This window comes from Plectropomus leopardus, chromosome 7, assembly GCF_008729295.1.
Source record: "Plectropomus leopardus isolate mb chromosome 7, YSFRI_Pleo_2.0, whole genome shotgun sequence".
Lineage (NCBI taxonomy): Eukaryota > Metazoa > Chordata > Actinopteri > Perciformes > Serranidae > Plectropomus > Plectropomus leopardus.
This window is the reverse complement of record NC_056469.1, coordinates 29746791-29818879: the sequence shown is the minus strand read 5'-3', so window position 1 is coordinate 29818879 and position 72089 is coordinate 29746791. Positions and strand designations below refer to the sequence as shown.

General features: G+C 39.8%; 1 protein-coding gene across 2 annotated transcripts; it reads left to right on the top strand.

Annotated features, from left to right (window-relative positions):
• Positions 1–34398: 34398 nt before the first annotated feature.
• Positions 34399–64065, top strand: nr2f5 (nuclear receptor subfamily 2, group F, member 5). 2 transcript variants are annotated; one of them, XM_042490657.1, is made up of 4 exons: positions 34399–35641; positions 51986–52266; positions 54706–54952; positions 62216–64065. In XM_042490657.1, exons 1-4 carry the CDS (start codon positions 35275–35277, stop codon positions 62533–62535), a joined length of 1215 nt encoding a protein of 404 aa, XP_042346591.1. In that variant the 5' UTR covers positions 34399–35274; the 3' UTR covers positions 62536–64065. The 2 variants fall into 2 exon arrangements, with proteins under 2 accessions (XP_042346591.1, XP_042346590.1); XM_042490656.1 differs by having other exon boundaries at positions 34399–35653.
• Positions 64066–72089: the final 8024 nt, after the last annotated feature.

Genomic DNA, 72089 nt, shown 5'->3' with positions numbered 1-72089 from the left:
CTGCAGCAAACTCTATCTAGGGGACTGAAAAAAGCAATTGAATTTATTAATTTAGTAGTCTGCCAAAACTTAAATTTTAGTTTGTAATATCAATAATTTATATAATTCAAAAATTGACACTTGGAGCCTGTGCATCAATACAACATTACCATGAAGAAATATTGCATTACTATGCTATAGCAATTTTCCCCACCCCTGTAATGCAAGAGGCCTTTTCTTTTAGTCTGGCATCCATTGACTCTGATCATTAGCCAGGCCCCCTCGAAAACAAGGACGTTTCCATTTTGACGGTGTGAAATACAGTGTTTTCAGCATAAGTTCCTGTTGACAAAAGCCACCTTTATTTAGAGTGTTTTCACCACTTTACCTAGCCATCACACATTCCTTTTTTTGGCATTACAGTTTCTCAACTGTATCACCTCCATTTTCCTATACAGAAGCTCAGCTGTCCCGTGCACTGTATTATGCCACTGTTTTTTTAGGCAACAATGCCAGCCCGGTGACTTAGGCCTTTTTTAAAGAGGCTAAAATATGTTTACCCTAACCAAAGGGTGGACATAATGCTTCCACAGCAACGCTGTTGGGTCAGGATGGCGTTCCTAGCAGTAAAAGCCGAATAAGTGACCACTAACTAGCTGCCATTCAGGTGGTGCACAGTGCAATAAGCTGAAGGGTAACAAAATTAAGTTTTAGACCAATACGTGTAACCGCTTAAAATATCTATAATCTATCTATAATATAAGTATCTAAAAAGTCTATTCATTGGTAAAATTTATACATGTTTGATCAAACTCACAACTGTATACTTGTACTATATACACTCAGAATACTCGCAGCACAGACTAATTAACTGAGCTCTGCAGTAACATTTAAACACAGATGATTTGTATGTTTTTGTTATAATACTCTAAAATATAATGTGTTGACTCTCTGGAGGTTGTAAACTAGCATTTGTCTGAGCACGCCAGCCTTCATAAGCAGCCTCACCTCAGGCTCAGTGACAAATTTGTCAAATACTATTGAGAACGGTTCAGTGAACTCGCCGACACCCCGAGGAAAGCTTCCAGTGTCCAAAGCCGAGGTCATTTGGGTGCTCGCCATTTAAAGTGCTCTCAATGTTGGCGTCTTGACGGCAGGTGGTTTTTAAACTCAGACTTCAGATGTTTCTGAGGGAAAAACTATCAAAGTGACCACATGTCGAGGCAGAAATGCATTTATGTGCAGCAGGTACATCTAATGGAGCACAGATGCTGCAGGTTGGCATCGCTGGTAGGAGCTCTCAGGACAAAGGCAGGAATTCAGCTTTATACCTGTGTGTGTGTGTGTGTGTGTGTGTGTGAGTGTGTGAGTGTGTGAGTGAGTGAGTGAGAGAGAGAGAGAGAGAGAGAGAGAGAGATGGAGAGACTGTTTGTATTTGAACCTGTCTGTGTGTGTATATTCATGTCTACTCAAGTATTCACACTGCGTTACAAGAGAATGTGAACAAAGTGTTTGCAGTGTCAGATATCTCTGCACAACTTTATATGGCAGATTTATCTTTCACTTAACAATATAACTCTTCTCACTTTAATTTTGTCCACCTGCTTCCCTCTGTACTATATCGTTTGGTAGTCAGTTTGAACTATTGGCTTTATTGGTGTTAATTTAGCATTTTTAAAGTCTTTAAAGGTCAATGAAAAACCATTAATAAGGATGACTATTTTTGGTTGCCAGGTTTAAAAAAAAAAAAAAAAAGAATCCTTTTAGCTTGTGTATACCCTCTTCCATCCAGCCCAGCCCCCCAGGAAGTGTGGGACGCACGATCAAATCATTTTATCCCCCATTTCAAGATAGTGGAAGGCTAAACGGCAAGTTAGCCAATTGACTTACGGGCGTTAGCTGCTCAGCCAGTGGAAGTCTGAAGTGTGCTTGCTCTATAGAGTGCCCCATGGATGATGTTTTTCTGTAGGCCGACACGGAAATTTGCATCGCCCTGGTTCACGCATCAGAAAGCCTATGGGATATTTTCATTGTATTTGGATTATTGCAAAAAATAACCTTTGTGGTAAACAAACGTTTATGATACTAACATTTATCACGTTTAAGCTTTTGGGATTTTGGGGTCTAAATGCAATCAGCAGTAAAAAGCTAATGTTAGTCTATAAACGAACTACACCATGATCGCATGACGTATTTTATATTGTAGAACAAAACGTGAAAGTCTCTTTAGCTTGTGTTAACCACAGACCTTATTTAAGGCATTTGATCAAAAATCCATTAAAAAAACCCATTGACTTCAAGATGAGTGAACCAGAGGTTCCAAAATGCTGAGTCATTTCCGGTTTTAGGACTCATTCTTGTCAAAGATTTGCATCATTTTTACTGAGAAGTCAAACTATCTTGGCTTCATGCACCACAAAAAGAACTTGGCGCCTCCCTCCGTCACCGTAAACAATTCTCTTAATACATCCAAGGTCCAGTCTGATTTGCCCTTTCTATTTACCGTGCACTTTTATCTACCTTCTACTTAATAACTACTTAAAAATATTAATAAAGCAATTAATTACAAATAATTTCCAAATAAATTTTGTATTTTCTTTCTACATGTCTTTGGGCACCACTCTCTAACAAAGCATCCTTTGTTAAAGTTTTATGCATACTGTTTTTAATGGTTAATATATAATTTACTAATGCTTTCCAGTTATAATAAGATCTTCTGGGTTGCCAGGATGTAAAAAACGCCTCTTACAATCTAGTAACACCATGGCTGCTAACTGATCTATTTGCTATTGATAAATCTATAATATACAATTTATAAATTCTTTGTAAAAGATGCCTGACGAGAAAGTGGTACCAACATTTGACCTGTCTCAGTGGTATATGCGTGTGTGTGTGTGTGTGTGTGTGTGTGTGTGTCTTTGTGTGAGGAAGTGAAAGATTCCTACTTGTGCGCCCCGCAGTCTGAAGGCTCATCCTGTCACACCCCGTCGCCTTCATGTCAGTGCTGCACAGCGGCTGCTTTTCTCGCCCTCTCTCCACCTCAGCGCCCGGCAGCAGCAACACTCCCACCGCCACTCACCCTCCGCTTCTGTTTAATGGTGGCAACTGTTTCTCTTTCTCCAAATATTTAAAGTGTCGGGTTCATGTAAGCTTTGTTGTCAATAATGCACATTCTTGATAGGTTTCAAGACTTTTTTAAAGGTATTTTTAATAGAAGAGTTTGAGCTACACACGATACCTTGTGTCGAGATGCGTTACATTCTTACACAAGGTCTAAGAATGCGTCTGTTGTTGTTTTATGATGTATTTTTCTGGCCTGGCCCAGGCTGTTTGTATTTTGGTCTGTTTTTACTGGCTGTTTGCAGCATTTCCCAGCTGCATTTAAGCCCCCAATCCTGGGTGTTTTTCACCAACCCTTCTTTGCATTTCCAGCCACTTTTGTTTCACCAAACTTTTTTTTTTTTCCTTTTTACACCAAAACAATATCTTTCTCAAACTATAACCAAGAGTTTTTCTTTTTTTTGCCTAAACGTACCCACCCATCAACTACAGCGTTGTTGGCAAATGTCATATATATCTGTGGTTTACAGAATTGTCTAATACAAACATTTAATCTGGAGGTTGGGTAGTCCAACTGCAAGGATTTTGTATATTCAGAGAAACTTGGGTACAATAGGCGTTTGCTTTTTGGATAACTGAGAAATGGGCTTTTGGTCCAATGGGACAATTGTATCATTTGTAGTAATTTCTCTATATGATTAATGGCGCTTCGGACATTGGGACAACAGGAAAACTGACAGTCCCCTTTTCCACCTATCCTGATGTTTCTTTTCAACATATTTACACTAAAACTGTCACAGTTCAGCAACTGTGTAACGGTTATGTGACTATATCTTTATTGGACAGTTTATTATTTTATGGTTGTTCAGTATAACTTCTACATCACTTTGAAATCTTAAGGCTTTGCCTTTTGTATCTAGACCTTCCTGTGTTCTTCAGGGTCGGGTTTCTGTAATGCCAAACAATGGAAATAATAAGTCAGGATTAAAATGGGATGACTTAAAGTCAGAATCAGGACGTATGAATCAGGACTGAATAGAACAGAGAGTTTCTTTCACTTGGGAGGCAACTGGATGTAAAAGTGCAACTTTAATTAATCATTGTCAGTGATTAACTGCAGAAAATGTAAGTCCCCTTTGCTGTTGGAGGTAATTGAGCTTCCACACTCTTAATTGCTAAAGCAGCCAACACATGCTGTGGTCTCTGACAGTGATACATCATCATCACAGAGACAGATGTTACATAAGAGCAGAGAGATTGATTTCCCCGGTGAGGGAAGGTGTTGCAGTGCTTCAGGCTCCGATAATGAACCACTAGTATCCCATTTTAGCCTGTGAGTGACAACTTTGTAAGTGATGACTTAGAGGTTTCCTTTAACGCGCTGTCCAAAGAGAATAATGCAGCTGTCATAGAAGAATGTCTGAATTTTTGTGTTTTTCCTCACTTGAATTTAGGCCTTTAATGAGCTGGGTACGTTTTGTGACCCTGTGGCTGTTTGGAGGGCATTGAATCATTTCCAAAACAGGTGAAATAAAGGAGGTAGTTTTCGTCTGTCAACAGTCATAAGCTGTGTGTGACAAAGGTCAAATGAGGTGAAAAGGCAGGTTTCTGTGTGAATGTTTAAAGGTATCTAAAGATTGAATGGCAGGTTTTCAGCTTAGAGATAAGTCCTCGTTTTCTTCAGTTACGGTCATGCGATTACTTGACAAGATGCTGCTTTGACATAATTTGTCAAACAAACTGTCAAGCAGTGTTGGATGAATCCTGTTACTGCAGTTTTTAACTGACACCTGCCAACCAAGTATTCGCTAATAGGTTAATTAATGAAATTGTCTTCTTTGTGCATGCATACAATGTGGACAAAGAAAGGCAGATAACAAAAGTCCACAGAAAAGTTCAAACAGGGGGATATCAGTGAAGTCTCAACACCAGTTGGTACGATAAGTTGTCTGAAGTTGTCTTGAGCTTACTGTTGAACTGAAATATGTTGTTTCTTGCCAGTTGGCTGCCATCGTTTCACACGTATGAAATTGCATGACTTTGCCCACGAGCGGGAGCGTTTATTGGTCTGATGTGGCGCAGTGCATTCTGGGAGTTGTAGATTTTCTACCTTCTGAGCAAAAGTGTTGTTTTTCTTTGTTTTCTCTGGTCATGAAGCACCAGTCTAAAAGTATTTGCACCTTTCTTCTACATAGACATCCTAGTTTTATCAGTAGACCATCTCTCCAGGAGTGAAATACCTCTTTAAGTAAGTAACTTGAGTAAATGTATTCAGCTATTTTCCATCCCTCCGTGCATACGGCCCATGTAAGAGAGTGAAAGTGTGTGTATGTCTATTAGTGAGATGGAGGCGGGCCTGTTGGCGGAGCAGGTCAGTGGGCAGAAAGGCTGTGGGCCGAACCAGGAGCCGCAGCCCCTCCCAGGGGTCAGGGCAGAGAGGATGAAACCTGTCATTAGGGAGGTGAGGGGAAGAAAGCTCTCAGCGGGGGTGGGCATTGTCCTGGAGGCGGGAGGGTGGGATGGCTCTTTAGTGCCTCAAATAACACGGCCCCTGGCAGCCATTGTGGCGGAGTGAAAGGGCCCAATAGGGGGGTCACAGGGGTGAGGGGGCAATTCTGAGCAGTGGTCAGTGGGAGAAAGGGTTGGTGAGTGGGTGAGGAGGGGGCTTTTATACAGTTGTTTTCCTCTTCTTTGTTGACAGCTCATCCAGAACCTGGTTCCTATGGTCTCATGAATCCTTAGTGAATTCATCAGGTGTGTGTGTGTGTGTGTGTGTGTGTGTGTGTGTGTGTGTGTGTGTGTCAATGTGTTTGTGCTACAGAATCAAACCTCAGATATAGATCTTATCGTGGATTTATGTCTCTCTTGGTTTTGTGTTCATGCACATTTCCAGTTCTCTGTGTTTGTGCCTCCTCGTCCTGCAGTGGGGGGTGCACGAGTGTGCAGGTTGAATGGCAAAGGTTGACATCTATGCCAGAGCTCAGTGCAGAGTCAGGACCTTTCACTCGTACAAAGTGTTTTAAGGGGACGGGTCATGCAGATAATGGGGAACCCGAGAGAAAAGACCAAAGCTTTCTTCTTCTTTACTGGAGGTCGCGGACGGAGCCTTTGACGCCTGTCGCTCCTCTGAGCACCTGACAACAGACAGGATACAATTTATCTGGATGACAGCTTAAGTTGGTGATTTCATATGCAACCGATTCTCTTGCAGAAATAGTGGCAATATCTGGGTTCATGTGGTTGTCAGACAATGAATAGATTTATAGATAAAGATAGACTCTTGCTATGAAATGAACCCTTTGAAATCTGAAGCGTTATCACTTTCCTTGTGCTGCTTTCAGACACCATTCAAAAGTCTTTAATCCTTTGAAGCCAAAGCAAATTGGTTTGATTTCTTTAAAAAAAAATGTCCGAAAAGCAATGATAACTGTGGCAATAAGTGATTCACAAACTGCAAGAAATAAGTAGATTTAGAAAATTGTGGGAAAAAAAGCTAGAGAAAAACGTCTAAGGGAAAAAAGAAAAAAAAGCTAGGAAATAATAATAATTTTATCTCCAAAATAATGTAATAAAATTATTAGATTTTTTTCCAGATGTTTTTGTGTGTTGTTTTTCTTTAACTTTTCCTTCCTTTTTATTTTATTTTATTTTATTTTATTTCACTAATTTCCATGTACTTATTACAAATTTCTTGCTAAGTTTGGGGCCATTTTTAACTTTTGTTGCTCACTGCCTTCTTCCCATATGTTTTGAAAGAAACCAAATTAATTTGCTTAGGTACTACAGGGTTAAATAGTCGATCCTTACACACTGAAAACAAGATGCAGTATTATTGCATTAAAGAAAGAGGAAACAATTGATCAAAATCAATTCAGTCAAAATTGAGGTTAGTTTTTAAAGATACAATGCCATATGAATATCTCAAAGCTCTTTTTTTTAATCCTGCTTCAGAGTTTTTGTGTTTTTTTTCCACTCTTCATTAAAACAAACCTCAAAACATTCTTCCAAAACACTTTTACCCTAATGACACGTCCTCCTGCCAACTCTGTTTTGACTAAAGGAGCCGGTTCTTTGCTAATGATGTATATTTTGCTTTATACGTCAAAGCTGTTCCCACAGCCAGAGCACCTAATAAACTGATAAACTGGACCAATTACTGACTCCATTAGAGGGCTTTCATCCAATCCCAATGCACTGATGACTTTAGGGGGCCAATAAAACTGCTAGGTTGTGACCTTAACGTTAAGGGACCTTAACAGAACGAGAGGGGACAGACAGGGGTCAACAACATCTCACACTTGTCGCACCCCGGTGTGAATGTGTGTTTACATCTTATTTCTGTATGCATCTTCTGTGTTGGAGACGAGGCAAACTAAATTGTTTGAATGTTAAAAAGGGAAATAAAATGTAGAAAAGTAATCTTTTAGGTGGTTTAAATTCATTTGATTTTGGATTAATTTGGTTTTAAAGTATTTACATTTGACATGAACACAGGGTGGTATTTTGAATTTTTGTGTGGGGATTTTTATTTATTTGGTCACTCAAAAGTAGAAGAGCCTTTACTTTCCATGTAATATTTATTTTAATGTCACACATTTTAAACAAAACTGTAACATTCCTCCCACTTTAACAGGCTTGGATAATGCGCTCCCTTAGACAGTCCTGGCAAAAGCCAAAACCAGAGCAAATTTGACCTATTTCATCTAATTAAATTCACATCATTCACTGTCATCTTACCGCCTGTCATATGGGCACATATGTTCATTTCATGCTGATGCTGACTTCATTTCATGTTAATAATGTTATCTGCCAATACGGATGACACGCCTGGAGCGACATCACTTTTTTTGTGCTGCTTTCAGATGCCTTTCACAAGTATTTAAACCATTGAACCCTGAGCAGATTGTTTCTTTCAAAAACATGGAAAAAAAGGCAAAGAGTAACTTGGTAATACATGTTTCAATAATTGCAAGAAATACGTCGCTTTAGAAAAATATTTTTTTAAAAGCAAAGGAAAAACATCTTAAAATGAAAAAATAAAGTTATGGAAAAATAATATTTATAATGACAGTAATTAAATATTAGAATTATGTTACAAAATTATTTTTTATTTTTTTAAGCACTTCTTTCAGGTCACATCCTTGGTTGCTTTTTGTTATTCATTTTCTCTGTGTCTGTCTGTCTGTGTCTCTCTATTATTATTATTATTATTATTATTCTTTTTCCATTGCTCATTGCCTTCTTCCCATGTTTCTGAAAGAAATTAAGCCACTTTGCTAAAGTATCGAAGGTTTAAAGTATGTTCTACCACTTGAATTTCGTTTAAAAAAAAAGAAACAAACGAAAAACTAAATTAATATTTCAAACCAAGCACAACATTTCATGAAATAGTGTCAGTGTAGTTACAAAGTCAAATCAAAATCCTTCATGCATCTTTTATTAAAAACTCTTCTGGTATAAGCAACGAACTTGGATGAGAAAAATATTTAAAAATCATTTAAATATTTTATTTTGGTTGACAGGCGAAGCAGAGGAAAGGGAGAGGGGAAGTAGTTGTTAAATTGTGTATTGCATGTGTATTAGTTGTGTTTTGTGCATTAGTGGTACATTAGTGAGGTGAAAAAATTAGCAGCAGGCTTCATTTAGAGGCCCAAACTGTTACAACCTGCGTTAGAGGGAAAAATGGAGGGAAGGAGGAGGAGGAGGAGGAGGAGGAGGAGGAGGAAGAGGAGGAGGAGGAGAGGCAGGCCTAATCACTTTCCCTGCTGACTTCACAGGAGGGAGGGAGGTAAAGATCACAGCTCCACCAGCACATTGCAGCCGTCCTCCTCTCCTCCCGGCCTTTTGAAGGAGGGCCCGGGGTGCCTGCCGCTCTCCCTCTGCCCACTGGGCTATTGAAGGAGTGATGGATGGCTTCATAAGGAGAAAAGATCCATCTCTCATTCACAAAATCTCTGCCTCTTTAAATGACTCTTTCATTTTCTGCCCGTCTCTCACCGTCTCCTCTCAGCTCCCCTCTGATGTCAGCGATAACGGCCCTCACACTTTTTTTTTCTCTAACTTTATCTGACTACTTTCTCTTTCACCTGCCTCATTCTGTCTTTCTTTCCCTCCCCTATTCCTCCTTCCCTATTTCTTGTGATTGAAGGAATGTTTCCCTCTCCGTCTCTTTCTGCCCGAGGCTTGGGACAGATGTGGAGGCCTTCCTTTCCCAGCATTCCCTTGGGAGAGCAGGGACAGGTCTTAACACCCTTTCGGAGGAGGGGGGAGGGTGGTTTGTTGTCCGAAGGGTCACGGATTGGGAGTCAAGTGATGCATAAGTAATGCTTTGTTTGGACTGATCTCGGGGAAGGAATTTACTGGATTTGTCTGTAATTGGGTTATTTTCCTTTAGAACGGCTCATGAAACAAAGATCCGGGAGGTGAAAAAAGGTCAGTGCATCATGGGAACTGATGGTGAAACTGTCAGAAACATCAGACTTCACCATGATGCTTCAATCAGAGCAAGACTATAAAATTATGCAAGAAAATGTCTAAATCCTCCAATCCTTTGTTATGGTGCAAAAAACATTATTTTGGTCCTTTTCACACTGGTCTTCAAAATCTGTCTCTAATCATCTGATCACAACCGCACAAGTAAATAAAAAAACTGCAGGTGTGAGCCATGAAGATAACTTGAATATTTCAGGTGCAGTCACACAAAACGTCAGACATGCGCTGTACGTTCAGCAGGGTTGGGTAACTTTTAAAAGTAACTTGATACATTACAGCATTATCTACCAATAAAAGTAACTTGTTAGAGTGCTTTTGTGCTGCCAAAAATGAAAACTCCTTTGCAATTTGTGCCAGTTTTTGGGACATTAAAAAAAAAAAATCAAACATATTAGAAATGGTGGAGTGGAGCGCATGTGGAGAGCATTAGAGTAAGAGAACATCCAGGGTGTAAAACAAGATGAAGACACATTTTGCAAATTTGCACATATTGTATTCTGTTACTGTTTGTTTTTTATTATAATGGAGTACTAGCTTCTTGTTCTTGTCAGTAATAACTACAATAAATATAAAACAACAACAAGTATTGGACAAATAAAAGCAGTACAGTTACACACAGCTTGCAGAGATGTGTAATTATTAAGAATGAATGAGTGCAAGTTGCGTTTAGCTCAGTTTAAAGTCGCAACAAAGTATGCTTTATCTGTTTGTGTATTTGTAAGGATTTTGAGTTCATGTCTTAAATGTTATCCTACATTGTGTAGCTTTTTGCCAGTTAAGTTAATAAACTGTTGTTACGTTCCAACAGAGTTATAATTTAATGTTTTGCCTTGTCTTTCTCTTCAGCTCTTCTGGTGGTCTGATGACGTCAGCTTGAAGTCCAGATGAAACGGTAGTTTGTAAGTACAGTATTTAGCTTCAGTATTGTGACGCATTTCTGAGTGAAACAGGCACATTAGATATAATGTTGGGACGACTCTGATTTGATAGTTGAAATAATTGAAAAGTGGGCATCATGACAGTAAGGCACTGATAGTGTATTGGGGGATATCCATCAGGGAGAGAAGGACGAAACCCATCATACTCTTGCTTGAAGCATTTAACTAAAATAACTAAAATGCTCCGTGCACAATCTGGAGCTGTTACAGATACTACTTTCCTCAAAGTGCATGCATTCTAGTCAGCAGATCTGTCACCACTGTATTTTGGGGAGACGAGGACACGCTGATGTAGTGTGCTGTTGTTTGCTTGCTGTCTTCATCTCAGCTCTTTGTGGCTTAAAGTTACAGGTTTATTGATGGTGGATGTTGTAATAATATTGGTTGGTAGTTTAAATAAACACACATTATATTTTGTTTTAAAGGAAGAAAACATGACTGGATTTTGAAATGAGAATATGAAGAAATTGAGTATTGGTATATATTGTTAAATAGGTTCACTATATGGCGGGGGATGTCAAACATTTTCTGATAATTTCAACTTCCTTCATTGAAACTACTACAGCTGAGCTTCCAGCTTCTCTGGTAGTGTGTTCCAACTCTTAGCTTCTTTGCCGTTCAGGTTCAATTTCTGCCAGATTTTCAGAGATTTTCAGCAATTTGTGTTATATTTCTGAATTTTTAGCCATGGTTTAGAATTCATTTCAGCATCTGGCATTCACAGGCATTTTCTGAAGATCATTTTTTGGGCATTTTGCCTTTATTTGATAGGAGGATACTTGTGTGTAATATATAGACACGAAAGTCCATTGCAAAGCAGCGATATGCGACAACTTGTGATGAGAACATGTTGCCACCTCTAGAGTGGCAAAAGAAAAAAGTTAGGGCCGCCCACAAACTTACTTGGTAGAGCAGGCCCCTGATGTATATGTCCTCACTGCAGCAGCTGTGGGTTCGATTCCACCTTTGGCCCTTTGCCTGCCTTGCTGCATATCCTCCCCTTCCTCTACCCCTTTCACACAAGCTATCACACAAGAAAAAATCCCCAAAAATAATCTTAAAATAAAGTCTGATGTCTTAAGATTGTGTCTGTGAAGAAAAACTAATCTTTGTGTTTGTTTGAGTGCTGAGCGAAAAATGAAAATCTAGCGATCACATGCACAGTTTGCATCAGTCTGTATAACTGGACAGCAGTATGGAGGTCTAACCAGGATTTTAAAACATGTACCCTCTCTCTGAGCAGCCGGCTGGTTATCCTCTCCTTCCTCCTCGGCTGTTGGAGTGACAGCACACTGTGGTCGTGCTGTGAGGAGCCATTCAGGCCTCACGGTCTCCACAGCACAGGCGTGAAAATCGGCTACATTTAATCAGCCACGGTGGAGGATTTAAAGAAAGGGATCAAGAGAGCTTTGTCTTAATGGATTGGCTACAGTTTAGGGGTCCTGCACACTGAGTTATACCTAGTTAAAAGCACATCACTCGCTAACAATATAACTCAAACCACATGGCACTTCCCTGAAACGTTCTCACTTGGATCTTTATTCCACGTCTCCAAATAAGTTGACGCTGATATATTTGTTCTATTTTGGCGTTTGAGAGCATTTGAGAATTGTGCATTTCACCCCAAAGATGATCTTGATTCATTCTACGAGTCAATCATTTCATCCGTGTTCAAAAAACAGTAAATTAAGGAATAAGTGAGCTTTTGTGTATTGGAAGTACATCAAATGACTCACACACACAGTGGGACAATTCTCTGAGTCTGTCTGTACATTAGAATTTCAAGCTTACGGCCATGGCAATTTTTACCAATACAGTAAGGCCATACAAGACGGAGGCGACTTTCAGAAAAGGGCCAGTGCAGTCAAACAAAGCACTAAATCAAGTGGCTTGACACATGTTCACCAGACAGTTTGCCGTTTGTCACAGCGTCTGAATGGAACTAAAAGCAAAGTTGTGGACGCATCGGGGTGATCGGCATTGCTCAGATACTGCACAAGAGGCCTTTTGAGACAGCTGCAACACTGATCACATTGTGTGAAGGCCAATCAAAGGGGAAAATGACGAGAGCAGTCATGCTGGACACACACAATGCACAAATGGCAGCGGTCAGATGGTTGGAGGAGAGAGATTTTTAAGATGCATTTTGGGATGTAGGGTCAGACGTATGGGAAACTCTCACACCAAGCATACAGTATCACACGAAGAGGCACATGTATAACTTTAGTGATATCTGAGTATGTTTGATTCCATAAGTGGGATAAAATATCACAGCTTTTTTTTCTTAAATGGTGATTGGTTTGGCTTTTGAAATAAAATGAGGTGCTTGTTTTTATGTAAAATATATAGAACTGAGAAATGATGTTTATGTGTTAGATTTTAAGAATGGTTTTTAAAGTTCAGGTTAATTGCAAAATCTCTGTAGTTGGTCGTGATTGTTTGCATTTTTTTAATTGTATGTTTTAAGTTCCATTATTTTACATTACAAAACAGTTTTGAAGTCCACATTGACAAGCTGAAGTGTTTCTTACCAGATTGTTTTTATTAGGATTTAAATGGTAGTAAAAAACTGACTAGCAGGCTGACTAGGACTAACATAAAGCAGGCATGTTTGTAAAGGGGAGACTCATGCAGAACCCATTTTTTTTTCAGATATCTGGAGGTCAGAGGTCAAGTGACCCCTGTGAAATGACCATGCTGTTTTTCAGAGCATCTTCATAATACATCCTTTTATAAGAGCCACCTAAAAACTGATTCCTGCTGACTTAAGCTTTTAGGATAATTTTACCTCTGTTGGCCATGTCTTTATCCCTGTTATCCCAGCTTCAATAATTTCACCTAAATGTAAGACTTTTAAAGAGTCAGTTCAACCTGAACACACAAAAACCTAACAAAAACAAAACAAAAATCCATCTTTTCTTGGTTTGGTCTAGCCGCATCTAGCCATAGAGATAGTTTTGGTTTTATTGGTTCAGGTTTGAAGTGCTTGTCGGATAACCAAACAGTGTCTGGAGCTCTGTGTGAGAAAGCAAATGTCCATATTATCTGGATCAGACTTTTTCTGGATTTTCCCCCCGCCAGCTCCCGGTACGGGGTAAAGTCAGGTAGGTTAATAGCTGATTGAGTGTGAATAGAGCAGGTAATTATCTGGAGAACTTGCAGTGAGTGACTGGATGGCAAAAAAAAGTTTAACTGGAGAATTAGACATTGTGACGCTCTACCCAGGTGATACGTCTCGGCTAAACCATACTGAGTATTTCCAGTCAGTGAGAACACGTCTGACAGACAATCTTTGTTGTGTGCTACACGTGTAACCTCGGATAATGTCAGGACCTGATTCATCGGACATTGAACAGAACTCCTGTGACAAAATGTCTTCTTCAAGCTCTTATCTTTCTCTCAGACTAAATGAAATGGTACGCTGTTATTCTAGATTTCTTTTGCATCTTGCCCGTCTATATTTTGGGCCTTTGAGTTTGGGCATTCAGAACAGGATGAAGCACTTCTGCGTTTAAATGTGAATGTGCAACAGTTTATACTAAGTAGTTTGTTTCAAGCATAGCGTTTCTGGGATTTCTACCACACCCCAATAAAACTGAGATGAATAAAATGTGGAAGTCTGCGATGCGCACAGCATTAATTAATAACATTTAAAACAATTAACTGGATTGTGTCTTTCAAGTGACAAATGCCTTGATTCACCTGGGACCTCAGTCGTAGCAGTTATTATTGGAGCTATTTTCTGCTAAAGAAAGCTGTTGATGTTGTGTTCTGTGGACTAACTGGTATTAAGTTATAGGGACGCTGTTTCTGGAAAGAGATGCTGTTGTTCAATTTGGACTTTGGTTGGAATAGAAATCTCTAATACACAAGCAAAAAACACAAGATGGAAGTGAGAAAAAATAAATTCTTTAACTAAATTAAAGACCATTTTTTTAATCTGATATCTGGAGGCATTTATAAAATTTGTAGAGCCCTGATTCTGAATGAAATCTGGGCCATCACAAAGCTATAGAAAAGTGCATGTGCAACGCTCATAAAACAAATGCACAAACTCAAGAGCCTTCATTGGCACTTCTGAGGCCGTTAACATCAGATCATCAGGATATATTTTCTTACTGCCAGGTCTCGGCCATTTGTGGAGGTCGTTTAGATGGAGGTTTTGAAGCAGGTGAGACTCCAAACACACAGAAATGTTATTTACAGACATGCAAAACACACACTGACACCACATAAACACAGAGTCAGGGGGCAAATGACAGAAACACATGGCTGTGACACTCTCTGTGACTCTGTCCTCAGTCTCTGCCGATGAGGACAATGATGATGATTGTGGCGATGATGATGGTAATGATAACAAGTACTGGCTGTTCTGTTGTCCATTCGCTAAAACTTTCTAAGCTTTAACAGCTCTGTTGTGTCTTTGCTATGAGAACGATGCGATGAAGGGATTTTAAAAGTCAAAGTTCCTCTATGCACACACACACACACACACACACACACACACACACACACACACACACACACACACATATCTGCTACCTACCTACATATCGAGAATCATTGTGATCATGTGCCTCGCAGGAACTAGAGAGTGTTTGGCCTCAAATTCGTCCCAAATGGGAATCAGCGAGTGTGTGCGTCTATCGTGTTTGTGTGTGTGCGTGCCCGCTCATGTGTGGGAGGGCTGCTAGAACAGGGGATTTTTTGTGTTGGGGAAGAGAGAGGCTTGGGCACTTCATCTTCTCTTGTGTGCACTGCCAAAAAGGGCAGAGGTCAAAAGTCAGGGCGATTGGAGAATTCCGCGCTGCATGCCGACAGATCGGGTTTCAAGGGTGGGGGAGGGTCGTGGATCACCCTAGAGGGATAGGTGCTTGCGTATATGTGTGCACATGAGTACATGTATACATGTAGGTGCTGTGAGCGTGCACATGTGCACATACTCGGCCTGCGCGTGCACAGGTCCGTGTTTATGTGTGAGCTTGTTCGGGCAGCCCTCTTTTTTTTAAAACATCTTTTTGCAGCTTTAGTGCTCAGAGCTGTTGGAACTTTCTCTTGATGTTTACTGCTTTGGGGGAGTCGTTTGGAGGAGACTCACCCATCATACGGCAACACCTAAACTCCCCTGACCTCCATGTCACATCGTCCGCAGTTGAAAGACATCTATTCCAAAAATGCCTTAGATCCATTTTGGGCTGTTTGGCGGTCAGGAGCTCTGAAACCTGTCATGATCTGTTAAAAACAAAATAATTTTTCTTAAACAAATGATTATTCAGAGTTGCTTTTATGGTTTATTTAATAATGGGCAATTGCTGTGTAGATGAAGCACCTTGGTTGCTCAGATAATACTGTTTTCTATCAAGCTCTTGAACTGAGCAGGAGAGGAGAAGACAGATAGATTGTAGTCATTTTTGCTGCAGATTTTTGTGGCAGAAAAAAACAAGATTTTTTAAAGAAAAAAAAAGCCAACATTTTTTCTTTAAAAATCACACCAAATTTTAAAGAAAAAAAAGCCAACATTTTATCTTTAAAAATCAGCCGTGAAATAAACACAAAATACAGCCATTTAGAGTTGTATGTCCCTCCCCTAATCCAAAAACTAAAAACAAAAGTGCCTCCCCTGTGCTTTAAAAATTATTTGACATGCCTCCCCCCTTTTTTGCACCACCCCGTTACCTCTCATAAATAACATACAGTCCCTAGGTTATATTTAAATATTCAATTGAAAATCCTGTACTGAATTTTGCGATTTTTTTAAATATATATATTTGAAAAAAAAATAGTAATGAAATAAACCAAACAGGAGTAATTATGGTAATTTCAGAAGATTTATCATCTTTAGAATTTGTGTCAAAGTCATGGGAAAATTTTTTGGTAAAAATATGTAAGAGCAGTGAGAAGTTAAAAAAAACAAATGAAAGCAGATTAAAATATTTTCTAAATATAAATTATATTAAAATATTAATTTTTTAATACAATTTTTGTAAATAATGTTTCACCCTAGAAATGTAATTAGTGTGTTGATCTAATTTCTAGGTTGTTTTTTTTTTTTGCTTTTTTAAAAAAAAAATTGTCCCAATTCTCAAGAATGGATGTTATTCAAAAGCTGCACCCTCAAAAGAGCTTTTAGCCTTATCCCTGAGTGACGAGGTAGCTCTATAATAAACAAGAACCTTTAACACCTCACTCAGTTAGAGTTTAAACTGTTGACTCGACCGCAATCAATCCACAGAGACACATCCTGGGTTTAAACATTTAGCAGAAGGTGCAGTCATTCAAATGGTTTCAGATGCAAAGGAGTACAGACCTCAGCGACTCGCAGCTCCCATTGTGGCCTTTGTAACCGATCATTAACGAACATGTGCTCCGGGGCCTCCAGTGGCTCCCGGGGAGCCCGGACTGATCACCACAGCTGTGTTTCTATTGTGCTTACCCGCGGTGCCGAAAAATAACACAACACCCCAGCTCCGGCTATGTGCTGGAATTTATTGTATTTACTTTCCAAAGCGTAAAGAAGCAAAGGTTGGAAAAGAAAAAGCTGCAGTGGTCCAGCATGTAGGAAACATTTAGGAGGATAACGAGAGCGCGTTTATGAATCTAAGAAACATGCAGTGATTTATGTTGGTGTGGTGGAAAAGTTTCTTTAGGGATGATAATGTTACATGAAAACTGAAAAGAGGGTGTTAAGGGGCGGTGTGAAACTCTGTGGGGAATGGCTTTGCAAATTGTTTTTACTGTTGAGAAACTTAAATACAAAAGACAGATATTCAATGAAAGCCTTGTTCGTACACATTATATCCCAACCTTTAGATTTAAGATAAAGTTGTAGAATGTAACTAAGTACATTTACTCAAGTACTGTAAAGTAACTTTACTGAAATTTGGGGTACCTGTATTTTACTTGAGTATTTTCTTTCCATGTCACTTTATTGTTTTACTGCACTCTATTTCAGAGGGAAATATTGTACTTTTTACCTCAATACTTTTATCTGACTGCTGAAGTCACTACAGATTATTGCATAAAGACAGTTTTATGCAACTACAGCTGCAATGATTAATTGATTAATCAATTATTTGATTGCCAGAGAATTAATTGCTAACTTCTTTGATAAACATTCTTCAGTCTTAAGTCACTCTTCTTTTTTTTAAATTTTTACTTTTATTTATTTTTTGGAATAATTTTGAGTGTAGTGGGAGTTTTTTGCTGTTATTTTAATTAATAATTTTGATTTTTAGTGGGTTTTTTTCAATTTTTAAAATAATTAGGAGGTTTTTGTGTTTTGTGTGTTTTTTTGTTTGTTTGTTTCGTTTTTACATTTTTCTGCATTAGATACTTTTGCTTTTAGCATCAGTAGTTTTTTTCTGAATATACTTACTTAAGTAAAATTTTCAGTGCTGGACTATTTTTACAGTAAGGCATTTATACTTGTACTTAAGGAAAGGATTTGAATGCTCCTTCCACCACTGCATAAATTATAAAAGACACTTTTACACTTTGGATTTTTGATACTTTGGCTTCTTCGCAGCAGATCGATAAAGTACAAAACATGCTGAGAAAAACTTCAGATGCTAAAACATTACAATAAAAGGTCTTTGTCAGCGGTTTCAGTGTGACAAAGAAAACTGCCAAGCTCCCTTGTGACACTTTCTTTGACTTATGTTCTGCTTCACAATATGTGAATGTGGATTTATGCCTTTGGCACTCTGCGGTTTTTGTGGTTTTCGTGGTGGGCAGAGGAAGTGCCATACTTTGATTGTGCAATGACAGCAGCCTCCAGAACAAGAAGTTCTCTTTCTGTCTCTTTTGCTGTTTTTCAGGAGAAAACTTGGGGTTGAAGAATCGGTTCAGTCTCACAGAACGATTATTGTACGCAAGAAGTGTATGCAGATTCTCTTAAACAACCAGCCAGTGGGCACTGGTCATCACAAACTCATTCTGTGCAGCCAAACATTGTTCAAACCCACAGAATTTTATATTATATTCTTCTGGCAATATCAAAGTTTCCAAAGATACTGAATATGTCCATCTGAATTTTGGTACATGTGTGAAATATTATGCATGTTTCCAGTTGTTGGAATGGTGAAGCCATAAAATATACCACTCAAGTCTTTGGTTGAATATTTGACTCAAAGTAAACATCATAAAACCTCAATGAAGAGTTGGAAACTAATACGGATTATAGAGGACACAGTCTGACAGTATGGAGTCAGATGAGTTCAACAATCTTAACTCTATTTAAAGGCTAACTTCAGTATTTTGCAACCTGAACCCTATTTTTCTCTGTTTTTTTTTTTATCTCAGTGACAGGGAAAAATAATTATTGAAAATGATTCAGTGTAGACAGAGGCTGCTACAGGCTGCAATGTAACTGCTCTGGACATTTGTACATCGTCAATTTATATCCACTAAAAATGCTTGTTTTTGCTACTGACAGGCTCAAATTGTTATTTTCAGTGTCTGACATTACTGAAAGGATCCCTACAGAGACAGACAACTTTGTTTAAGAGTGTCATTTTTGTTCAAGCAGAAACAGCCCTGAAATCACCCTTGTCAAACCCACCAGAATGCGTTTAAATAAAGAGTAATTTTAACATTGTCAAACAAACTTCATCCACATTCGACGTAAGCAAAATTAAATTAAAAAAGTTCTCTTTGTTTGTCTTTCCATTGTTCCACCAATCACCAACTTAAGTCTAGTTTTAATTAACCATTAATTCACCCAGTTAAAGTGAAAATATGCTGGCGCATACACATATGAAACTGATCATTTAAATGTGAGTTGTTAGAGTTAACGTGTATGGCGATGGCTGATCTGGGTATACCAAAACGATCTAAATCTTCAGCAAAAAGATATTTTTCTGTTGGGATCCTTTCAGTTATGTTGTCAGACATAAATATGTGATGACCTGGGATAAGAATGTCAGAAGCAAAAACAAGCACTTTTAGTGGATGTAAACCGACGATGCTTAATTGTCAGCCCGAACTTGTTAAAAACCATCACTTTGACAGTGCTTTGGGTGAACGATCCAGACACCAAAAGATAACTTTTGCATCTGCATGATACACCCCCAGACGGCATCAGCTGAGAACGACAGAACAGGTTATATTGTTATTAAACGGTGTCAGGTTGAAATGCTGCTGGTAATGATGTAATATAAGGAGCGCAAGGGCGCTTATAGGGCGGGCAGGAAGGGTGGTGGATGGATCCAACAAACCCCTGACTTTTATGTGGGAGTCTGGTATTCGCTTCCTGTTTAAATGTAATATTTTTTTACACTTTATCATGTGCCTCTTTTGCTTCATGCTAACCATCCTATCAGCATTTGTTGACGTTGGTTGCCATGTGCTTTTGTTGCCTAAAGATAACCACCTGCTGCATCTTTCCACCATGTGCTTGTGTTGACTTCACAGTAGAGGCATCCTAGAACATAGAGCAGACGCAGAAGGATACCTGGGTCATAATATGTAGACGCAGAGGTCCACTGCAAAGCGGCAAACTGACAACTTGGGATGAGAACGTGTTGCAATTTCCATGACTCTTCAAGAAGCCATAATTACATTTTTTTCTTTCCCCACTTGCCCCATAGTGTTTGAAACATATTAGATTTAAACATAATTTCACCTTGCTGGCATACATAGAGGGACAGCCAGAGTCTCTGTTGTTTGGTCAGTGTATTCGGTGTATTAAACCAAGTACACACAAAGCTGGAGTGTTAATCAGTTGTACCTTCAAGATCCTACTTAGAAAAGGAACGACATACCTTTAATTTTGTCAGAATCGTACGGCATACACTTATAAAACCAGCTGTGCTTTCGTTTCACAGTTACTACTGTTGCACACGAGTTTTCACACCAGCACCTGTGCTCACGTTAAAAAGCATGAATCCACTCACACTCACACACACACTTCGGTTGTCCCTTTCAAAACGCCTGTACACTCGAGTCTTTCCACAGTATCAGATCCTTTACTGACCCTCTCATGCTTCACTGTCATTTTTTTTCTTTTTTTTTTTTACATGGCCAGGGATCATGAAAGAGTGCAAACGAGTCATTGATGGATCGGATGGAGCAGTCTAAACACAGGGCTTGACCTCCCCGCCCCTCCCCTCCTTCCACTCTCCAGGCTGTTTGAGTGTTCGGATCAGCGCCGACTCTCAGGCCCTAATGGAGGCAACTCATTTCGATGGGGCTCGTATCTTTGATGGCGAGCCCGTTAACAATGCGTCCTTTCTGTGACTGGGTTAGAATTGGCCAGCAGGGTTCCGGCGAGAGGGGAAAATGTAAACGGGGGATTAGCCGGACTAATGGCCACAACTTGTCATTGATGTTAATTAGCGTTAATTAGGACCCCCTTCATTCAGCAGGTTGGGTTGAAAGGCTGAGGCCATGTTGCTGGTGTTTTTGCAAATGTCCTGGCTTATGTTTGTGGTGGTCAAATTCTCATACACGCATTTTCACACACTCGCAAACACAGAAGCAATAGCGCTTTCTCGTTAATTTCAGCCTCTCGTCTGTGCTAAAGCTCGTACGCTGATGGCTTCCCTCTGTTTGTTCTTTGCTCGTTGTCAGAGGCCATTTGCTCTCGCCACAATGACTCCCTTTCACTGATCTTTGCAGCTATTCAGCCTCTTTTCTGGTGGTCAAGAGAAGAAACCACCATTGCACCTCGACTCTTTGCACAGCCCTAAAGCCAACCCTCCCCCCCTTCCCGTGTGTGTGTCCACTGATCCAGGAGGAGGACAGTGGCAGGGTTGTGAAAAACATTGAAAAGTCAAGGAATTTTCAAAGAGCAATTTCTAGGGCCTGGAAAACTTTTTGAAAACTAAATGCACCCTGAAAGTTGTGGAAAAATCATGGAATTTTGTTTCACGAACCAGGATAATAACACATGATGTATTCAGCTGTGGGCTCGTGGGTTTGGAAGTCGTGTTTTCTTTAAAAATCACCAAAAAATTTCTTTAAAAAAAAAGGTTTTTTCTTAAAATTAAAACAATTTTTTTAAATGTGTATATATATATATATATTAAAAGCTATTATATAGAAATAAAAAAGAAATGATAAGGAGTAACGATCGTCTTGAAATTTTACCTCAAAAGTCCTGGAACTGTATTGGTCAAAATGTGTACGAGCCCCACAGTGGTAGGATTTGGAACCTTTGGGCTTCCAAGGTTCCTCCACTGAGACGTAATCGGCCACTTTGTTGGGTCGGTTAACCCCGTATTGTCCTGGAGGCCCCTTAGAGCTTCGATGCCATTCAGCTCGCCCGTATCTCTCCCCCCTCTGCTTGTGGTGGCGGCTTTGTGCAGCACGTACATGTGCAAACACACATTCAGGAAACGGGTGACACTTACACATGCACACAAACACAGAGAGGGCATGTCCCGCACGCTACCTGAGGGTTGTTTTTACTTTGACATGCACGGCCACCCCTTCCAACGGGCTCGCTCTCCGGGTCCCAGCAGGATTCAGCGGTGTGAAATGGGGGGCCCACAGCTTGCTGCTGGTGGGAGTTAAGAGAGAAGAAGGGGGGAGAAGAAAAACGCTTCTCTCTGGCCAACACCTGGTATCACTTTATTAACCCTCGGCTGTCTTGACCCCTGAGAGCCAAGGAACAGCAGGGCCAAAGGGGGCCGCAAGGGAGTGAGAGGTGGGGGTTGGAAGAGGAGACGGGGTGCAAGGGGTGTGCGGACGTCACCGCGCAGCCTTTGAAGGGGGAAGCGATGCCCCCGCATCGGAGCCCCTGCGATGACTTTACCAGTACTGTGACCCCCCTTGACCCTGACACCCCCCTCTGCCCAACCCAAAACCCCCAACCCTTCCTTGCTGCAGCTGCTGGTTCCCATTGGCCCGCAGCGGGCCGCTGTGGCGGAGGGGAAGAAGGAATGGACGGAGAGAAGGAAAGAAGGGAGCAGGACGGGGGAGCAGCGAGAAGGGGGCCGTGCAAAAGGTCAACTGTTGGTCAGAGGTTTTTATTGGGATTGCAGGAGGGAGGGAGCGGGAGTGGGAGTATGCGTTAAAGACCACCGTCTGAGAATTTAACTGCAGGGAGGGGAATTTGGCCTTTTTCCACCCCTACACACGTTTAGCAGCTAGAGGACAGGCTGTGAGTAGATGCTCGCGGCCCAACGCTGAAAAGTGAACCGACACCACTGGGTGCCGCAGGGTCATTTCAACAGCTCCACTGAACGATTTTAGGGATTGTATACGGTGTGTTGACCAATGCTGCACGGCAACTGGACGGCAAAGTTGAGAGAGTCTCGTCACGTCACATGCATTGCTTATTCAGGGTATTGAAGATCTCTCGGGTCATGTAATTACGGTCGGATGGTAGGCCTGTGGAAATTCCATCAGAGGGACGTCATACTGAAGGATTAGTGCTGATCCAATCAGAGGTTACAATCGGTCCGAGGCAACTCTGAAAACCCTATATGAGCCTCTGATTAGTTGCTGGCACAGTCGACAGGGATTCATGATCCACAAATAGAACCTGTAGGAACAAGTTAGCTCCTCTGACCTTTCGTCAAAATCACCATTAAGATGCTTGCTGACCAGTTGTCAATCTCACCTGTACTCCTGACAACTGATGCACTTATACAGACAGAAGAGAGGGGCTACAACATCAAATTATTCTAATAATTATTCTCATATTAACTGATTAATTGGCTGGTATAAAAAATGAGTTCTAACAGTTCTCCCAGCCAGCAGTTCAAAATACGAAGATACTGAAAGGCCCCCTTTGCTCAAAAATGTTTTGTTCTCATTGCTACTTAATTTAGATATTTGACCTTCACTGCAGAGTTTGAGTTCAAGGCTGTTTCATTAGTTGAAGGGGGAAGCTTCTGTGTTCTCACCTTAACTCTGAGTTAAAATCGCCAAAAAAATTCAAAAAATGGTCCAATTTTTTTTTTTAAAAGAAAAATTCCTACGAAAGCATATTTTCTTTTAAAATTGGAGATAAAATAAATACAAAATACAGACATTTAAAGTTGTATGAAGTGGAAAAAAAATTCAGACATATTTATTTTTATGGCTTTTAAAATGTTTGTGGAAGGGATCTGTAATGTAAATGTTACTGAAATTAAAGGAGTCTCTCTGTCTTTTCTCATTCATCATTCATCCCATCAGCTCCACTCTGTGTTTTGCTGAGGACCAAAGGAAGTGCAGTGTTGAGTGCAAGCTCTTGAGATCTACAAGACATATTAATAAGTATTGCACAAACTGTGTAGTGTATTGAGAGGGGAACCTTATTAAACTGCTAAATGGCTTGTTGGGTAAAAACCACAGACTGTAAATATAATGGACAAAGCTACTGTGACGTCACCCTTTGGTTTGTGGAATCCTGTTTTGTAGTCTTGACTTTGGCATTATGGCCCTTGCTATTTTGTTTTTTTGAAGTCAGAAGTGACCATATTTGTTTTCAAAAAGCTTTGCATTTGGAGGGAAGACTCTTGTTGCATTTATGTGATGTTGTAAAGTCGCAGTTTCCGATCTAAAAAGTCATTCTTCTGACTGTTGTATTCCTTTGCTTCAAGGTTGTGAAGTAGAAACAACATGGAAGCTACAAAGAAGATGTCTTACATTTGAATTCTAATGCTAAGAGCATTTAAACAACAGGTTGATAGCTGTAGCTGCAGTTTATTTATATTTTTATTTTTTAATTTAATTTTCTAGATATTTTATATATTACGTGTAATATTTTTATATTTAATCAAGGTCAACCTACATGGACAGCAGTTAACATCAATTCCATATTAGACAATCACAACATGTGATCAGTAATTGATATTTAACATGTTAATTAATAAAAAAAAGTTTCTCACCATTTACTAAACATTGACTTTTGCCCACCATGTTCATGCATTTATGACATCATGTCGGCAGCTTGCGTGATAAAATAACGTTATTATCAATGTTAGTAACCTCACCTGGCGTGCTGTATAGTTAAAAGTCTGCTGTCTTGCTCCAGCTAATAGATGCATATACAGAGAAATGTTTGTTGTTGTTTTTTTTCTTGGTATTTAACTCAGTTGGTATTTGGTTATTAAAACTGCGGACTGATATTGATTATTTCGTAAAGATCCAGAGTAGTTACTCTGGTTTCTGCATTTTGTGTCTGAAACGCTGTCGTTTCCAAACGCAGCAGATGTAGCCGACCGCAGACAGATCACCAGCTCGTTCAACTCACTCAGGAGCCACTTGGAGATGGATCACAACTGCTCTCACTATCTGTGGTCTCTCTGCACTGAACTCCAATGTTGTCTCGTTTTTTGTTTTTTTTTAACTGGCCTCCTTATCAACCAACCTAAGCGCGCATTAAGATGACATCTGTCCGAAGACACAAGTTCCCTGAGATACACAGCTTCTCGCTCTGCGGGGGGAGCAGATTACAGGCTTTCTCTGGGTCCTGTTGGGCATTCATCCAGACTTCTCTCCACGACCTGGAAGACGACTGTGAAAAACAAGGTTATCTCCTGACTCAACCCCCGCAGTGCCGAGTCGACACTGTTTCTGCTGCAGCTCGCCTCGACTGGAGAGTCACAAGGTCTCAGCCTTCAGCCGGGGGTCCAGAGGTTAATTTATTGCTCGATCGCATGACCGCAGTTTGGAGTAAAAATGGCAGTAAACGTTGCATTATGACGGTGGAGGAAGGGAGGAGAATCAGAGTCGTGGTTAAGTGCATTGGTCGCAATGTGAACGCCTGACTGTTTGTTATCAGGGCTGCTTGACCACAACTGATAGACAGACAGATAGACAGATAGATAGACAAACAGATAGATAGATAGATAGAGAGATAGATAGATAGATAGATAGATAGATAGATAGATAGATAGATATTTCTCTCTCTCCGTCTTCCTTCTCTGTCTCTCTTTTTCTCTGTAGGCATCTTTTTATGGAACTGACATTCCTGGAGTGGTCGAAACAGAAGCCCTTGTTTAGAGGCGAAACCCTCCCACCCTATCCCCTTTTTCATCTTCCTAGTTTTGGAGCCCTGGGGTCAAAGGTCGAGACCCCCTCCAGCTTCAGAGACATGTCAGGTCATGCAAGCCACATAGCATTCCCTGTATAGCCCCCACCACCACCACCACCATCCCACCCTGCCTCCCCTTCACCCCAGCAAAAGGCCCGCTGCCTCTTAACAGTGACAAACCTCCCTTACACAAGAGGTGTGAGAGACTGTGCGGCTGAGTGAGCGTGTGTGACATTTTGAGAGACAGTGAGTACTAGCAATCACTTGAGGATTTTACATCGTTGAGGGTTTTCTGACAACCGATGGTAAAGTTTTAACCTTAAATTTAAAGGTCCAGTGTGTAGGAGTTATGGGGAAATATTGGGAGAAATAGCCAATAAGTATGTTTCCGTTAGTCTATAATCACCCTAAAATAAGAATTGCTGTCTTTTCGTTCCTTTGGAATGAGCCGTTTATATCTGCATAGGGTGCAGGTCCTTGTCCGTGAAGATTGCCATGCTGCACTGCCATGTTTCTACAGTAGTCCAGAGCAGACAAACACTAGCCCCTTTTACACTGCCTGTATAAGACGGTAATGTTGCGCCATTATGCCAATGAGGGGACAGAGTTTTCTCACCTCTAAGGAGGCATGGGTGGTAGTAACAGTCCCGAAACGGTGGCTGTGTAAATGGGACAGCCGGCAGGACAGGTGTGACATTTTTACAATGTGTTTTGGATGCAACCCACTGTAGAAGATTTAAAAAGGAGCTAGTAGCAGTTAGCAGCTAAATCAAAGGACAAGAACAGTGGCTGGAAATGTCCACAAATTAGGGAGACAGAGAGCTCCTTACACTCCAAGCAGAGGACGAGATCAGCCGCCATATGACAGGGATAGTAAACAATTTTTCTTACCATGTTCCATGCCATTGTTATTGTTTAGAAAGTGCTGCCAACATGTTTGTTATATATCCACACTGGAGGTCAAAGCTGTTGTGTTAAATGTCAGACCCATCAAGCCTATTATGTTTCCTTGATGCTGGCATGCTGTTTAAAATCACACACGAGCGACATGATGCTGCCAACATTTGGTTCTATGTAAAAATGCAAAGGTGGCATAAAGAAGGGACTACAAAGGGCACTATTGCACAATGTCTGTGTAAAAGGACATTGACCCCCACCACCACCACCATGATGAGCAGTATCGATAAAATACTGATTTGCAATGTAAAACTGCATTATTCAGTGTTTTAATCAGCAGGTCTGTGTCTTTCAGAGAAGAAGAGACCTCTGTGGATAATTCGGCTCCCAGTAAAAAACCTCCTGAACATCTGGATCAGAAAAAAAGGTGAGCACACATTAGCAAGGGCTTGTCTCACACATGCCGAAAAAAACAAAGGAGAAACATTGATTTATAGCCCAAAAATGCGTTATTCAGTTTTTTTATCGTTTAAATCTCAACTCACAGAAAAAAAAAATCCTAAACAATGAATGCTGAAGGAATTCTTACTGGAAGAAGTTTCACCTGGTTGCAATCTGTAATCCTTCCTGCTAGATGTCACTAAATCCCCCTAAATCTTACGCACTGTTCCTTTAAATATAAGCAAACTTAAAACACAAAATGAGATCTAAACTTACAGCTTAAAAGTAGTATATGTTAATGAAGCTGAAGTACTGATATGTATCGAATAAGGCGGTTTGTAATGTAACACTTTGAATTTTTGAAAGTCTGGCTGATAGATTTCCTTCAGCAAAACTGATAAGTAATGTAATTTCTTGGAAACTGTTTTCAGTGTTCCTTGGTTTAATGAATCTAAATAGCAAAAGTAAATAAACACGAGATGCTGGGTTGCGATAATAAATCAGTGATGTGTATTGATGATGTTTTTAAAAAACAAATCTGGGAAGGTTATGCATTTCCCTGTGTGAAATGATAAAGTCTCATCTGTCAGGACTGTAAGCTATGTGCTCGCTGTCTTTGTGAATCATACTTCAGTCCAATGAAATGATGCAAAAATAGGAAATAAAAGACCATAAATTAAAGCACAGCTGAATTAAAACTGTCAGGAAGCAATTAGAAAAACACCATAACTCCTCCTAATGGGGGCCAAAGTTGAACAGATAGCAAAATACGTGTTAAATGAAAATACCCAATTTTGGGAGTGTATGGCTGCCAAATGTTAAAGGTCACGAGACTCGGCGGGGCCTTTCGCTCGTGTCCTTTTCGCTTAGTCAGCGAAATGGAACCAGGGCCACAATCCCACAAGAGATGACATGAAAAATGGGTTTGAGATGCACAAACAGCGCCGAGATGTAGCGCAGAGAAGACGGTGACCTCTTTTCCAACAGATAAACAAATAACTAAATAAATCCTGGGGACACTGGGGGTGAGGGAAGCTACCCCTGAGGGGTCAGAGCAGGAACAGATAAATCTCCCTTAAAGACGCCATGCCTCTCCAAAGTTAACCTCTTAATCAACCCCAATCGGCCAGAGGAAACAGCGCTGACTTTCGAAAACTATCGGCTCTGTGTCTCTGCGGTGAGTAAACACCCTCGGACATTTGCACAGTGTAAACTGGAGCTGTGTGTGTGTAGAAATGTGGGATCATCCACTGCTGCGTGATGACAGTTTAATTAACAGTGGTGTAATAAAACAAAGTAAGAATAATTTGTTATAGTACTTGAGTATGTTTTGTAGTATCTCTACTTTACTTGAGTTTATATTTTTGTCAGCTGTCACTATTACTCCAGTACATTTCCTAAATAAAATGTGTGATTTTACTCCAATACATTATCCATAAGCATTTTAGTTACTTATTACAAAATAGGGAAGGATGAGGGGATGGACGGACGAAAGAGGGAGTGGGAGGGAAAGAAAAACTTCATGTGACTTTAAACTGTTCAGAACCTAATTATTTTCCAAACGCAAAAAATGTTAAATGCACTCATAAATCATTGCAAAGAAAATGTTTTTATTGGGATACCTTATTATGTGTATTTTTCACTCCAATGAAAGAAGAATTGTAACTCATAAATAAACCTTTTCTTTTTTTGTACAAAAAAATGCAAGATTATTCATTTTTCATGAATAACGAACCCATATCAATGAATAAAGCACTGCTTTAAAACACATTACATTAAAATCGAAAATAACACCCCCCAAAAACTCAAAATCATTTAAAAAATAGAAAAAGACTTAAATATTTATCAAAATAGTTGTTAATTAATTTCTGTGAATCTACTGAATGATTATTCAACTTATTGTTGCAGCTGTACTTGTATGAACTATTTGGTAAGTTAATTTATAGCAAAATATCATTTTATAAACTCTTCTTATATTTTTATGGAACAATCTTAATCTGAAGAGTAATTAAAGCTGTCAGATAAATGTAGTGAAGTAAAAAGTACAATATTTCCCTCTGAAATGTGTTGGAGTAAAAGTTGAAGACAGAAAATACTAAGTATCTCAAATTCTTAAAAAATCTGATACGTTAAGACTTTTGCTCAGTAATATTCTAACAGGAGACTTTATCTTCTACCAAAGTCATTTTTAATGAGATATCTGTACTTTTACTCAAGTGCGGCTTTGTGGTACTTTATCCAACCCTGTTAATTACATGTGCTTTTAAATAAGCACACATCACACACACACACACACACACACGTCTTTGTAAACTACAACTTACTTCTTCCTTGTCTGTCCGTCAGCGAGCCTCTCAGAGCCGAGCATCAGCGATTAACCTCCTGTGAGCACAAGAGCTTCAGATACTATCTGTTCACGGGTCACGCAAGACACGGGCTGCCAATGCAAGACCTCCTAACAAACATGTCATTCTCAGCTTTGAATTTCTATTTCGGTAGCTCGCTCAGGTTACATACCTGCTCGCTTGATGGCTCCTTTCCTCAATGGGATCATATTTAGCAAGCCGAGTGTTGCATTGTGGGCTCTGGTGTTGTCAGGCCATCCATAAATTAACAAGCAAAGCGGTGGCCTCTGCCTTTCCTAGGCCATCCGGTGCGGTCATGTTTACCACCCCTTGCCCCCCACCCTGACACCCTCGTGTGTCAGAGCCTCACCACACCAGTTGGTCCGACCATCTATCACTGAACACCAGATACTAACTGGTCACTGCTCTGAGCATCGCTTTAACAATCCAGTGTGTGGGATTTAAGGGTTTTTTTGTGAATAATCACCTGGAGATAGGAAGCATTATGTTTTTGTTACCTTAATATTAACTGCTTAGGTCTAGGAAGCACGTCCTCATGTAGGGTGATCGCCATGTTGTGCTGCCATGTTTCTACAGTGGCCCAGAGTGGACAAATCAAAATGCTGGCTACAGATAGGGCCACTTGCATTTTTACATCAGGTACTGTTGTAGCCCCTGCGCAATGAGCACGGGTGGAAAAACACTGAATTTTCAGTGTGAAACCAGTATTTTTCAGAGTTTTTACTGTTTTTCAGGTTTTATCTTCCTTGTTTTGGAGAGCAGGAAATCTGTGTTGATACTTTGTCCCATGGAAAAAACAAAATGTCATAAAAAAAGGTTTAAAAAATTAAGTCATATGTCTTAAAAAAGGTAATTAAAAGTGTCATTATATAGTATTTTATTTAAAAAAACGAGTTATGCACTTTTCTTGTGCACCCCTCAATCAGCTGCTGTCTCTCTCTCGCCCCTGATCTAAAACTTCAGTTTCAAAATGCACTAAAATGGTCAATTCAGCTGCACTCTAAAAATGAATTCAGGTGTGTAATTAAATGTGTGGTGGCAGGAGAAAAAATCTGATTCATTGTTTTAGACAAACCTTTTAAGTTGTGAACGTTATTTTGATTAGTTGTGTTGACATAAAAGTGTTATAAAGTAGCTTGTTATGGCCCTGCTTTAGGTACATTTTGCTGATTATACTGTTACTAAAGTAAGTAAAGGACCTGAATGTGTCTTCTATTATTAAAGATAACTCACACACTTTAAAATTTTCCTGTTTACTGCCATTTGATGTGGCTTCAACGAGATCTGATACTTTAATGTCATTTTATTCTTGCTTCACTTTTTTTTACTTTATATATATATATACATAAAGTTGCAGTCCTAAAGAGAAAGCATGGCATGACCACATACATGCCAGCATGTGTATTGTCTCTATGAATGGGGAAACATCACATACATCACTAAACCTGAAGTTGATCCTCATTTAATTAACCCCTCTCTGCTCAAATTCATCATAAGCCCCCGCTGTATAGAATTACACTCTAATTATTAGGGCCCCAAACCCTGAGGTGCCCCTGCATGGTCAACTGGCCCTCAGCTCATGGAGTCTCCTAATAACGAGTCACAGGGCTAATTGGGAGACAGGTAAGGTTACATGTGACAGCAATTAAGCCGCGCGCGGGGCCAAGCTCGTGGCCTCGGGCGTTGCACTCATGCAGGAGCCCGGAGTGAGGTCTTTTTTAGCGCTTTTTTCCTTTCTTTTGGGGGGGAAGCAACGTGCGGAATTACAGTTCCTCTTTTTGGGTCTATAGATAGACGGGATTATGTTAGTAGGATGTAGGTTCCTGTTGTTTTGAATGAGTGTTGATGCGCCCTGGTTATATAAATACAGCGAAAATATGATTTATTTATCACCTGGACTTCTCCTTTTTATACCTGTATTGTTTATTATATATGTATTTTATTATCAAAACGCTTAGGTGCGCTTTCATGGCAAAAAAATACAACATGCAGTCTAAGTGTCATATCGAAAACATATTTTATTATATATTGTAGAGTTTCATATAGGGGCGGAAAAGTCCAGATTGTTTTGCAACGTGTAATATATTCATGCCACCGAGGGACGAAGTGTGAGAGCGTGTCTAAACACATTATAACTTTTCAACCCTCTCGGTCCCATGCAGCACGGGGGCGGCGGGACACTCGACCCCCCGGCTGCGGTGTTGTTGGAATTACCTTCACATGACAAATCAAGACCCGATCTGGGAAAATAATCAGGTCCCCGCTGCTGCAGGCGCGGAGAGAAACCCATTAGAGAACAACACTGTCACTGTTAATTACCGCAATGGCCTTTTGTGCGCTGGCAGAGACAATATAACACAACAAACCCACAAAATCAACACTTTCTCCACTGGTAAACGATTTAGAGGGTTTTATGGCTTAGTGAGAAGTTTGGCACCTTTTGTTATTGTGGGGCTGAGAGGGGGAATGTTTGCTATATTCATTATTCCGAGAGATTTAGTGGTTAGTTTGGGGCACAGTTTAAGCTACAATATATAAATCTAGTTGGGATTAAAAACGTTTTTATATTTAGGTTGAAGACAGGCAATTTGAGACATCAGGTAAAATGGAACAAATCAAGTTTTACACTTTGGTTCCTGTAAGTTTTAGCAGCCAGTCACAAAACATGTTCTTGAGTTGAAACAATCATTTTGATTGGTTAGAGATTATTATATGCAGGGTAAAGAGTAAAAAAAGCCTTGCAAGGATAACCATGTGGCATGTTGATTTTCTCATGTAGGTCATAAGAGAACTGCAGCTAAAACAGTAAGAGTATAAGAACAATATAATTTTTATAGGAAATGGTTTATGTGAGTGTTTGGTGCATTTAGGTAAAATGGGATAAAAAAAAACCAATTAGTTAAAATTTGACATTTTTTCTGAAGTAAAACCGGTATGTTTTTAGGTGCCTTAGAATTCTAGATTTCGAATTTTTTTTAAATTCACTCAGAAAATATTAAATGTGATACAGTTGGTCCATATCAGCCACAATACTCCACACACACAGCTATGATCTTATGAATTAATGACTGAACTGATGAGTGAATCAACCATTTAAAAAACAAACATGATCGTACCGTTTTACCTGAACAAGTCATCAGAATAAGGTTGAAGTTCTTGACGTGTTTGAAGGGCCAATGTTTCTAAATTACTTTACTTAACATAGTTGAGATACATGACAAGTTATAAAAGTTACACTAAAGGTAGTCTGCTGAGTTTTAGGTGATTTTCTTGGTAATTTACCAAAAATTGTCATAAATTCCCTGACTTTAACCTATAACCAAGAAACCCATCTAAAGTTCTGAAGTGTTACTTTTAGGACTTCTTTTCTATAAAGAAAAATTGTTGCAAAAAAAAGCTTCTTTAGGGGTGTTTCTATAATTTGAGGGGCCCGGACCTCTGTAGAGGGGTCCTCCCTGTTTTTTTTTTTTTTTTTATATATAAGCACTATTTTGATATTTTTTGTGCACTCTGGCACCTTATTTTATTTTTATTTATTTTATTTAACCTTATACTTCCACTGAGTCACAAATTATCTTTTTTTCAAGGGCGTCCTGGCCAAGACAGCAGCATAACAAGTTTTACATAAGAATTAAACAGACTAAGAACACAACAGCAAAAAGTTAAAAACAAACACCATAAAAACTTTTAAAACAAAAACAAACAAAAGACAACAATAAGCAAGTTTAGTAATTTCAAAATTAACTCAGCCTGTCTTCTCACATTCAGATTATTGTGGCTGACACTGCATTATCTTCAATACTTGTAAATAAGAAAGATACTAAACATGTCTTTAGTCTAAAAAAACCCTAAAAACTTGTTGGTTTCAACTCAGTAGATGTCCCACTTGAGCCTAATTTTGGTCCCATTTTACCTGAATACTTTAAGTACTCACTGGAACCTCTTTACTATAAAAAAGTAACATGTACTGTGAACATTTTTTTAATTTTCAAATATCCTAGAGCCATTTTTGTACTCATATTTTTTTATTTTTTTTAACTCCAGTATTCTTATTATCTAAAGGAGAAAATCAGCATGCCCCATGGTTTACATTGCATGCTCTGCAGACCAGTGATTTTTTGACGCGTTGCTCTGCCCATTCTAGTTATCTCAGACTAATCTAAAATTATTGGATATAAAGGACATTTGTAGAGCAATAACATGTTTGGTGACTTTCTGCAAAGAGCCCAGGATGTCCCAAATTATACCTGACTTCATCCTGCCAGTGAGAAAACATCCCATGCACTGGACAGCTGACTGCAGATTGATGGGCAGGCGGTGCTGCGCGGTAGATAAAACGGCTGATAAACTGTGACCTTCCCTCGCTGATCAGAGGGCAAAACAATAAACAACATGACATTATATTTTCAGAAAAAATATCAAATCTTATTAGTCTATGTCTATGCCTAAACATGTATTTCTTAAAGACAGACATTTTTGAAAACATTTAAAGATGGTGTGAGGGGGGTCCTATCATGCATCCAAACAGAAATTGATAACAAGAAACAAACAAAAGACATTAACGTAACGAGAAGACAAAACAAAACAATAAACAGCAATTAAGAAAACACATAATCAATCAAAAAGAAGAGTAAATGTAAAAATTGTCCCTAAAACACAGGTAAAAATCACTGAAAGGCGGTTCTTAAAAAAGTGGGTTTATACACACATCTATAAATACACACACACACACATATATAGATACACATATAGACTCTCGTGTTTTATAATCCCCATGTTTTTTATGAAAAAAAAAAAGAAAACAACTTTATTTGCACAGTAACTAAAGCTTCAGATAAATGTTGTAATGTAAAAAGTACAATATTTCCCTCTGAAATGGGGAGTAGAAGTATAAAGTGGCATAAAAAGACTCAAATGAAGTAAAAGTTCCTCAAATTTGTACTACAGTAGTTGAGTAAATGTACTTAGTTACATCCCACCACTGTGCAGCACTTACAGTTTCCATGGCTTATTTAACCTTTTTAAAAGTTATTTCTTATAAAAACAGGTTTGTTATTATACTGGTTTGTGCGCTTAAGGTGCACGTTATTCTCAATGGGCTCCTGCAGTAAACCACTTCAAACTACTTGTATCACAACAACCGCTACTGTCAGTCAAACTCATCCTAATCGGCCACCGTCCAATCAGAATGCGCCTTACTTTTTTAACAGACTTTCTGAGCCAATCACAGGCGGCCCTCAGTGTCTCCCTTGTCCCACCGAGGGGCGGGGACATGACCTTATTTGGGGTTTATGACCTTATATGGAGCGCTGCCAGGGGGGCAGCAGGAGGAGGCAGCCTGCTGGTGACACTTTCCCCCAAATTGTAGCTTTGGCTCTCGGAGACGGGACAGACAGTCTTCACGGGGTGAAGCGAAACACTCAACGACTGTTGTGCGCGTGAAGCGTCGCTTGGACGATCACGGAGGATATTTTGGCTGCGTAAATACTCCAAAAGCTGACTGGGGCGCGCAACAACAACAGGAACAAGGATTGCCTCGAGACTGCGCTTCATAGGTTTCCACCACGAGCCTGCTCGGACTTAATAAATCGTTACTGAACAACGTGAAATGCGGTCAGTTTTGACTCGCGCGTGTCTTTCGGGAGGCAGAATTTATCTTGCGTGAAGCCAAACGCAGCTTTGGCGCGGTGGATAAACTGGAGCGACCGGCTGAGAATCGAAACGTTGTTGTCTCTTCCACTCCTTTTTTTCTAAATCCAAACGCAAGTTAGATATCGTTTTATTTTGACAGCTGACTTATTGGACTGACTTTTTCCAACCACTCTGAGGAACAACGTGTTTATGGATTGCTGCGCAGCGAGTAACACCGGGAGTTGTAGGCTGCGCTCGTGTGCATCGATCATGTTGATACCTCGCTGTTGCAGTAAACTTTGATAGATGTTTACAGAAGGAACTCAGTGATTTAGATACATTTCAGAAAAAATAAGCTCATTTAAACTCAGATTGACCTCGGGAGGAAGTGGGAAGCGCCTTTTTTCTGCCCTCCCTAGTTTTCCCCCCCAAGACGTCAGGACGGATCTGTATCACTTCTTCTTCTGTGATTTAAACAAAGACCAAAGTGTTTGGGGATAGCATGGCAATGGTAGTAAACCAGTGGCCAGAGAACATTTCTGCTGATCCGGGCTCGCAGCTCCAGATATGCGGCCAGGAGCCTGGCGGGGCACCGGGAACCCCCAACGGTTCCACCCCGGGGAACGACGCACTTTCCGGGGACAAGATCCCCAACGTGGACTGCATGGTGTGCGGGGACAAGTCCAGTGGGAAGCATTATGGCCAGTTCACCTGCGAGGGATGCAAAAGCTTCTTTAAGCGCTCGGTGAGGCGGAACCTGTCGTACACCTGCCGGGGGAACCGAGACTGTCCCATCGACCAGCACCACCGGAACCAGTGTCAGTACTGCCGGCTGAAGAAGTGCCTCAAAGTCGGCATGAGAAGAGAGGGTAAGGGCATAGGTGTGTGATGGATGTCAGCGCAAGGTTGTGGCATTGTCAATTTTGTGCGTAAATTTGTGCGTAATGTTGTGAAATATCAATCTTAACAGGCCATTACGCGCGGAGCTCAGCCATAAAAGATTTTATTGTCTTAAAACAACTCTTAACATTGGCTTGAACTCTTGTTTCCGGTGTGCTTTCACTTAATTTATTACTTTTATAGAGACTATATATTTGCAAAAAAAAAAAAAAAAAGAACACAAAGGCGCAGATTATCGTATTTGATGCAAGAAAACTAAAAAAAAAATCGATTTTTTGATTGGAGCCTGCAATCTTACCACATTCTCTTGCTATAACCAAAAATGTAATTTGTCCTCTCACATGTCAAACAAAAAGTGCCAAATTTTGTGCGTAAAATATGCGCCACATTCAGCGATGCCTGTTGATCCACTGCTTACGCGCTCCACAGTTTATCGTCACTCTTGTTTTGGGTAAATAATCAGCCACCACCTGCTTATTTCGCATTCATCCACCAAATCTAAACCATCCACCCTGGTGTGCACTCTGCTCCGCGTGTGAGATCCCTCCTTTGTCCCCCTGTTTTAATTATGCTGTTTGCTCACCGACACCCGGAGCCGCTATAAGAGGATGCCGCTACATTTGTGGTATTGTGTTGGATTAACAACGGGTCAGTTAGTGCCAAAGAGGAGCGGCGGAGACGTGTCGGTGCAGAGGGGCGCTCCCCTTATTAATTATCATTCAGCATCCCATTCGCGAGGGATGGGCTGGTGCATATTTTAAAATGTTTTAAACCAAATGGAGCCTTTAATTTCTTTCTCTAACCATCTGTGATGGTTAATGATGGATTTGTTGTTGTGTTGTCTTTTTTTATTGTTTATGCGCTTTGGATGGACTTCTGAGTTAGATGCAACAGTTTTAATCATCAACAGGCAGGTAGAGTTTGTAGAAATATTAGATTTACAGTGTAATATATTTTGGCAATGAGTGATAATGCAAACAGCGACGTGCGCGCCTGTCATTGTCACACACTTAAAACACAGGTGAGCCGCGGGCAATAAGGCTTTAACTGTCTTATGAGCGCAAAAGTCTGCGTCTTAAATGAAGCTGTCACACTTCGCCTCGTGTATTTTCACTCTCAGAGACGGAATAGGGTCAGCTGCAGCTTCCCAGTGTGCAATCGTGCTCAAGGACACTTGGGCAGGGGATGTTTAAGGACAGATAGTCTCTCCACAACGACCCCGCCGCCCTTTGTTCTCAGCCTGAGCCGCAGTGTAAATACACAGACGGTGGAAATACCCGTCCTCATAGAGCCTCAGATGAGATGATCCCTCAAGGGTTACCGCTAGTGCACGGCTCTGCCTGTGTGTGTGTGTGTGTGTGTGTGTGTGTGTGTGTGTGTGCGTGCACTGTACACACAGTCTAACCTCATGTAAAACACCCGTAAGCCACAGTGAGACTTAAAATATGACTTAAATCATAAAACCAGCCGAGAAGTATCAGTGATATATGTATTTTAATCTGTATTTTCTATGCAAATCCACTAATGTTAATTATCTTAATTGGTGATAAATTAACAGTTAGATAACCGAAAAAGTTATTTTGCACGCAAAGTAAAAGGTTTAAGCCCTTTAACTTTTTTTTTTGAAGAAAAACGTCCTAGCATTCAGCTCAGTTAGCTAATGTTTTGTTAAAAATGGCATTTTTACAGTCTTGCAGCCCTGAAGGCTGCCTGGTGTTCATGAGACAAGATCTCTTGCACGCTTTAAGAATCACATGCAGTCTTGCTATTTATATATGAGATAACAATATGACAGGCTGTAGACCAGTCCACTGTAAAATGGATTCACCATAACAAATAGGTGAATGTATTAAAAATAACTGGGAAGTGTTTTTAGTTCACAGGAATTATTTATTTCAGTTCAGTTTGAGATCATAAAAAAAAAAATTAATGTGTTAAAATAAGTCAAGAAATTCTTCAATTGCAGATCATTCTGATTATTTTTAGATATAAGGTATTAAAACTCATTATCTGCTCATTATCTGTTTTTGCAGTGCTGGCTTATAGATGTGCGCAAAAGGGTTTAAATGTGGAGCAGGTCAACTTACATTGGCTGAGCTCATCTGTTGGTGCATTTGAGGTCAGCAGGATTAATCCGTGTCCTTAAATCCTCTTTGTCGGCTGACTTCTGTTTATCAGCATTCATTTGTCTACTTAGGAAAATTTGGTTTGGACACATGTGCTGTCCGGCAGTTTCCACAAAGGAGAAACCCCCCCCCCCCCCCAAAAAAAAAAACATAATTAATGGTCATGAATAGTTTAAGTGTTAAATCAGAGGCAGAGAAAGGTGGTGATCACAATTAATCATCAGTAATTGGCATTTTCACTTTAAGTCAATCACAGATGTTCAGTTGTCATTAGTTATTTAATCATGACTCCCGTTAATTTCATGAGTTAGAAATCACAACAAAGACACATTTAAATATTTGTGTAAACATAAATATTCAGAAATATTCAAAAGAAAATCTCTGCATCTTTATTTCATGATGACATCTACAGTAAATTATACACCGCTGCATCTTAGAATCCAAAAATTGAGTGTGTCAACTGAAAAGTTTCAGGACTATTAAAGCATACACACACATACAGACACACACACACTCACACACCCACACACATGCTGTCATCGTCCTCCCCTGAGGTCATACATAAGTCATGTTTCATCTGCATTATTCATCAGGTTCACATAAGGTTGCCAAGGCGATGGACGCAGTGTTTATTCTCAGTTATGATCCAGGTGAAATATGCATTTGATGTTCGTGTTTTCAAACAGTTTGCAAAAGTTCCTGAAAAGATGCTGTTTAGATAAAGCAGAAAATATAAAGTGATAAAGCAGTTTGTTGAGCTCAAATAGCTTGTCATGCTATAAATGATTTAAAAAGCTTTTTACTCGGAGCATATAGGTCATAATGTACCTCACAGCACAACAGAGTCTGAGGCAAAGTACTGGTGGGTTGAACAAGTAACATCATTACGATAATTGGCATGTTTTGACTGTATTTCCACAGAAATGACGTACATAAGGCCATGTTAAGATAATGTATCTCCACCCTTTCCTCAAATCAGCAAGAGAAAATTTGATATCGGTTGTGACAGCAGTGTTTCATATCCCTGACACTGCTGCATGACTTTTCAGTTTAGACTGAATTTGCTTCCTGAGGAAGACGCGCTAAAAGTTTCATGAGTTGACCCGCGTCAGATTTAGAAACTTGCTCGCTTTCAACTGAGTGTTTCCCTTTTTTTTTCCCCCAATGGGGAACGTTTGACCTCTTTCTGCAGTCTGCTGTGTAGAACATAATATCATTTGTTTGGAGACTTTTATCCTGAGCACCTTTCAGCACAACATTTCTGTGCTGCTGCCCTCAGTGGGAATCAAACCCCCAGAAAAAAAAAAAAAAAACCTTGGCAGCATTGTGTCACCACGCAGCTCCACAGAACCTCCTCTTGTTTCTCTGTCAGCGCAGTTTCTGGGTTGAATAGGAAGCGGAGAGGCAAAGAGAATCAGCCTGACAGTTCCTTTGAACTGGAGTGAATGTTTTAATTTTGAAACAGCCCACAAGGACGAGCTACCGACTGCACTGAGGACAGAAAGACACGTGTGGTAGTTTACTGCTCTGTTAAATGCATGTGTACACAATGATTAATGTTGTGTGTGTGTGTGTGTGTCATGTGTCGTACACCTGGGCAGCTATGAGCACACCAAATACATGCAGACACACACAGAGTGTCGTGGTGGAATGGAACTAAATGTATTTGCTGAAGAACTGTAATTAACTACCAATTTGAGGTACTTTTACTTTTCTTGAGCATTTCAGTTTCATGCAACTTTATACTTCTGCTCCACTATATGTGTGTGACAGCTTTATTTACTTTCTGATATTATTTTTTGAGCCCAGTCAACAGAAGAAAATATTGGAATTGTTCTATTCTGCAAACAACAAAAAAGTTACATTACATTGCATTTGTACTTTTTATACATATCCTGTAAATGTCTCTAAAGTGATGTGGTATATGATCAGATGTTGTCATCAGAAGGTGGCGGGGACAGTGGATGACCTGCTAGATGTACGTATTTCACGTCATGTGTTTTGCTGACTCTTGGGCTGTTGCTCCAACTACAGGCTGTATTTCTGCATTTTTTGCATTGCTTGCAATCCATGCAGACACAAAGAGTATAGAGCTGATCAAGAGACAGACCCGCCCCCCATTCGCTCTCTCAAACTTGGAACAAAATCCGGCCAAACTGTAAAAACTGGGCAGTGCTGATAAACGAATATAATATAACCGAATATAAACCAAGCTTATGTTACTGCACTACCTATTTCTCACCTAAAATGTTTTCAGAAACATATTTTAATGCCATGTTTAGCTGTAAGAGTGAGAGTTTGTGAAAAGGAACTGGGTGCCATACTGCTCCCTGCACAGTAAAAACAGAGGTAAAAAAAGAAAAATAGCGATCAAACAGTAAAACTAAGCAGCGTTGATCAAATATAAACCAAAATTCTGTTACTGAGTTGCATATTTCTCGCCTTAATATTTTTTTATTAACATGTTTTAGCTTAGGGTTTAACTGTAACACGAGATCTGGCCGACTGCCATTGTGTCCTATGGACCGGGTCACATTATATCACCCACCAGCGAGGGCATTTATTGGTCTGATGCAATGCAGTGCATTCTGGTAGTTGTAGGTTTTCTGCCTTTTGAGCAAAAACCAATGCCACAGTCTTTTTTCAAATGTTTTCTCTGGTTATGTGGTTATGCAATTCTATAGAGGGCCTAGTTTTATGTGAGGACTGTCTTTATATGTGAAATACTGAATTAATTCCTTCACTCAGATTGCACAAAAAGTAATGCCATGATGTTGGATGTGACGAAGACTGTGATAAAAGAATGCACATCCTACTGTTCTGATCGCATAAAAGAGTAAATTTTTTAACTCAAATTTTTATACATAGGTGGGTGAGTGGTTTATGCTATAAAATTTATCCAAAATTGCAAAAAATTGCAATGTATTGCTTTGCTTACAGTATAACAGTTTATTGCAATCAGGGCTCCTGCAAATCTTTAAAACGTCCTAACAGGCATTGGATTTATTAAGCTAAAAATAAGGCCCTTATTGGTAAATTAATCTTTCAAAAGTCTTAAAAATGCTCTTACATGGAAAGCAGGATTTCATGAATTGTTGTTTCTGACAGTGCAGTGTAAAATCTCAAAATAATTGGTAACGTCTTTTTTTCTTTCATTTTTTAAATACATTTGTCTTAAAAAAAGTCATCATCATGTGAATCCAAACAGTGACTCTCACATACAGACTGAGAAACAGAAAATTGTTTTTTACAACATTTGCCATAAAGTCATTTTTTATGTTACAATAAACATTTGGGCAAAATAAAATTGTCCCTCCTAAATTTTAGTTATTTGTTTGGTCTTAAACTTAATTCCTTGTGGTATTAAAAGTCCTAAATCTACCTTGTCTTAAAATGCAGGAACCCTGATTGCATTATATTGAATAATAACCCCCGTATCGTGATAGGTATCGTATTGCCAGATTGTTTCCAGTTCACAGCCCTGACAGCAAAAAGTCTCAACATCCATTTGTATGACAGGAATCTGTAATACCCACTGTGAGCGTGCGCTGTGGGAAGTCTGCTGCCTCCTCTGACCCATATTGCACTCTGACAAAATACCAACAGCAGCGGAAAATATAGGTCAACCAAAACTAAAACATTAATAACAGACGGGCTCAAGTCAAAGTCAAAATGTGTGAACCGGCCGGGGGCCTCTCCGGTGAGTAAATACGCCACTGGAGCGCTAAAGTCTAACAGACAGCGTGTATTGACTAATCCAGACTCCACAGTGGGTAATTTAACGCCAAAACACCGCAGTGTGTGGCTCCGAAAACCTTTACTTATCCCAGTAATTTAGCTATTGACAAAATCAAATACTTAACCCCTGTCACTGCACTCATAGCAATTATCAGAGGCCTCTCGGAGGAAAATGGCTCCCATTCACGTATCACTCAGCCTCCATTAAAGTGATACACTGGAGCTCATGACGTGATCTCCAAGGCTAACTAATATTATCGAACAAATGAATGATGCCGCTTTTTAATGCTTTGGAACACATCAAGGTGAAAAGGGCTTCAATGACCTCTTCCCTACAAAGGTGATATCTCTTTCTTTCATCCCACTGTATCGCTAATGGGACCAATGTAACGTGACCCCTCTCAGGTGCGTTCAGTCAATCACTCTGACAGACTCACTGGACTGTTTTGCTTGTGACTTAAGTAGCTCAACCTGTTTTTGTGTGTCACTCTGGGTCACATGAAATAACACAAACACTTGAGAAAGAGGCGCAGAGTTTGTCAGAAACATTTAAACCCCCCCCCCCCCCCCACAATGAGGCTTCTCCTTCAGTCTGCCGCACATCCGTTCTCTAATACGGGCCCTGTGGGGGAATCTGGGCGCATTTATAATTTAGGCATTTAGTTGATGATCTTATACATGCTCACTGAGTGGGACTGCAGCGGCAGTAATGATGAAAGAAAAGCAGAAGAAGCCACGATGTAACAATAACAGCTGCAAAAAATGATTCCAGTTTGTCCCCATTTGGAATCAACAATTTTCTATTGACATTTTACTAAATATGGGATATTGCCCAGTCAAGTTTTTAACTTGTAAAATAATGGAGGTTCTCTCTGTGGCCTCATGACCTCAGTTGTATTATTAACTAGTCATTTTACCCAAATCCGACCCCTAAAAACACTCAGATTTCTCCAATAACCCTTGTAGTTTACATAAACCCCGTCCTCAGAAAAAATGCTGGCATTCTACATTTCTGCAAACTACAAATATGTTACATTTATACGTTTCATATGTATTTATCGTATCAGCATATTAAGGTGAAGGTGTGCCACCTTGGCGTGGCACCTGTCAAGCTGCAGATCGCTGTTCGAGACCAATAAAAAACACAACTGGTTGTGTTTTAGCGACTCTTTGCTTTGTTTTAAGCAGCTTTTTAGGCAACAAACTTGGAGTTTTTGCGACCCTTTGCTGTGTTTCTCCAGGGATAGTGCCATGGGAAGCAGGTGTTTTCTTTAATGAGACAGTTTTTCAAGCCATGATTGTGCCATAAAAGTGGGTATTTTAAGCCAAAACATGCCCTTTTCTTCAGCAAAACCAAATGCTTTTTGTGCATTAACCTAACCACAGTGTTAATAAAATGCAAAGTTTTAATGTATTGGCTACATAATGATGCACAAACTCACCTCCACTGTATTGTTGTGGTGGCATAAGGCTCAGTGGCAAATAGCGTTTTTTGTTTTCGTTTTGCATTTTTTCTGAGTAGGCTTTCACGATAAAAAAAAACTGTTTTTGGTGCATAACAACAATTAAAAAGAAACATAAATAAAATATAACCCCCCCACTAAAAATATTTTAAAAATACAATATTTCTGTTATCTCATAATCTAAAAAAAACATGCATGGTAGGTACCTGTACTGATTGTTTAAATATATGTTTTGGGTGAACTGGCCCTTTAAATGTTTTTCCATATTTCTGTAAAAGTATTTAGCAGCACAAAATTGCCTTAAAATTAGTTTAAAAAATTTAAATATTTCAAATCATAGTCCCTGTTTTTGCTGTATAAAGACGACAGCACATTTCAGATAAAGCCTGACAGCTAAAACGAGTTTAAACGAACACATGTATGAACAGATGTCTCCTCCAAAGGCTAAACTCACAGAGAAGACATGAACGTGGCCCTGCTGTGGCCGACTGTGTGGTAAATAAAGAGGATGGGGGAGGGCTGGTGTGTGTAAGTGTAAATCAGGATAGGGTGAATCAGAGTCACTGAGTTCGGGGTGAATTTGGTTTACTAATTAATTCAGGAACTGCCTCATCAAAGTCTGAGAGAGAGAGAGACTGAGGCATCCGCGCACAGTAAAATCTACCAAAGTTTCTCACGCAACCCTCCTTTGCCCTCCATGTCTCTGTCTCTTTATGTCTGTGTCACTGTTTTCCCTCTCGTTCCTGCTCTGCCTCCGGTTTTTCTGCACTCTCGTTCTGTTGTGTCTCTCATGTTTCGCCGCGTACCTCTGCTCTTTCATGTTCGACACACAGCTGAGGACACAGTCGGTCCTATTTCAGTGTGCACATGGCTTGTTAGTAAGGTCAGTAGTAATAGTAATGTTGTCATTTATAATATCCATTTTGCTTTGCTCTTTTCTTTTTTAGCGCATTGAAACCTGGATTGACATCACTTTTTTGTGCTGCCCTCAGACCCCTTTCAGATGTATGTGAATCTCTGAAACCTGTGCAAATTGTTTTCATTTCTTTCAAAAACAAGGGAAAAGGCCATGGGAAAATTTGCAAGAAATACTCTGCAATAAGTATATATTTAAATATATATGTTACAAAAGTATACTTTTTAAGCACATTTCTCATTTTTTTACTTTTCTTTTTTATTAACTAATTTTCAGATAATGTTCTTGTTTTTACTAATTTCTTGCTTATTTTTGGCTCTCATTAAGTTGCTCACTGCCTTCGTTCCATGTTTTTGAAAGAAATCAAGCAAATCAATTTTCCCTCATTGGGGTGCAACATTTCACAATTCCCATCCCTACTGCGCTGTGGAGCAACTTTTGTACCATTAAACACTTTGATTTCCTCCTTAAAGATACAAAGAACAGCATCTACTTACCTTCATACTAGTAACTATAATCAGCACATTGCAACAGTGTCTTTTAACTTAAATTATTTTTCAAGACTTTTTGACCACTAGGAGGAAGCTTACGTATTACCTAATTCAAAAGTTTAATTTGGTGTACTTGCTAACAAACAGTAGCTGTGCTCCACTAACTTAACCATGTCAGGGCCAGGAGAGCTGTTTAAATCGAGTGTAATCTGTCGGCCAGAGGTGTCAACCACGTAATTGTCGGCTGAAAAAACAAACATCAGTCTTTCTAGAGGACAAAGGCCATTATAGTTTTCCTAATTGACATATAATTGCCTACATGGACAGCAATGTTCACAATATGATTTTATTTGAGCTTGTGCCACTCTTGCTGCTCAAATTTAGCGGTGAATTCTGCGTATCTGCCAGCTATGATACCTGTGAAATGGTGCGCTGACTCCGCCCACGTGGCGCACCACAGGCTTGAAAATGGTGCGCAGCCTCTGTCTGTCAGCTCTAAGTGCTGAGCAGTTTGTGTGCAGTCAGTGAGGTTTTTAGCTCTTTTGAAAGCAGTGCAGAACAGTAACCTTTACTAGCTTAAAAAATAGAACTGTGAGCTGAAAGATGCCAAGAAATCTCCATAGAGTAGTCACGTGATCCATTTTTAATGTAAAAATATTGATTATAGCCTTTCCAGGCTGTTGCAAAATTGTGGTCGCAACTACGCAAATTCAGGCAATCCTTGTAAATTCAGCATGACTTTTTTTCATCAATTTTTTGCAATCACTGCAACTTCATCACAAATTTAACAATTTAAAAGAGGTAAAATCCCATTTCACTGTAGTACTGTGAGTAGCACAGTCATTTGCTCAGCTTCTCTCTCTCTCTGTCTGTTTATCATGAGACGACTGCTGCAGGGCGGTGCTCTGTGCCTGGGACAGAGTCTCACACACAGTGACAGGGCTAACTGTTGGCATCACATGGCTAATGATACCCAGCAGCTTTTAATGGGTTTAACGCTGGAGAAAAGGTGTCTCAGTTTTGGTGTGAGATTGTTGGGGCTGTTTAACGGCTTGGTATCGGATGTTAGCTGCTGCTGCTGCTGTGTTAGCTCATGCTAACTGGGTAGAGAGAGCAGGAGGAGAGCTGTTCATTGAGACAGTCCTTCAGCGCGAACGACAGCAGCAGCTGATCATTTGACGATCTGCTGCTGCCCCCCCACACCTACCTCACCATCACAAATAGATTCTAATTTTGTGGGAAACACAGAATGCTCTCAATACTCGGCTCCAAATATGAGACAACATTTAAGCTACTTTCGCCATTTTCACTTGTCCCCACAATTCATTGCAAAAAACTCCTAAACACCTAAAAATGCTGGCATTCTACATTTCTGCAAAACCATGCAACACGTGTGATGGACAAATTATACGCGAGAACTTCATAGTAGCCTCAAAACCAGGAATTCAAACACACATCCCCCTAACTTTTCCTGCTCAGTAACATCCCGTTGTTTGTCTCTTCCTTTCTTTATCTCTTTAACTCTCTCCTGGTTTACACATTAGCTCCTCTCTGCCTCTCATTGGGAGCTTTGCCCTGCTGCGGAGCGGTGACCTGCAGGTCAAAGATCAGGGCCAAAATAAAACCGGGAGAGCCACGGGGATATTACCTCGGTGTCACATCACAAACTGCCCTCTCAGCTGGATCACACTCATGTACATTTAGGCTTGCAGTGACACACATATAGGCACTAAAATATTTAAAATTATATCTTTGTTTTACCTTTCAAAGACAAGCAGCAGTTAAAATTACTTATTTTAAGCTTTACAGCCATGCATTGTGAATTATTTGCAGCATTTTCTAATGTTAACCTCTCTACACAAACACACACACACGCAGACTCGGCTGAGTGGTGGCGAGATGTGACACGCAGAGACAGGCGCAGGTTCACGCCGGGTAAAGTGTTTATTTTTCGCTCGCCAGTGGAAGCTTTAGAAATGGAAAAATCTACTTATTAAACGCAACTGTCAGACTGAGCCAAATCTATAATGCGTCTGTGTTGCCCCGGCACTGTGACCTTTTAGTCCAAATGTTGATAGGCCTTAATTGTATTTAGCTGCTGTAATTCCACTAACAGTCTGACCCAGAGGCTAATCCAGGGCAGCCAGGCAGCGAACTGTGCACTCTGCCAGCTGCCATTTGCTGAAGTGGCATTTTGAAAGTCGCAGCTGAAATGTCCCATGGTACCTCTGTTTGCACGCACTTTCCTCTTCGTTCTCCTGCCCTCATTTCATGCCCTACCTACGTGCATGGGATGCTGTTTTGTTTTGGGTTTTAGGGATTTGTAGGTCTTTTTTGTGATTATTTTTAGCACCCTCTTGTTGGTATCATTATGTTTGCCTGAGAAGAATGCATTTTCAAATGTATTATTTCACACTTTTTCGTCCCCTCTTGTGTACTGATGGTAAGCTCAGGCAATTATATTAACCCTTTGAAAACTGGATCGACATCAGTTTACTTGTGCTGCATTCAGATGCCTTTCACAAGCTATTTGACCCCTTGAGACCTATGCAAAGTGGTTTGATTTCTTTAGAAAACATGCTTTAGAAAACATGCAGGCATGTCTTGTTGAGTTGTTTGCTGCCTTCTCCCAATGTTTTTGAAAGAAATCAAACCAATTTCCTCAGGTTTTTAAGCTAAGCCCAAGTGCACAAATTAAAAAACAGGAATCAGTTTATGGCAGACACCCAAATCTGACTTTATACTCCCATCCCCCTCTTTGTTCCCCATCGCTCTGACCCTGCTTTCCTTTTTTTATCTTATCCTCGGGCATCTGTTTCTCTGTAATGTCATTTCTGTCTCTGTGGCTCTCTCTCTGCCCTCCTCTGTGTCAAGATACTACATGTCTCTGTCTCTGTCCTTCTCTCTATTCCTTTAGACCTTTCTGTAATCACCCCTCTCTCTTCCTTTCCTTTCTCTCTGCTCCTCCGTCTCATTCGTCCAGCTGTAGGCGAGCGAAAACAGAGAGCGATGTGTCTGAGCGCTCAAGTGCTCTGCCTCTCAGCCACGAGTGACCCCCACAATGAGGCTTTTGAAAAGTCAAGTGGATCAAGTAGATTCGCCACCATCTGCAGGATTAACCACTAATCAATATGAGAGCAGATTAATAGCTGTGAATTCACGGAACAGAGACACGACAGGCAGCGGCGGCGTCCCAACAGGTCATGGAATTTATGGATTGAATTTTGAAGAATTTGACATATTCGCCATGAAAGTTCTGGATTATTATTTATTTTTAAATGCTTAGTTTGTCAGATAGGAGCCCAGAAGAGGTGGAAACCTAAGCTCTTTTTTTTAATTCTTTTTTTTTTCCTTTTTTTAGATGACATTAACAAGCCAGGGCAGAGTGACAGTTTTAGGTTATGGAAGTGCTCTGACTTAGATGTGGACAGTCAGGGAAGAGTCTTTTGAGACTGTCCTCTCTGGGAGCATGACAGAATCAGTCCTTTCAGCAAGTGCCCCAAAATGACACATGCTCAAGTCTCCAGCAGCCCTAGAAGTTATGACTGTTGTGAGCAAAGGAGGAAGTCGGGTGTCGTTATTATTAGGGCTGTGCTGAACTCAAAATGATGGTGGTAGAATCAGATTTGGCCGTTCAATCGAAATATTCAGTGATTCATTTTGTTTTTTCATGTAAAGTTTTACAGTTTAAATGGAGCTCAGCATGGCAGCGGCATTTATGTGAGATAATATTAACAAAATTAAAAAACATATAAAATATTAACAAAATTCATACAATATCATATTACATTGCTGTGAGCTGTAAATTTACCACTTCTAAGCAGTAGAGAGAGATGTTATCTCGGAGCCATACAGTGCAAAGACTCTCTTCCTCTTTGCTGCTACATTGCATCCGGTGCAGCCTCTACCAAAGAGTAGCATGACAGTCAAGACCACTTACTCTGCAGTAAAATCTGGGGACCAAAACATCTGCAGAAGCACACTGATGAGCAAGAAAACCTTCAAAAAGCAATTGCATGACTTGAAGCTACCTCAGTCAACTAACTCAGGGGGCAGCCCTAGTTGTTGTAGAACGACAAAGTTTATGCCAGTAGAGTGCCCCACGGATGACGTTTTTCTGTTTTCTTCATCAAAAAACCAATGGGATTTTTCCATTGGATTTTTAATCACTGCAGAAAATACAGTCTGTGGTACACAAATGTTTACGAATCTTACACCATTTTTTCAGCAGGATAATTTCAGGATAATAACACCTTCAGGATTTTTGAAGCCTAAATGTAATCCCCAGAAGTAACAAGGTAACATCAGGCTATAAACTAGCAAAGCTGTAATGTGTTCGGTGTGATGACGTTCTGTAGTCTTATCTAGTCACTTGTTAGCAACCGACTTTTTTAAGACACATTAAAGCTTCAAAATTCAATAGTGGGGAATTCGGTGATTATTTTATGTCATAGAACAAAATTCGATAGTCTCTTAGGCTTGTGTTAACCACAGACCTCATGGAAGGCATCTAACCAAAAAAAAAAAACTATTCCAAAAACACATTGACTTCGAAATGAGGAGATAGGAGGTGCTGAAATGGTGATGAATTTCCAGGATTTAGGACTCATTGGTAGGGCACTCAATATTAGATTTCAGTTTTAAAAATTGTTGTCTCTGTTAGTCACTTAGACACAAAGACACGGGAATGTAGTCTGAGTCAAAAATACTGAAGTTTTCCTTTAACCATGTACTTATTTCAACTCAAACCACAACATTTCTTCAACCCTGACCACATTTTCTGGCCCAAACTGTAACCGTAGCTTTGTCAGATGAGTTAATTTTCAAAGCTTTTTTAATAAACTGCAGGACATCATGAGCTTGTGCTTTCCAATGTGTCATTCTAAAGTTTGATGTTTAATTTGGAGGACTTGTTGAGGAGTTCACTAACTTGCATTACAATAACATTCGTGACTGACAGCAGCAGCATTGTATGATTTATCAGGTAATCTTTGCGGAAACTGCAGCGCCTCACTCTTTCAACCCCTGCTGCTCAAAGCAACGTTTCGTATTCTTTAGTTTGTGAAACCCTGCAAAGACAGACACGTGTGTCTTATCCGACAGCCGTCCTTTGCAAAGCGAGACGTGAGCCGCCGCGGTGCGAGTGACAAGGAATCTCCCGTTGTGCAACGTCTTTGTGACAGGCAACACCTCCTCACAGCTCAGCCACGGCGAGACTGTTTACCAAAGGAGACCGCATTCTTTTCCAGGAACACGCGGGTTGACACAAGTTCACAGGGAAAACTAGTAGTTTGAGGTCAACACCTTTTGTGCAGAGATATTTTTTTTCTCCTCCGAGGGTCGGCTAGAATTAAAGGCATTTTTATAACGTTCTTGAGTGATTTGACCTCTCGTTTTTCAGACGTGCCATGGTGCGTACGATTGACACAGCTGCCGTGTGTGAGGTGACAGGTGATGCAGAGTTGAAAAGCATTTTCCAAACCCCCCCCTTCCCCCTTTTCACCTCCTGCTTCCACCTGTCTCTTTATGTAAACCACCGCTCTCTATCTAAAGCCTCATCTCATGCTATATTCAAATATATTGAACTCTGCACCTGTCTTTTCTCTGCCCTCAATCTCCCTCTTCTCAACTTATCACCTCCCACACTCTCCCTCTCCACCTTATCTCACCGTTTCACCCTTTTACCTCATTTTTCCCCTCACACACGGCCCCCACCCTTTGCGTTCCCTCTGTCCCCCCTCCTATCTCTCTCTGTGTAACAGTAGATGGAGTTATTAGTCAGACAGTGGGGATGACTGAACAGGTGTTTTCCAAATGGGCCTTTGAGCACTCGCCGCATCATCATCGCTCCACAGGGGGGGTTGGGTGTTTGTGTGTACGAGAGCTTGGCCTCTGCGTGCCCTTTTCGCCTCGGGCTGAGCCATTTGCCAGTAGAGGGTGAAGGAGGAGGAGGGTGGGGGCGTGTAACCGTATGTATTCATGCATGTGTGGCGCATGAGTGTGTATGCACGCAGAATGTCGGTGCATTACATATGTAGGTGTGAAGACGCGTTATATCTTTACCAGCTGCTGCTTGTCATTACTCATTGATGCACAACAGCAGCGCAGAAATGGCCTTGGCCCCAGCCGCTTTCCACCGCTCCGCTGGAAAGACGAGCGCTGACATATTTAGGAGTCAGAGAAATGTTCCTGTCTCCACACTTTTTTGCCCCTTTGACCCCATTGTGCAAAAAAACCCCTCAGCCAGCGCATTTGACATGCCCAATTTCACTCTTTCTTTTCTGCCTTCATCTCTCTGCAGGTTTTTAGGTTTCACTTCAGTGTACATGCACAGGATAGAGATCAGGTTTTGGTGAATTACAGCACTGCTAAATCATAAGAGTAATAACAACCTGTTGACAGATATTTATCATCTGACATATGCAAAGAGAGGAAATAAGGAACAAGGTCTGTCAAAGATACATTTTTCAAAATCTCAATTAATCACTGAATTTCAATAGTTAACCACATTTTATCACCTTTTTTACAGTTCCATTATTTTGGTCATATTAACCCTTTGAAACATGGATTTACATTAGTTTACAGTGAGAAGAAAATTACCTTAGAATGAAAGGGAGGAGGGTTATTGAAGATTGTTTATTTATTTAATTTCAGATTTTTTTTTTAATTAATTTTTTTAGGATTTTCTGGTTTATTTTTTGATTTTTTAATTTTTGCTTGATTTCAGGCGATTTTCATGTTACTTTTTTGCTCTTTTTTTCAGCCATGTTTTGTCAAGTTGCTCGTTCTCCACATGTTTTTGAAAGAAATCAAGCAAATTTCCTTTGGTTTGAAAGGGTAAACAATGTCAAGCAAGTCTTAATAGATTGTCTTGATTGGAAATCAAATGACAGCATTTGTTAACTTATGTCGACTGCTCTGCAGCAATGTGGTTCTTTCATTTAGTTTCACAGGTCTGTGGTGATTCATACACTACAAAAGAGTACTTTGTCGTATTTGCCGATGTGGTTGCTGGCTGACATCAGTCTGATTAGCTGCACCTGTATGCTTAGCTGGTACATTTGGGGCAATTTCATGACTCTTCAGCCCCAATATGCAGAAATATTCAAATACAATAGGTGAGAATTCATACTGCATGAAAAAACCTGCAGGGATTTTTCCCCAAACTGCCTGGGACTAGCACAAAGTGGGCAGGTCTGTAAGGGGGATACTCATAGGTACCAGTCAAACCTGTTTTCAGTCAGATGTCTTGAGGTCAGAGGTCTGAAATGGCCATGCCGTTTTTCCTTCGCCAAAACTGAACCAACTTTGAAATGTTATTCCACCCCCTTAAACAAAAGCTAGCTAGTATTATATGATACTACCATCATCACTCTAGCTTTAAAACTCCTCTCAAAGACAGAATTGTCAGCTGTGATCGCCCGTGATTAACACGATAAAAAATGTATTCGTTATGTATGAACTTTTTATTCACAGCACGATTAACACTGACAGCCCTAACAGAAACATGTAATTGTGGATTCATATTTCGGATTTATGTGGCTGATTTCTCATCTTCACCTGTCTTATTCTCCATCAGCTGTGCAACGAGGACGTACATCGAATTCCCAGAGCAGCCCGGGACAGTACCTGACCAACGGCACCGACCCGTACAATGGCCAGCCCTACCTATCCGGCTTCATTTCTCTGCTGCTGCGCGCCGAGCCCTACCCCACATCTCGCTACGGGGCCCAGTGCATGCAGGGAAACAACCTGATGGGCATCGAGAACATCTGCGAGCTGGCGGCGAGGCTGCTCTTCAGTGCTGTTGAGTGGGCCAAGAACATCCCTTTCTTCCCTGATCTGCAGCTCATGGATCAGGTAAGTCTGCTACTTCAATGTCTGACTAGAATTCAAATAGAAAATATCCAACCAGCAACGTTTAAGGAATAGTTTGACATTTTGGGATATTCTTTTTCTTGTCAAAATCAGATGAGATGATTAAAATTACTCTTACATCTTACAGTAGATAGTAATAATAATAATAATACTAATAGATTTATTCATGGAACAAAATCAAAAACTCCTTTTCCACCAAAGGAAAGCTTTAGTCTAATGAAAGACCACAGTTTCATGAAGTCTGATCTATAACAGATTTCTTATATAACATCTCACCCTCTGCTTTCACTTTAAAAAGAATCAACCTTTTAGTTATTTTTTTCTTTTTCTTTTTTTTTTTAAATTTCGATCTTCACTCAGTAGCATATGAAAATAAATGTGTTCAGTTATTGTCCACTGAAGGCAGTAACATGTAGACACATATAGATTTACACCAGCTGTAAGGTCTTGGCACTGAAAGAAACCACCTGACCTATAAATATTCACGTGCACCTTGGGCAGACACAGTCATCATCACAAATATATCATGCTATAGCTGCACCATATCATTAATATATCATTTAATGTCATGTCAGGGTGAAGAATAGATCTGTCCTGTCTCTCTCAGTCAGTGTTGTAGAGCTGAAGCGCTGCGTCTCTGGTTTCTATGAACCTGCTTCCTGTGATTCTTTTCAAACAGCTATCAGCACAAATCTTAACTTAACTGCATCTAAATCTTACAGTATGTGTCGATTATCCAGAGTGGAAAAAATAATGTAAGTAATTAACCATTATTATCCATGTTGCTACAAATGTGGGTAATAACACCCCTGTGTTTATTCATATCCTCGCAAAACAGCTCTGTCCTGTGACTGTTTTACCTTATATATAAAATCACTTTTTAAAATTTATGTTCCTTTGAATCATTGCAAAATATTGCATTTTTTGGCCTTCTTTATGAACTGTGATTTGCACAAATAATTTGCACTTTGGAGTTTTCAATTGCGTTCAAATAAGAATTTAACTCTTTCCAGCGGTTTCTGACATTATTTTGTCGACCCACATTTAGTGTTTAAGACTTTCATGGTTAAATAATTGCTCAGAAAACATCTGGGTATTAAAACAAATATTATTATCAGCTACACTGACTCTTAAAACAATGAAAGCGGAAGGGTTTTTTTTTTCGTTAAACAAATATTTTATGACCATAATTAACACTTGAAATTATTTTAAAATAAAAGTATGTGTAAAAAGTCCACATTTTTTATATATTTTGATATAATAAATAACTAAAGTGAAATGCATTACAAAAGAATCAATCAAAAACAAAAACAAAAACAATGTGCTGAAGTCAAAACAAAAACAATCGTCTTTTTCAGAGGTTTTTTTAAATAGCGATAATTTGTGCAGCTTGTCACATCCACTTTTCATCTGTATGACCTTTAAAAGTTACATTAAACGCTTCATCACGTTAATTTGTCCGTACAGTCAGATTCCGACAGTTGAGAGCTCTTTGTGAGCTTTGTGCAACATGCCTGGTTTTGTGTGTTTCCTTCTTCCTTCAATGAATGAATATATTATTTGTTGGGAAAATTTTGTGCATGAATGGAGCTCCTATTCTCTTTATGGTTTGCATTTCCTCATTGATAATGTGACCAAATTCTGACCATGGCCAGAGGCAGTTTGGCTTGTTGGATGTTTCATTCGTCTGTTGTTCTTTGCACTTAGTATTCATTTGTATTTCTGCTACTGAACAGTAGTAGAACAGTTTGACGTGTGGATTTTAGGTGGAAATGGGGTCTAAAGCTGCCTGTACTGGAACAAAAGGCTATTTAAAGTGTGCACACCTTGAACAATTCCAAAATGCGCTGCAAATTTTTTTGACATTGTTACTGTTAGCTACATTTTACCTGATTTGACCCATCTTTAGTGTTTGTCTCCATTGGTTTCATATTTCCAGGCATGGGAAACCTGGAAAATCATGGCATTACACTATCACATTTTCTGGCCAGGAAAAGTCATGGAATTGATAAAAAAATATCATTGAAAGTTTTGGAAAAGTCATGGAATTTTGTTGTACGTAATGAAAAGGTTAAAGTAATCTAATCTTTCATGGATAACCTATTATGTAATGTACTATAACATCAAATTTAGTAGCTGTAGCTGACGATGTCACATGGCTCTAATATGTGCGATTTGTGATGTTTTATGTTCCATCTCTCCCTTCTTGTTTGCCCGCTTGCTGAAATTATGTTTAAATTAAGTTTAAATCTGATATGTTGGGCTGGATACGCAGGGCAAGACAATAAATATTGTTTTGGGTCATTAAAGTGATGAAAAGGTTTGAAATTTTGTCTGTGTAAATGTGAGGGAACCCTGAATTTCAGATTTAAAAAAGCATTAATATCCTGTAATAACCAGTCTGCACTCTTTGTATTTTAGGTGGCTCTGTTGCGCATGTCATGGAGCGAGCTCTTCGTCCTCAACGCCGCCCAGTGCTCCATGCCACTCCATGTGGCTCCTCTGCTGGCAGCGGCGGGCCTGCACGCGTCGCCCATGTCAGCAGAGCGCGTGGTGGCCTTCATGGACCACATCCGCGTCTTCCAGGAGCAGGTGGAGAAGCTGAAGGCGCTGCAGGTCGACACGGCTGAATATTCCTGCCTCAAGTCCATCGTGCTCTTCACGTCTGGTGAGTTTGAATGAAGATGTAGAGAGTGGAGAGTCACAGTGAAACTGCACGAAATGTTGATGGTGTCAAGTAATGTTAAAAGAGGTTTTTGAGGTGGGATTTAACTGTGGTGGACGGCTCCTGAGCAGGGAATCGAAAGTTTAAAAAGGATAAGTAATTTATCACCCTAAATGTCAAATTAATGGTGTTACTGCTTGGGATTTTCATGCAGGTTGAAACACATTCTCACCCCCAACTGTCAGTGGCCCTACTCATCCAAATGACGCTCTAAGTACCCCTACTGAGTCAGTTTTGGATGCTTAGGGGCGGCGTGCCAATTTAAGCTCATTACATTGTGTCTTTCCTAAAATACTCGTACGTGCACTTTCTACTCTTTAAAGTCATTTTTAAATCAAACTTTGAATGTTTTTTTTCTAATGCTGTGTTCACACTGACACAAAAAGGCCAAACCAGCAACATTAAATTTGACTCGCTGTTGCATTGTTGCTCAAGAGCTGGTTAACATAATTACATGGTCTCAGGGGTGTGTGTCTGCTACTTTCTACAAAGCACCTCAACTGAACGTCAAAGAAAGTTTGTAGATGCTCAAAAGATATCTGTGTTTTAATCAGTGTCTGAGCCTAATTTTAACGTCACATTTCACCACCCTGTGTGCACCGCAATGCATAGAAAGCCAGCATAGCGTCAGCTAACTAAGCTAAATATCATAGCAACGTGGCTAGAAACAAAAAAAATGTTATTGGTTGACATTTCAACGTGTCATTAGACTGTTGATTAAAAAAGCTGAGGCCAGCTCAACACTTTCCCCTCCCCCTACTGACTTTCTCACTCTTTATATTGCGGCAGTTTTATTAAAAAATACCACTTGCTGGTACGCCTCATACCGCTGCTACAGGGTGCCTTAATATCTGACACTGAGGCCCGCTACTTAAGTGTCGGTGTTTGACATGTTAGGAGTGAGACCGCGCTGACTCATACCTCCATTTGTTCTCTTCCACGCAAACTAATCCAGGCTCTATTCTGTCAAACTTTTCTCCGTCTAGAAACAGTGGCCACATTTTCATGTTTTATCGTGTAAACGTCTCAAGGATTGACACATGAAAAGGTTAAATGTTTGACAATTAAAGTCAAGTTTATTATATCAAAATATCATAATACACTTTACAGTCCTAAATTTGCCACAGTGCCTGATCCAAGCTCTCCACAAAAACACGGAAAAAAAACTCAACACCGAATATGTTTTTCAAAAAAGGAAGAATCTCCAGAGAAGAAATTCAAAGAGAGAAATCCTGCCAGATGGTTGAAGACACAAAGTGTAGTGTTATATTTGCAGATTATATAAACAGACAGTTGGTGAAAAAATAAAGTTTATTATTAAAATGATCAGTTATTGTTGATACAAATAGGAAGAAGTCCTTTCACTTGATCTTTTCCCTCTGCAGTGCACAGACTCCAACTCAAAGAGGATTATGGGTAGATTCAGATGTCAACAAAAACATCACCTCTCTCCTGTGAGTAACTGTGCTGTTGCTCAGGCAGTGAGGAAGGAATTAGCTGACTTCCGTTGGCAGGTGAACATTCTGTTAATTGGTTTATTCGTGTTGACGGGGACACTTAATCGCAGGGTATCAAAGCACATGTAAACAGCTTAACCTGAGTGAGAGAAATGTCCAAGAGGAGGGTTACTCTGTGCATCTAAACAGAGCCAAACTAAACTGCTGCATGAATTATACAAATATTTATTCATCAGGGTGAGATACGACCATTGAATTAAAAAAAAATAACCTGATCCTGGACTCAAAATGTAAATTAAAAATAAGATAACCCCTTAAAACCTGAGCAAATTGGCTTGATTTTGTTTAAAAACAGGTGAAGGCGATGAGCAACTTGACAAGGAATGGCCCCAAATTTAGCAAGAAGTTAGTAAGAGGTTACGATAAAATTACATGAAAAATAAGAAAAAAAGAAGAAGTAAAAAACAAAAAAGAGACAATAAAATAACCTTAAGAAAGTAAAGTGCTAAAGATTAAATAAAATTTAAATAAAAAAATATACATCATACAATGTAAGAGAATTTCAAATATATAATCTAAAAAAAGTTAAGTGTAGTTTTCTGGTGATTTTTATCAATTTTAAATCATTTCACAGCTACATTTTAGTGGTTTTCTTGCCACTTTTTACATTTTCTTTTGCAATTTTCTGGACAGTTGTCCATTGGAGGAAAAACAATGAACTTTAACATAACTGACACAGAGAATGACAAAAAGGCTTTTAACACATAGATTTTACAGCTAATTTATTCACAATTTAGGCAATTAGCAACATAGTCTTTTGCTGAAGCCAAGAGATCCTGCAAACGTTTATCGTTGTCTCCTTCGTATATAAAAGTATATATAAGGAGCTGACTGCTGTGCGACACGAGAACCATAACAGTCCATAACTGTAAATTTTGACCATAACTTGAAGATTTAACTGCAGAATAAAAAAGTTCTTAGTGCCAAAAACATTTCCTGGAATCCATTTTTTTCTGATGAAGCGCCAACTCCAGCTGCACTCAACCCACAACCTTTTCACCTCGGCTGAGCCTGACCGCCATGTGACCTCTAACGCTGCAGCAGATATTGTCTCATTGGCTCCATATGTAAATGCTGCTGCTACAGTCCTCCCACCAGTCAGTCATGGTCTCTGCCCTCCGTGAATTTCACTGTAATTTGATCGCTCTCTCATACAGTAAAAGACTGCTGCTGACCCTGTGAGTAGCTGCTGTGTGTCTCACTTAAATCCCCATTTTTAGCTGAAGCTTTAACATTTGTAGTGAGTGCTTCTTCTCTATACTAAGCTCGATTTTGATTTTTTGCCTTTGTGATACATTGTACATTTTGTGGGAAGGATTGAAAGACAAGTGAATCACTTTTTATAATTTATGTTCCACCATAATATTTGAGAGAGACACAGATCCAATATTTATATAGATATGCAAATGCTATCTTAATCCACCAATCCACATGTTTACTATCTATTAACAACAAAAAAGAAACAGCAGCCATTAAATCTACTCATATATTAGTAATATATTTTTGGCATTCAGATAATCCTTTGAAAGCTGGAGCAACAACATTTTTCTTGTGCTGCTTTCAGATACTTTTCACCTGAAACCTGAGAAAAATGGTTTGATTTATTTTGAAAACATAGGAAAAACAAACATAATGTCCATCTTGGCAAGACATGTCCTGAACTTGCATGAAAAAAAAAAAAGTAAAAGGGGACAAGGAAATTACCTGAAATAGCTTGGTGCTATTGGTAGAAATTATAAACAAATAAAAAAGTAAAAAGAATGTCCAGAAAACTATATTTATAATTCATATAATTAAAAAGTTATGTTACAGAAAAATTACTGTTAATTTACTTTTCTTTTTTGCTTATTTTCAGGCAATTTTCTTGTAAGTTTTTACTAATTTGCTAATTTTGGGCCACATATTGTTAAGTTGCTCATCACCTTTTTGCATGTTTTTTTGAAAGAAATCAAGCCAGTTTTCTCAGGTTTCAAAGGGTTAAAATTATGTTACACAATTATTATATTTCTAAGCACACTTTCATCGGGTTATTTTTTTGTTTTTTTTTCCTTTTATTTTATCTTAAAAAAAAAAAAAAAAACCAACTAATTTTCCGGTAACTTTCTTGCACTTTTTTACTAATTTATTGCAGATTTTTTTGGTAATTTTCCTCTCTTAACCTTGCCAATTTTCTTACTTGAATCAGCCTCAGTTGGACCTAATGACAAATAAAATATCTTCACCCCAGCATAGAGTTGTCTATTTATAGCTGTTGGCATCCAGAGTCCTTCAGAGAAAACAGCAGACTTGAACCTCACACCCTCACTGTGCTGCATTATGTCCTCCCCTCTGAGCTGCAGACGAGATTAAATCAAAATATAATGGTGTTGCATCTTGAGGAAACCCATGAGACAGGCATTGTTTTGATACCGCTCACATACAAACCCTGTTGAGATTTATCCCAACGGTCACTGGGCTCCAGTGCCAGCCAAAATACTGTCACATCCTGGATGCCTCACAGAGAGATCATGCTTTGTGACCCAGGGGGAAACGGATGGTGAAGAAGCCAACACTGAGATGTCCCTCGTCCGTTTTTTTTTTCACATTCTCCCGCTTTTCTCCGTGGCATGGCTTGTCAGATTCACTCGGCGTGTACCTCTCTCCTCCATGTATGTGGGTGTCTGTGGATCCATCTCTCCTCCTTGCTTTCATCAGCCATCTCTCCTTCATGATCCCATCTATTATTGAAACCAGTCATCCACCCCTCCTCCCAGCGCTCCCCAAACCCAACCCCAAGCCCAGCCCAGGCCCCGGGACCCCTGCCCCCACCAGGGGAGTTGAATTATGTATGGTGGGTTTCAGTGAGACGGAGGCTTCGCAGCAGCCCCGGCCATGACCTACATAACCCCTGTAGCCCTGAGCATCCCATGTGACTCCCCTGTATGCGGGCAGATGTACCCACACATCACAGAAAAACTGTCTTTCTGAAAGTAGACAGTGCATTTAGAGAAAGATACTTACCATTTGAAACTTGAACAAACTGGCTTGATTTCTTGCAAAAACATGGGAAGAAGACAATGAGCAACAAAGAAGGAAATTACCCAAAAATAAGCAAGAAGTTAGTACAACATCACAAGAAATGTACCTGAAATTTTTTTTTTAAAAGAGTTAAAAAAACAATAGCAACAGGGAAAACATCTGGAAAAAGTGCTTAAAAATTATAAAAAATTTGTAACATAATTTTTACCCTTTGAAACCTGAGCAAACAGGCTTGATTTCTTTACAAAACGTGCTAAAATCATGATGTGTAACTTAACAATAAATGGCCCCGAAGTACCAAGAAATTAGTAAAAATTACCAAAGTACTAAAGCGTAAAAAAAATTACACAAAAATAAGCAAAAAACAAAAACCCAAAACAGAAGAAAATATTAGAATTCTTAATAAAATGCTAATTTATTTATTTATTTATTTATTTTATTCTAAAAAAAAAAAAAGAAAAAATATCGGAAAAGTACTTGAGATTATTAATTTTGTTTTTCTTTTAATTATTAGTTATTATTATTTTGTAACATAATGTATAAATATGATAATTACAAATATAGTTTCTCAAGCTTTTTTATTTTTTCCCGATATATTTTTCCCTAGCTTTTTTGAAAAATAAAAAACTAAAAAAATTCTAAATCAACTAATTTCTTGTAATTTGTAACATTTCAAGTTGCACATTTTCCCATGTTTGCAGTAAAATCTCACATATTTTCTCTAGGTTCAAAGGTTTAAATACGTGTGAAAGGCATCTCAAGGCAGCACAAGGAAAGTGATGTTTCTCCAGGTTTTAAAGGGTTAACACAGAAATTTAATGGAGGCGGACATGCTCACACACTAGATAGACCCATTAATAAACCTGACTCCTGCAGACCTGGTAGAATGAGCTAACAAGCTCCGACAAACACCAATGGTCCCTCACCTCCCTCCGAGTCCCCTCCCTCCGCTCCCCCCGTGAAGCTCAGTCCCATCAAGGCGCATCAGAGAGCGGGCATCTCAGTGCTGCCACCCTGATCCCTCACCCCCACTGACCCGGTGTGTGCCCAAGGATCAGACAAAAGAACACGCCGCTTGGCGTGTAAGGGCGCCCACAGAGCTGTCGCTTCGGCACGCGATGTGGTTTCAGTCCCACAGACAGCTTTACTAATCCCAACCGGGCAGTGACTGCCTTGTCACGCAGGACCCAAAATGGCGGACGGACAAAAAAGCAGTCCAGCTGACCCCTGAGCGGAGGGGAAATCCAGCTGAAGCGGGAGCAATTATTCACTCAGAATGATGAGATTCGTGGCCACTGGGGGTGGGGAGAGGTTGACACACTCGATTAAAATATGACGTGAATTAAATTTTTTTGTTGTGCAGAACTCAGCGGGGTTTACACAGGGGACGGATCAAAGTGCGAGATGACAAAGGGGAGCGGCGATGCAAGGTGACAGGTTAAAACCTACGGGCCAGCACTTTCAGACTGAAAGAGCGCGGTTGAGGAGAAATTGCCCTCATCGAAAACCTGTCTTCCAAATGAGGGTTCATGCAGGGGGCAGAGTCGGAGAGCACTCCCTCTGAATGTACAGTACGTGGCGGAGTACAGTGAAATGTGTCTTTGTTTTGAGTTCACACATCTCTGACCTCCTTTGCTAAATCCCCTGTGCTCTCCCCTGCACACACAGAGGGTGCGAAAAGTACCGTGCACGGTGTTACACACTCTATCGGTTGTGCGAGACTCTTGCCAAGGCGGGGGCCGGCAGGAGGGGAGGTGTGAGGAGGCGGGAGGCAGAACATGACCTCCAGCTGCGGGGAGAGGGAACGCTGTAGTGTGCTGTGAACACACACCGCAGGGGTGTAGTAGATACGTTATCTCTGCAGTGACAACCTCGATTTCCTCAAGTTTGAGCATGATTTCTCTGACTTGAGGAAAAAAAAACAGTCTGCTCTTCACTGCGTCCTGTTACCCCTCTGTATCGCCATTTATCTAATTAAATCAACTATATTAGATTTTAAGTACATAAGCAGTATCAGGCTAAGACTTCACATTGAGACACCCAGGGGCGGATTATGAGACAGCCTGGGCACAGATATGCAAAAGACCTCACCACCTCTCCTACACTGTTTGTACTGTGCCCTTGTGGTCATTTTGTGCCTATTTGTGGTTGTTTTGCTTTTTTTGGTTATTTTGTATCTCTTTGTAGTTGTTTGTGTCTCTTTGTGGATGTTTTGTCTTTTTTTGTAGCCATGTTGTGTCTCTTTGTGGGTGTTTCATGTTTCTTTGTGGTTGTCTTGCCCCATTTTTTCTAGCTATTTTGTGTCCTTTTTGGTTGTTTTTGGTCTTTTTAATACTTTGTCTTTGGGCGTTTTGTGTCGCTTTGTGGTTGCTTTGCCCCTTTTTGTCGAGATTTTCAGTCTTGTTGCAGTTTCTTTGCATCTTGTTGTGTCCTTTCATTATCACATCCATACATTCACCACTTGTTAAATCCTTGCATAATCGGAGCCTCAGTCATCAGACTACATAATATCAACAAAAAATAAATGTCAGACACAACAATGTGTCTTTTGTCTCGAGCAAGATGTCAGTTTTGTAGATTCCATTTACTGTCTTGCAGAGTGATTCAGACTCCATAATAAGAATTCTGTTTGATAAACAATTAATCTTTATATTTTCTTCCTTCTCTCCAGATGCTATGGGGCTGTCAGACGTTGCCCATGTGGAGAGCATCCAGGAGAAGTCCCAGTGCGCCCTGGAGGAATATGTAAGGAACCAGTACCCCAGCCAGCCCAACCGCTTTGGACGTCTGCTCCTCCGCCTGCCCTCGCTGCGCATCGTCTCCTCTCCGGTCATCGAGCAGCTGTTTTTCGTCCGCCTGGTAGGCAAGACGCCCATCGAGACACTGCTCCGCGACATGCTGCTCTCAGGCTCCAGCTACAACTGGCCATACATGCCCACCGTGCAGCGCGACCGGCCCATCTCCCTCCACTACAACGAGAACGGTCCCTGAGGTGGAGAGACAGACGAAGGAGAAACTGAAGAGAAATTCAGGCTGAACGTCCATCCGATTACTCCATCCATCCATCCTTCCTTCCTCCCCGTCATTTTCAGCTTTCCCACAGGAAGAGCTCCCTCACCATTCCGCTCAAAAAACCCAGACTGACGATATAATCCGAGACCGTCCCGGTTACATAAGCCAGCCGATCATTCAAACAAGGTCACTGGAGGCCCGTCGCAGTCCCTCAGCCGATGGTGCAGTCTAAATGTAAGACGTGGCACGAGTTGGACAAGTTGGTAGAACAGGTTATTGCGCAGTTCACCAGCAGGTCTGTTGGACTCACTTCAGATGTCAGTCTCAAACCCCCCCCCCCCCCCCCCCCATGAAAACAGGGGCAGCAAAACATTTGGTGCTACGCCGACATTCACAGAGGCTGAGTACAAGCATCTCAGTAATACTGAGCAAGGGCTTTGCCACTGGGACTCTACAACCAAGAGCACAAGGCCCGTTGTATATTTACCAATTTTTTGAAAAGAAAGCCAGAAGCCATTAAAAAAAAAAGACAAATGCCAAAATGTCTTGGACTTTTGCAGAGGACATGTTTTAATGTGTGTTTGTATTAGCACTGTTTATATGGAGAGAAAAACTCATGATTGTGTCCATATGTACAGTATATCATTGATTCATAGGCATCTATAGCATATTAGTGGGAAAAAGCTCAGGTTCAAAGGGTTGGGAGACAAACAGATAAACATGCCAATATCAGTGCAAGACAAAAGACAAACCCAGTCAAAATTTATATATCAGCAGCCGGTGCCAAAGCTGAAAAATGCAAATTGTTTGGATATTTTTGTGGTCGTGTTGGTGGTGAAAATTTAATGTTTGGTTTGTCTATAATTTGACTATGTTTTTGGGTCTCAGGGGGAGAGGAGTTTGTAAAAAAAAAATACAAATAAAAGCTTAGGCACTTGCATTGTAAACTAGTCAGCTCCTACACTTATTCACTCCTGTAAAATCACAGCACTGGTAGATTCTTTCAACTCTTATGCCAATTGATCGATTTACATTTTTACTTATTCAAAACGCCCGTTATAACATGTCGTTATCACAGGAGTGACACATCCTTATTATTGTTTTATTGTCATAATTGTCAGTATTGGACCTTTTGGACTAGGGAGTGGGGGAGCATTTTACAAAACTAGCTGTACTTGCCTTAGAACAAAGATTTTGTCACTGAGCATTTATCTTATGACTGTGCCATAATCTCTCGTTACCTGTTATAACAGGTATTATGTCCTGTCAGGAGTGGAAGTGAACTCACGTGATGTAAAAATGATAAATGTGCGGGTAAAATTGTGGAAAATGATGTAAAATACAGAGATTTAACCCTGTGAAACCTGGAAAAATTGGTTTGATGTATTTTAAAAAAGTGGGGAGAAGGCAACCTAAAAAGAAATGGACCGCACATTTGGCAAGAAATTAGTCAAAAGTACAAGGAAATTGCCTAAAAATGAGCGCAAAGACAAGTAAACAAAAAAAAGAAACAAACAAATTAGAAAAGGCCTGAAAAAGTGCTAAAAAATTATGTCAGTAATATAATTTTAAATATGTTACTATGATACTTAAAATGTCCCCTTGCTTATTTAAAATGAGTTCTTTTTGAAATTAATTTTCTAAATCAATTTTTTTTTTTTTTGCAATTTGTGGACGATTTCTTACCAGGTTGCTCATTACCTTTTTTCGATGTTTTTTGAAAGATTTCAAACCAATTTGCTCAGGTTTCAAAGATGGTGTGTGAAAGCAGCACAGGATAAATATTGCTGATCCAGGTTTGAAAGGGTTAATGCATCAGGAGGAGAGGAAACTGACATTTATCCTCTACCATAACCAGCACTTTCATTTTTTAGACCTCATGCGGGTTCTTTTCCACCTCCTGATGATATTGTCATGTAGGGAAAACCCCCTCGACTCATGTCATTTGAGCTTATCGTACCGATACCGTAGAGAAAAGTATCACTAACCTCTGAAAACCTCAGTCTATGTTACAATATTATCCCAGTTGGACTTATGACTGTGACTTAGTTTAGGACTATTTTAAGTTGTTTTGTTTTTTTTCCTTCCCCCATTGTGGAAGCAAGTTTGTTTTGACAACCTGTCTCACATTTCCAACATGGCACTGTGGTATTAACGTTGGTATTTGGAAAAGCCATCTGGGACCTTAGAAAGCTGTCTGTTGATACGTGAATTCACAGAGAGTTCCTTTGAGTTTGTTTTTATCCCCTCTACTTTTGTTTGGAAATATGGATTATCCCTTAATTGAAATAAAATTCTGTTGTTCACAGTAAGTTTTCTGCTCTCTTTTACTGTCGTATAACTCCAAACCGCACAGAAATATGGTGAAAGCTGAAAACAAAATAAGTATTTTATCTGGTCAGTCACTGAATGCTTTTGCCAAAATGCAGCTTTGAAGTCGTAGGAATCTTTATCCCTGAAGTTTGTTTTTTGTACACAGGTTTATACCTTCGACCGGGAGTTTCATACCTGCCCAAACCATGAAAGGTCTCCAGCTGAGTGAGTCAGGTAACATTGCCATTGGGAAAAGTTCGATGAAGCTTCATGTCCAGAGAGCTGACTGTCCTCATTCAGCTGAGACTCTGTAGGTGACACTGTTAAAGGTTTTGTTTAAGATTATCATTATTGTATCTCTTCATAGGTAAAAGGCTACAAGGTTGATTTATTTGTCAGTTTAAAACAAAGTTTCACTATAAAAATGTGTCTCCAGAAGGAGACTCAAATAACCCACAGCGAGATACAAAGGAACTGCAAACAGGCAAAAATAAAACAATAAAAAAGGCAAAAAAACAAAAACAAAACAGAAAAGAGACACTAAATGACCACAAAGTGACACAAAACAACAAAAAATACATAAAATTACCAGAAAGAAATGCAAAACAAACATAAAGAGACTCAAAATGATAATAAAGACATACAAAGGAACTGCAAAGAGACACAAAAAAAGGCACAAAAATCCCAAAACAAAAAACAGACACACTAAACAAATACAAAATGAAACAAAATAACCACAAAGAAACACAAAATGGCCACAGAGAAACACAAAACAATCACACAGAAATGCAAAATAAAACCAGTGACTCAAAATGACCACAAAGAGATGCAAAGAAACTGTATAACATATAAAAAAGCATGCTGAAAATTGATTTAAAATAAAAGTATGTATCATTTCCTGTAACACAACTTTAAATATATAAATTATAATAATTATGAATATAGTTTTCTAGTTTATTCCTATTTTTGTTGCTGGCTGCCCTTTTTTCCATGTATTTGAAGGATTAAACAGCTTGTAAAATGTGTCTAGCACAACACAAGAAAACTAGCTGACCAAAGTTTCAAAGGGCCGAAGTCAGTTGTTTGATTTGTCCTCTCTGGGCTACTGTAGAAACAATATGGCTGATACTGCTCGACGGCTCATTCAAAGCTAATGAAAACACAAAGCTTCTTACTTTAAGGTGATTGTAAGATAATTAACAATAGTTATTATATCAATTATTGTCCCCCATTGCTGCCTACACACTGCACCTCTGCCACCCCCGGTCAGCACGCGAGGTGACACAAATCAAACACACCTAAGCTGAGAGCAAGTGCATGCTGGGTGCGGCTAACAAGCTAAATGCTAACGGATACTGCAGGTGACTTCCTCGTTCACGTGAAAACTTTTTGAAAGTGCCGCGCGCGCGGAGGGACACAGAGACAGAGGGACACAGAGGGACACAGAGGCAGAGGGACACAGTGGACCGAGTATATTTATGGATTAAGACTGAAAGAGAAGAGACGTTTAACTGGAGCAGTTTGAGGACATTGTGGGGCCCAGAATAACGTCCGGACAGGTGAGTACAACAACAGACATTTGTCACTGACAGGAGGACCTTCAGTGCTTAGAAATGTAGCATTAAGTGTGTGTGTGCGTGTGTGTGTGTGTGTGTGTGTGTGTGTGTGTGTGTGCGCGCGCGCGTGTGCGTGCGTGTGTGCACGTGCAGAAACTTCGGTGTTTTGGCTTTAATGTGTGTGTTTTTGTGGCTGAAGGATGGCTGCTGTTTTTTTTTTTAAAATGTATGTGTTAGTCGCATTTGTGGTGTTTTATTCTGCTGTTAAAGTGTGTTAAAGGTTATTATTGCAGCTGCCCTGGTGACCGCAGCTCTTTTTATGAACAGTTAGTCAATTTAGTCTAATTATTTTTTTCCTTATCAATCCCTGTGAGGTTATATAAGGAATGCAGTTTTATAATTTATAATCAGTTGTATGCACGAGATGCAAACACCTCTCTGTATGATATTGCCACACAAAAATATGGTGATACTTTGCTGTTTTGTATTTTTCCCCAACCCCCTAGTACACATTAATAATTCCTTTCCATAACCGTCATTCAGCTCTATGATATAGGCTACATTATTCAGAAACAGGCCATTCTGTATAATGAATACTTTTACAAGTAGTTGTTTAAGTATGTGTTGTTGATCATACTTTTGTACTTTTACTTAAGTGAGATAATGAGAGGACTTTTACTCACAAAATCGTAGTTTTACACTTTAGTACTGCTGTTTTTATTTAAGTACAAGATCTAACTATTCCTTCAACCGCTGTGGTTTGGACATTAGGGCTCAGTGGACATCATGTTGACAAGGACAAGTTGACAATAACATTTACTCAGAGTACATTTTAACTGACCTCCTTTTCTGCTTTTATCTGAGTACATTTTTACATATCTAATTTTACTTGAGTTAAGATTTTTTTGTAAGTAAAAGTATTTTTTCTTGATAAAGGTTTTTTAGTACTCTTTCCATCCCTGTTCAGACATCAGAAAGCTCCCTCGGAGACACTGAAGACTCTGCAGGACTGTTTTAACAGGTCGATTTGTCTCATGATGAAACGGATCGTATAAGGGAGACGAGGGACTGTTGTAACACACTGCATTTCTCTCAGTTACTCAGACACTATTTTGACTACACAAGCCAAATTTAATATTTTAAACTAACATCTGTTTGTTAATTATCCATACCGTTTAAACATTATTACACATGACATATCGTTCACAGCATTTATTTAAGTAGAAGAAGATGTTGTAATAGACCAACTCTGGGGACGGTTGCAACATAACACAAGGACAAATGCAACATGTTAAAAATACAGCACTGAGCATGTGCAGTAACATCACTCTGGCATGTGTCTGATTGGAGGAATAACAGCTTTTGCAATTGTCACTTAAACTCTATGGAATGACCCTTTAAAAGCTGTGCTTGCTTGATGGGCCAAGACAGCGTTGCACTATTCAACATTATAATTTGATTTCATTGTGCTTTGATTGGATAGTTGACAATATTGAGGCAGAGGAAGAGAAAATGAGGGGAATGTCACGCAACAACGGCCTCTGGGCATGCGGCCACATGTTTTATAAGACCCGACCATTACAGCACTTACAGAGAGCGAGAGATGATCTGTGAGCTGCTTGTTGCTGCTGAAGAAAGAGCAGTTCAGGGAACTTTGATATGTACAAAATCAGCTCCTGTGTTGTTTTCCTCGCTGAGGTTTCTGTGGTTACCATGGTCACACAGCAAGCCACAGGTGCAAGTTGAAAAAGTCCGACCTCCGCTATGCCCTGTGTAGTTCAGTTACAAAAGCTGCATCTTTATCTTTTGACTTGTGATTTTAAAACCTTGGTTTGATGCCTGTTGTTTGATGCAGAATCTGATCTTATTCTTTTGATTCTGAGGGTTGCTGGGATGTCTGTTGACTGTGTTGAAAGTAGAGATGCACGATTATGCCCAAAGTAATGATAGTGATTAATTTGATCAATTTATTGATAAAAAATAATAATGATGAATAATAGTGTACTGTACAACTGGACAATCCCTTCATTATCTTATGTCATATACTATTAAAAGTCAATATATTATTTATTCTTCCTTTATGTTAATTGTTTTGCACCAAAACACCAAGTCAAAGTCCTTGTACTGTATACATGTACTTGGCAGTAAAATTCTGATTCTGATCATGATATCTTGTTTTTAGGGACAAGACATTTTAATAAACAGAGCACTGCTTTAATGATGATGTGCTATAATCTTATCTAAACAGATAAATGTCATTGTTGTTTGACACCAGACAAGGACAAAGATTGAGCGAGGTGACGTTGACAACGTTATTCTTTTTTGCCTTCATGCAATTGTTGCTCTGAAGATTGTCGTCTTTTTTTCGGGTGGTTAAATAAGTTGTGTAACTTCGCGGTGCAGACACAAGTCTAATGCACTCTTTGCATGTGATTTGTTCTCTCCTCTCTCAAATATTTCCAAACAACAGATATTGATGGCTGATGTGGCTGATTTTTGTTTCACCCGTTTGCAGAAGCAACATTCAGGAATGTTTTTTGCAGACTGCCGCTGCAGGGTTCAGCGCTCCGATCTGCACGACAGATCTTCAAAAGTGGAGGCTGGCTGTTAGTTTAGGAAGCACTTGTCTTCTCTGAGAGTTACATGAGTGGAGAACACATTTTTAACTCCAATATTGCAGTTGATCATGTTTATTTAATTGTGGGAATAATTAATATTCAATTAATCGTGCAGCCCTTGTTGAAATCTGTGGAGCAGTCTTTAAATTATGTTTATATTTGCCCATCCATCCATAGTAGCAGGGTATTTTTTAAAATTTCATCCACCAACGGCAATTACACACTTCCACTTCAGATCATCAGGATGAGTAATTTTGATAATCGCTTGCAGATGTTTCTTGATCTAGCGCGCACTTAGATTTGATGAGGGAAAGAAGCACATGTGCCAATCAATACTGCAGATCAATCAGTGATTTTAAGCCAAGTGGGGGTTGCCCCACTCTCACGCTGGGATGCAGCCCCAATGTTGATACAGACCCGCTTGGTGCGTGACAGAAAGTAAGCAAACACCATTATGACCCAGTGTGTGTGTGTGTGTGTGTGTGTGTGTGTGTGTGTGTGTGTGTGTGTTTGTGTTTGAGGAGGGAAAGAGAGGAGAAAGAACACACATGGTCTTTTGACCTTTGGGTTCAAGGTGTGTCACTGTGTGAGTGTGTGTGTGTGTGTGTGTGTGTGTGTGTGTGTGTTCAAGTCTGGGTAGATATAGCTCTCAGTGCTAACAGTCAGACAGACCAAACATAGACGAGTACAGGTTTGTACGTTTAGACTCTCAAACATGATGTCAAGTTCCTTTCCTCTCAACACGCACGCATGCGCACGCACGCGCACGCACGCACGCACGCACGCACGCACGCACACACACACACACACACACACACACACACACACACACAGTAACCTTTTGCCCCTTACACCCCTCCTCCAACTACCTCCCTCCATCCCTCAATCCCCACCCTCTGTCCTACCCGCCCACCATCATCCCGCCTCCCCGTGTGTGTTAATGTGTGTGTGTGTGTGTGTGTGTATGAAGAGTAGCCGATTGACTTATGCCTTCATTTTCAGAGCTGTCACTCCTGGCCAAACACCATGACCCCTCAACCTCCATTTTGGAGGCGCACTTTTTTTTTTTCTTTCCCTCACCATATGAATATAAAAAACACATGTGGCCCAAAGGTGTGTGTGTGTGTGTGTGTGTGTGTGTGTGTGTGTGTGTGTGTGTGTGTGTGTGTGTGTGTGTGTGTGTGTGTGTGTGTGTGCATGTTTATGTGTACAGGTAAATCAAACTGACACAGCTCCTTTGAATGGCAGGAGCTGAATTACTTTTGCACTTCAATTTTGCACACCTGCCATTTATGGCAAACACCGGGCTCAGCAGAAACCATAAAAGCCAAACACGTTGCTTCAAGATACAAATCAGAGCCAGTAAATATCAGAACCAGGTGCAGCAATTACAGGTTATTTCTTTGAGGGTAAATTACTTTGCATATAACAAATGTGGGCTTATTATCGTCTGCATTGTACTCTAATATGTGTGCATTTAGTGGCCATTTCTTGCTTTGTTGCAACAACTTGTATTTATTTTGAATATTAAAAGGAATTAACAGATTTTTAAACAAGTCAGTGATACTACAGACAAGATGCACATTGTTATTAACATTAATTATAGCACTTTTTAAAGCTATAATTTATAGCTATAATTTAATGTCGTAAAATGACTCTTCTAATTTCTTGTTTTTGAACTTAGTCCAAGTTACTCTGGCATAATCAGCTCTTCTTTTACATTTTTTCTGTATGTGTCTACCCTTTCTATGTGTGACAACATATTTTGCACCTTTTTACGAAAATGGCAGATGGTACTTGTCGCAGGCTTGTCAGGACTGGAGACAAACAGCGCCACGGTGACATCATCTCCAGCACGAAAGGGGGTTTTGTATATGTATAAATACATATGCATACATCATGCTGTTTTCACTGCAAGTAGGTCGACTTAGCTGTTAGCTGTTTGTAGCAGGTGGGCAGCAGAGTTTTGTGGTATGTTTATTTAACAAAGCTCACAGTTAAACAAGCTAATGGAGCTAACAGCTAACTGAGTTAAACACAACAGAACTGAGAGTTTCAGCCAGTAGTATTTCAGCTGAGTACAGTTTGGAGGTAATGGTAAAAGTACTGTAAGTTTGGAGTTACAGCCACTTTCCATCAGTGTTTACATTTTACCAAACATATGTCAGAGATACTGCAGATACATTTACTCCATTCTGTACTGAAGTACTCTGCTGAGGTACTTGCATTTTGATAACGAAAAGTGTATGTATGTTATTGATAACAAATTATTTAAACTAAGTCTAAAACTATATAAAACACAACTAGCAAAATTATTATTATTATAACCGCTACAGATTATAATAATAAAGTAAAGAAAGATAGAGTATAATGAAGAGGATGTGAGATAATATAGCATAGGTTTACAAAGATATTTTTCAGTCTGTTAATGTTGTTTTATTTATTGCAGTGTCACAGTTAAGAGAGCCTTTCTTTAGTTGTGTTAAATTACCTTTTCTTTGGGCTGTCATTTTGAGTCTACTTGCACCAGGAAACAGCAATTTTACAAGGACAGAAAATCTTGATGAAAAGCAGATTTTTATTAACTAATTCTGGCTATTTTTATGTAAAAACAAAACAAAAAAAAAAAACATAACCTTGAAGTTCTTCAAAAAATGTCACAGTCTCAACATGTTCGATATAAGACCAAAATAAAGTGCTATAACGTACCCATAAAAGCTACAGTTACATTCAAAAACAAATGTATGCTACGGATCATTTTGGAAGTTGTAGGTGTTGTATTTGTTTCTAAACGGATGACTTAATTTCTGACGTCCGTATTTCACCCCGACACAAGCCAAACCAAGCAAGGGTCAATTAGGCTGCAGCGTAGTGCCATTATGCGCACATTTACACATGCAGGACAGAAACAATGCATCCGTCTGAGCCGTCTGAAGGTAGGCGACCGTACCAATCAGGTCCCAGCCAGAGGTCGAGATGACAAACACAATAAGGCAGCAGATTCATCACCCCGTGTGCTCTGACAGTAATTGTCCTGGGTCCGTGT

Coding starts and splice junctions, on each gene's coding strand:
- nr2f5 (XM_042490656.1), top strand. CDS start 35,275: ATGGCAATGGTAGTAAACCAGTGGCCAGAGAACATTTCTGCTGATCCG. Junction 35,654..51,985: donor AAGAGAGGGTAAGGGCATAG/GTGTGTGATGGA, acceptor ATTCTCCATCAG/CTGTGCAACGAGGACGTACA. Junction 54,953..62,215: donor CATCGTGCTCTTCACGTCTG/GTGAGTTTGAAT, acceptor CCTTCTCTCCAG/ATGCTATGGGGCTGTCAGAC.